This window comes from Lutjanus erythropterus, chromosome 18 (genome assembly GCF_056507025.1).
Source record: "Lutjanus erythropterus isolate fLutEry1 chromosome 18, fLutEry1.hap2, whole genome shotgun sequence".
NCBI lineage: Eukaryota > Metazoa > Chordata > Actinopteri > Lutjaniformes > Lutjanidae > Lutjanus > Lutjanus erythropterus.
In genome coordinates this window covers 2,176,715-2,247,876 of record NC_139334.1, presented here as the reverse complement: position 1 = coordinate 2,247,876, position 71,162 = coordinate 2,176,715, and the positions used below count along the sequence as shown (strand labels likewise).

Below are 71,162 nucleotides of genomic sequence, written 5' to 3'. Positions count from 1 at the left end.
ATAAACTCATTAGGAAACTGTTTACTGAGGTCAAAAATCAAGTGAGAAGCAGGGTCACTTTTCCATAAGCGTACATACAATCTGACTTGTTTTTGTAACCAGCTGAGTCGCCCCTTGCTGGCCGTTAGAAAGAATGCAGGTTTAAGGTACTTAAGGAAGGTTTAAGGAAGTCTGTGCTTGTACCCCTGGATGCACTTCTTCAGTAACCATGGGGTAAAAGAAAAGATTGGAAAATGGCTTTGTTCATTAAAAATACAGAGAAATTATGATTTTATAAAACAGATATTCAAACATTTGTAGTAACTAGGAAATAAACGTACAAATAGGATCACAAATTAGTGTGTTCCTGCTCTTTAGTGTTTATTACTGTCACCAATAAACATATGGCTACAAAAGGCTGAGTGCATAAGGCTCAACTCCCACCGAGCACTTGTCACTAGTAGCACCTGAACACCAAGTGAGAAGAGAAGTTGAAATAACTAAAAATAATGGATAAGTGGATGTCCAGTAGAGCTGCAACAATTAGTCAGTGAATAGATTAACTGATTATTAATGGATTATTATGTTAATTGACAATTCTTTTGTTAATTACTTGATTTGAGAAAAGGTTAAGCACACACACCATATGTTTGTGGGGGATTTTCACCTTTACAGTGTACAATCACCAACTGTATTTGACCCAAACACTAAATATTTGCACATTTAAATTAACCTGGAAATTGAATTGTTGTCAACTATTAAACTAATTGTTAGCTGTCGATTAATTGGTTTGGGCTTTGGTTGTTTTTCTTTTTAAGAAAAAAAGAAAAAAATCTCTGATTTCAGCTTCTTAAATGTGAATATTTTCTGGTTTCTTTACTCCTCTATGACAGGAAACTGAATATCTTCATTAAAATAAAAAAGAGACAGCTAACAAGCTAACACTGCAGTTCCATGGCATAAAACATTTCAAAAGCATCAACACGTATAAAAGCTTTAAATAAGATCCATTTTAAAGTCAAAAGAACACGTTTGGAAAACAATAGGTGTTGTCTATGAATGAGGTGTTTACAGCGTATGAAATGATACATCCGACGAAGTAGGTGAAACCACTGAACTAACCAACTGATTAAAATTGGAGAGCTTTTGATGAATGAAGCCATATGTGACATTTTTGTTTTGGTGTTTCTTTGACATCCTCACTGGCAGACTTAAAAACTAGTTCACTGCCCACTGAGGTTTAACCGAACCAATTTCTGACACCCGACAGCTCTCCCTCTGAGAAATGTTTGTATAAGTAAAAATCCAATTTTCTGTTTTCCTGGATGACAACATCTGCCCGTCCTGTCTGTCTGGGAGAGAATCAAGATGACAGCTCTAAATGGTACTTTCACAACTCAAGTTCGGCAGACAAAACTCACTGCTACACCACCTATCTGAGTAATCTACACACATGCTGTATATTCAGGGAGTCTCTGATTTACTTACTCCACCTCTTCCATGTCTCCTCCCTTGTCTGTCTTTAGTCCTGTGGGAGGGTGAAGGGAGCACTGAGCAGAGTTCTTCAGCCAACCCCTTCTACTCCAAAAGTCTTTAGTAAATGATCAGACTAATTACATTTTAAGGCCTGGTTTGTACTCATGTATCTGACACAAAGCCAGTTGTTTACCAGCATGGTTCAGTCACTCAGAGTTCCTTTTTTCTGTCCGTGTCACATTTTCGGATTTCATTAGGATACAGAACATCAGCTGCTCCTCCCGGATTCCTCACAAAACATAAAAGCATGACAACAGGTAAGACACTTAGACAACTGCAGACAAAGAATCCACAGCAACATATGAAAGATTCCTCCTTGCTGTGTTGCAGCTGACCATTCGCTGAGCCCTGTCCCACGTAGTTACTGTTGCTACGCCTGTTGAGCAATTCCATTCTCGCACCGCACACGTGCAATTTACAATAATAATGGTGACTTTGAGATTTACCACTTGAAAGTCATTTTTTGTTATGTTCTTCTGACAATGGGACCTTGATTTCAGACGTCAGAGGCAGAGAAAAAAAGGCACATCCAGCCAATGACTGTCAGTTTTCTGCAGCTGGACTGAAACTGTCATCAGCAACAGCTTATTAGCTAAATAAGCTGACATCAGCTCAGTAAGTTGATTAAAATGCTGACTTTAATGTTTCAAGCTGATTCACTTTAAAACAAGAACCTTGTGAAAGGTGGTTTTAAATATGCACTCTTGAGTGAAGTGAGTCATGTCTCAGGCAAAAGGTCACACATCCTCACCAGTTGATGATCCACGTAGAAAACATATTGAAACAGCCAGTGCCTCTGATCGGCTTCCCTGGTATTCTTACCCTAACTATAATGAATCACTCCTCATGCCTAAAAACCCTAACCAACAAAGGCAGCGAGCGCTAACCAATCAGATGCAGAGTAGGGCAGGTCATGATGTTACCCTCCTGGGGCACCATCATCTAGCATCACATTACTTTATTCATATATATTAATACCTGATCCCATCATTTTAAAGAAAAAAAAACTTGGTCCCAATGAAAATAAACTTGACTTTGTTGACCCTTTAACTTGTCCTTTAGTGTCCCTTCCTGTATAAATACTGTCCTCTGTCCAGCATAATGCTGTCTGAGATAGCAGCAGCTAAATGAGGAGATGATTAGGCCTTGGCTGAGGTCTGTATTCTATTGAGTACTTTCTTGCTTAGCTTGTAAATTTGTATCACGCTTCAGTGGCTTATGCTAAAAATGGAGGCAATTGCGGCTGGGTGAAAGTGGTTTCAATCAGCATTACTGCGAGGCACTGATGATCAGAATCAAATTCAGCATGCAGTGTTAACCATAGTCCTTGTCTCTGGGCCATGAGCAGGACCAATAGAAAGACACAGCAAGAGCTCTGCAAGGTTATTGAACCCCCTCCAACACACACTCACACACTGACAGACACACTCACACACTGACATCATGCACATCAAAAGAGCGACATGTTGCCGGAGCTGTCCTGAGGCAGCTCGAGGAGACAGTTTTTTTTCATTCTGGTCACTGTGTAACTTGACCTTCTGCATTATGGCAGCTGGTCTTATTTGGAGGGAATGGCCCTGGGTATTGTGGTGTGACCGTCACATAATGTTGCACTGCTCAAATTAATTGTAAAACTTTTTTTTTTTTTTTTTTTTTCAAACTCTGCTGGGTTCCAATCCCAGCAAAATTTTGCACATTTAAAACCTGAGCAATATTGACATCTAGTGGTTTAAAATTAATTAATCTACTGTTGCAGATGTAATTCAGACAACTTCTCAGTTCCATGCAAACATATTACAAAACAAGATAAAAGTCAATGATTATCATTGTAATACCAGAGCGAGATGCAGCGAGATTTTGACACAGTTCCTCTTTGACTGACTGATTATATTGGCTGAGGAGATGAAAAAAAAAATAATAATATTAAGAACAATTATGATGATAATAACAATAATAATAATACAATTACTTCTAACAAAACAGTACAGAAAAAAAAAACTGTTCAGCTACAGCATATATCCTATTTGGAGTAAAAACAATATGAGAGAGAGACATTTTATTAAATAATTTTTAAATATTGTTACATTATTTGCATTTCAGGTCTATAACGTTACATGAGAATAATAATAATTGCAAAACTTACATTGAAATAAGATTTTTATTTTTTATTTATTTATTTATTTATTTATTTATTTATTTATTTATTTATTTTAACATCAGTCAGGACAATTGGCTGAGGCAAGTAAAATGCCATGTCGGGCAAGTAAATCTGGCAACTCACCAGGCAAGTGTTAAAAAAGAACTATTTACCTTTTTTTAATTATTATTATTATTTGGGGGCTTTTTGTCTTTATTTTGACAGTGACAGCCAAGGATATGACAAGAAAGTGGGTAGAAAGAGAGGGGATGGCAGGAGTTGAACCGCCGGCCGCTGCAGAGATGCACACCCTACCAACTGAGCTATAGGGGCGCCTTTATTTCACTGTTTTGATAAGAGAGAACAGAAAATGCTTTGTTTTCAGCCGGGCATCACTCAGACTCAGACACATTCCTCTCGAATTGTATTGTGTTTTTTTTTTTTTTTGTTCATTTGTTTTTTGTTAACTTTTATAAATAAATTTTTGGTACTTTAAAGTACAGTAGAATTTGTCCAAGCTGTTCATAAATACACCAGAAAGTGAGTTGATTGTTGAGTCTCATTCCCAAGATGTCAAATGCCACCACCACACACTTCTAGTGGGCTAAAAGTGATGCTTTAGAGCCCACATGTCAAACTCACATCTGGCCCCGACACAATTATATACGGCTCGTGAGATAATTTCATGTGTCTATTATGAATGGCCCGCTGGTAAATAGCACTCCCACCACTTATACTACAAATCCCAAGATGCACTGCAACAGCTGCCGGGCAAGTCAAGATCTGTGCACCAACCCCTCCTCCCGCTGCTTTAATGACACACTGATCAGCAGATGAATGCATCACTCAGCACTTTTACAGTGACACTTAAGTTAGTCCCCAAAATAAATGGCCAAACGAAAAGTAGATGTCAAAAACAGGGACTTTCAAAGCAGGTGGGAGGCAGAGTACCTGTGTGCCTTGTTTGTGGAGCCAATGTGGCCGTAATGAAAGAATATAACATAAGACGGCACTATGAGACATAACATCAGGACAAGTATAAAAACCCAGACGTACTGCAGAAGCTACAGAAGACAGAAGAGTTTAAAGAGAGTCTGGTGTCACAGAAGGCTATGTTCACAAAAGTAAAATGACAAAGTGAAACTGCCATGAAAGTTAATTTATATTGGCAGAAGAGATCACATCAGCCAAATCAGCCCAGCCATTTATGGAGGGAGAGTTTCTGAAGCACTGCAGGATTTGTAATTGTTCTACGTCTTGTGTCCAGACAAAAAGCAAGCATCTTCAAAAGTAAGCCTCACAGAAATACTGTTGCTGATCGGATATGTGAGCTTAAATATTCTGAGCTGAAATATTCTCATTTTGCTTTATGTTATTGTTGAAGAAAAATTAGTTTAAATTTTATTTATTTTATTGAGCAAAACGTTGTTGCATTCTGGCTGTTCAAATTCATATTTCTAACCTGTTCAAGAAATGTTAATCCTGTTTGGCCTGCAACTTAGACGGTTTTAAATTTTGGCCCCTTCTGTGATTAAGTTTGACACCCCAATGTTGCAAATCATGTCTTAAAGATAAATATTTATTTTCAACCTTTTACATAATTTGTACTATTTTAAAATCTGCCAAGTCTCTGAACATTAGAGCCTTTAGCCGAGTTTAATAAACATTGGATTCGTTGGTTTATGATAATTACTATTATCATTAACAATTCTTACAGCTGAACAGTGTATAATGTGACTAATGAAGCCTGTAATGTAATGAATCATTTTGATAAGCAGATGAAACTAATTGGAGTGGATGCTGCCAAGTGGACTTTGATTTGAATTAGCTCCGTTTGTCCAGTGACGCAGAGACCATATCGTCATCAGTATCATTACACTTATGAAACACTGTTATAACGGTGCCACATTTAAACATATAACAACCTACAGTGGCCTGATGTCCCAGTTTGTATGACATTGTCCTGGTTTAAAGCTGGGTGTCCATATCTGAAAAAACTTAAAATGCCCCAGTTTTTAGCATTCACTATTAAGAAGACCTTCTTCACAGCAGCCACATTGATATGAAACTGTAGGCCAAACACAGGTGTTAGTTTCCAGTGACTAAAATGCACATAAAAGCACCCTGATTCACACAAGTGAATGGCATGTCAGGGCTTTAGAAGACTTGGATTACAACAGACAAGCACTTTCACTTCCAGTGGAATTCTGTAACACTGTTTTCCTGTGAAACTAAACCGGGCCTTCAATCAGCATGAGGGTGAGTAGATTATGACTGAGTTTTCTTATTTGAGTGAACTATCCCTTTAAAGGTCTATCTGGCTGTCCTGGTTTTCACCACAGTATCCTTGTTTTCAGTGCTCACATACATATTCATCATGTTCTATCCCGCTCATTATTATCTATTCCGATATAAAAGTCAAACGGTGCACCACACGTCTGAATTCATCACTGTTTTGTCTGTGTGAGTCACTTGATCAATGTGATGTCATCAAGGGGCCATGGGGCTCCTTCTGACAGAGCAGTATGCTGAAGATCCCCACACATGATCAGCCATAAAACCACTTTGTGCTGTCTGTCTCATTGCTTATATGGAGAGAGCGGTGGCGCCCATCTAGGCAGCACCTTTGGAGTTGAAAATATTTCAACTTTGACCTTGCTTGCTGCGGACCTTTCAAAGCACAACCAATGAGATAATAGCTGTATGTGAAGACAGAGCCAGACATGACCAACTGACAAACCCCCAGACCTGTGACAGATCTTGTTAAAGTAATTTTAACATTTGCACAATGAAGAAACAATGCTAACACATCTCACAAATCAAGGGTTTCTCTCCAGGCATGATGGACCGATGGATGAAAAGTGTTTCAGAGCTCTCCAAACTATTACACAACATTAAAAACACAATCTTGCTAATAAATATAATGCATAGCGAAATGTGAGCAGTGACATCAGTCTGCGAGATTTGTGAATCATGAATTCATCATCAGTTTCTGAAGTTAGCTTAGCTGTACATAAAATGGCCAGCAGAGGTGCAAGAGAATTTACAATCAGGCATCTGAAATAAAAAAATATTGAAGTTGTAGTTGCAGCTGAAACAAATACAGAACCACCTGCAATGAGGGTGGAGGGTATAAATCAAGAGCAAAGTGAGACATCACTAATGTTAGCTTAAGCATCTGGCAAACACAGCCACTACTAGCTACCATCTCGCTAGCTTGTACTTTAAAAATCCACTTATCAGCTTGAATAACCATAATTTTAATAGTGAGCCTTGGCCTTCTGACCCCACCGTATTCACAACATTTACAGGAACTCATAAAGGATACACATAGAGGGATATAAACTCAGTTTGGGAGTGAGCTATTTTTTCATACCCTCATACCTTTATATGGTGGTATTAATCTGAAATAAAAAATCATTAAAGGGTGGTGACAGAACTCATTGTAGCATAGATTCGTAGAGCCAATGACACTTGTTGCCATGGATACCAGCTCATCATTTGGTTGAATGGAGATGACTTACAGATGCATCATGTGGCTAATAGACTGCTTCTGTAAGTTTTTTATGTTTTATTTTTAACCCTCACTTCTATATACCATAATACCCTGATACCTCCCAAGCCTAAAATAAACGCTATCAAATGAAGAAAAACGTAAGAAATTTGGGAGATTTAAATAATATAATAAAATACAATACTACAAATAAACTTAAAAGAACGTGAAATAAAAATAAATAAAATAAGAGCAAGAGCTTTAAACATGAGGGACATAAATAAAGGTGGATTATAATGAGGCAGACCCAGCGCACAGAGGAGACCCCTGCTTCGCTCCTCGGGGTAAAAAAAAAAAAAAAGCAAAACTACCAGACCAACCTCCTGTCCTTTCCTGCAGAAAAACCTGTGAGAATTCAAGCTCTGAAACTAAAATAAGAAAACAATTTAGTCCAGCCAATGAAAACAGCAGGAGGCAGCGAGAGTTACTAGACATAAAATCACTGCAACAGCAGAAACAGCAGAATAAATCCACCTGTATCTCAACAATACGGGCCTCACAGCGCAGGTGCGCTCAATTAAAGTTAGCAGCTAATTAACGCAACACGCCGCTCTCAACCACAAATAAGAGCAACGTTTAAGCCACAAACAAAGCGTAAAGAGCAGTTGACAGCAAGCTCTCGTGTCACATAAAAACACGGACTTTATGAACATAAATTATTCATAAAACAGTTGTACCTGGTGCAGTGTGTCTTTCCTGGCTCTGGTCCGTGCGGAATCACCGTCGATATCACTGAAGTTCAGCCTCGAGTTTAGTTTGTCTTTGACAAACTTTAACGTCCATCTGGCCTTTTCCGCTCCACATCTGTACACTCTTTGTCCTTTATTCATTCCGTTTGTTTTTTTGGATTCAAACTCCACGTGTTGGCTTCATTATTGAGTATTTCCCTCTTGACCTCTAACATTGGGATGGACGGATCCACTTGAAGGGGCGGTGGAGGTGATGACAGGCGGTACCACTTCATGCACCTGCCTGATAGTGTAGATAGGCTGATAAAAATTCTTTGTAAAACACGTATTTAAAAAAAAATTAAATTAAATTAATGCAAAATACAACCATTTAAAGTTCCCCATTGCCAAAATAAAACCAAAAAGTCCCAGTGCTTAAAAGATAAAAATGAAGAAACATTAAAAGGCCCATCACTCCTCTTCCTTTGGAATCCTTTATTTTCAAATCAACTAACTTATAAGATAAATCAGGTATTTTACAGGATTTAATTGCTGCAGCTGCATTTTGGTTGTAAATGTTTTGATAACATTTAGAATTTATATACATTTATACAACATTAAATAGTTTATTTGTCCATAAGCCTATAAGCTGGTATCTCTTCCATCATGCAGTCATTCAAATACAGGAATTATTCATAGACACAATCCATAAATGCATAAATTGCTCCTACCAGGCAGGAATGAAACTGAGAGGGACAGTTCACCCTAAAGTCAAAAATACACGTTTTCCATGGCCTTTAGTATTATTTATCATCTTTATTTTATTTTATTTTTTTTAATTTTTGTAAAGAGACAACAGTTTTTGGAGCTGATATCTCCAAAATTCTGAAACAGTCAAGATGGATAAAATTTTGGGGTGAACCAGAAGAAAATTTGAGAAGATCAAACAAAACTTTGTGTCCACTGTTATTGACAGAATATAGTGACATTATCCAACTTGAAAAGAAACATTAATTGGATTATGTTATCTCATGCAAAATAAAGCTTAGAAATTATCCCCTACTTCATACAAGATGCTTTTCTTTTCTTTTCTTTTTTTTTTTTTTTTTTAGGCCAGTGAGTCTGTCCTAGGGGGACATGGAGAGGAAGTTGAATGAATAAGATTTATGTAGGAAAAATAAACAAAAAACAACTTCATTAGGTCATTTACTCCCTCTATCCTCGTTAATGTTTGATAAAAAAAAAAAAAATGGTGGGGTCGGGGGCGTAAACGCTGGTTTAGGCTTATATGCAACTTTCCAGGTAACAGCCAGGGGATATTATAGAACAATTACTGACAAGCAAATAAAATTTGAGTATGAAACAGCTATTAATTAGTACATTCAATGAAGACATTGAAGTTTTGATGTCAGTAATTAAGTTGCGGATTCTGCTCTTAAAGGATGAATCACTTTTGAAATTAGGCCATCGCTAATCAGATGTCCCATATTCGTGTCACTCTGCGTGACCACTCCATCTAATAAGCAGCAAAAGCACCAAGAGCCACTGTTAGCAGTCTGATATTAACGGGGTAGTGCAGATTTTTGAAATGAGGTTGCATGAGGTACTTATCCATAGCCAAAAAATTACCTTCCCCCATTTTTGTGGACAGGGTCAACAGCAAAATGTATTTTGGAAGCCTAAAAAACACTATCAGTTGTGTACAGTATATTTAGAATGTTTTTACCACTTTACCTTTCTGTTAGACAGCCTTTTCTGATGGGAAACTGAAGTTAGATAAGCCAAATATCTCTGCCTCTAAACCAACCAAACTCTTTGGCAAAAACAGTGATTTTACCTCACGTGTTGGTTTAGTGCTGCCTCGACCTTAGTTAGTTAGTTGGTTATTATGATTTTTTGGCTTTGGTGATTAAAATGGTTAGTTTGGATTCACGAAAATCACACAATACCACAAACAAACAAACAGAACAAGGAAGTGGTCGCCTACAATCTCCCATGTTCTGCCAGGTAAAATGACTGTTTTTGCCATTGGAATGGACTTATATAATGACAGTTTCCTGCTTGAAACGGCTGTCTGATCACAAGGTAAAGTAATGAAAATATTCTAAATGTAGCGTACATTTAAACCGTTATTGATTTTATAGGTGGTGAAAATACATTTCGCAGCTGACCCCGTCCACAGCAGCACATTTGTTAGCTTCCAACAACGAGACTCCTTCTGGAGTCGTGCCGACCGCCATCCACTGCAAGTAGTACACTGACTGTGGAGAAGTGCCTCATACAACCCCACCTCAGAAACTCTAAACTATCCCTTTAAACTCAGTCTTTGAATGAAATAAACTGGACTAAACGATTCATCAGAGCCCAGGACTCAGTGTGAGAAAGACAAATGTGTTTTATATTAATAAGAGGAAATTTTATTCCAAAATGAGGTGTCAGCACTTCAGAGAAATATAGTCGAACACCTCACACAAGATAAATGGTCCCACAGCACAATTTATATTCTACAATAAGCTTAATTGAACAGAATTGAGTGATGGATATCGGCCGACATTTGTGTTTTAAGCAGAACTTTTCAGATCTTCTCTCAGTCCTTGTGGGCAGACACGGCGGTGACAGGCGATGGTAAGGACAGTGTGGTCAGAGTGAGTGTAGAATCAATGTAATTTTTCTGTCCAACTCAAAATGACACATTCAACATAGACAAACTTGCATGCATCTGTGCCAGTTGACACTTTTGAAAGCTTTAGAAACAGTGCTTGCAGTCGCTTGAGGTGACTTCTGGCAACATTTTTGAAGTCGCGAGGAAATAAATTGGACATGTTGGACAGTTTTGAGTGAAAACCAACACTGGGAAAGTGTACGTGTAGGGGGTTTCAGATGAAAAATGTTGAATTAAATTAGAAAAATTATTCCCCACTCTGCTGATGCACTGTGACATAAATAATAAGGCGATGTTCAGCTTTCTGAGCGAGAGTAAATAATGTCAGACCTTTTCTATTTATGGCTCTTGATGTTGGTACTGACTGCATTCCCTGAGAAATGTGATGAAATATGTAAGATACTCTTGTCAAAATGTCTTCAAGCACAGGATGAGATAAATTTTCCCAGGTAGCAGGAGGCTGTTCTCTCTCATGTCATGCATAATTCTCCGCGGACAGACATGGAAGGAGGGGTAGGTGGGGTGGTGGGGTGGTGCAGTTTGCTGCAGCCACCGTCGCTTGTTCAGACACTCAAGAGGCTATTTGTTATTCCTGGTCTGTGAGAGCAGGACTGACATTTCCCATTGGCAGTGGAAGCACATCTAGCGGTGCCCTCTGCCCCCGTCATCTCCCGCGGTTTGCTCAGCTGAAATGGGACAAAGCTCGCGGGGGCTTATGGAGATTCATGGGGGAGTTCCCGCCGAGGGTTTCGCTGACAGGAGAGCAGCGGTACTGTGGGACTGTGATCGCCTCCAGAGACTGGTGGATCACCTTATTACATACATTTACACAGGAAATAGGAGCATGAAGGTAATAATATTTGAAGCCAGCAGGCGAGTTAAAACTTTTCTATGCTGCCATTCCATGCATTCATACAGGCTGAAGAAATGAAATATTACAGCTGCTTGGAGAGAGATGTATGGATTTATGCTTTTCTACACTGTGTTATTGAATGGGTTAAATGTTTTCCCACCACATGATCTGGTTCCTATTATTAGTCCTGATTTTATTGTGTTATTGATCAATATCCATTTTCACATGCATCCTGCTGTATAGCAGCACCTAGTCAGCAGTGGAGGAACTGTTCAGGCACCAGCTGTGTGTGAGTTCTCTTCTAAGTTAGTTAAAATAGATATTACAGAGGCCGAGTAACCAGATTAAAGCAAAATAGTTCTTTTTCACAGCAGCCATATTGATATGAAATAGTGGGGTGAACACAGGCGTGTTTACACAATTTCATGTAAAAATGGCTGTTGTGAAAAATGGCTATTAGCTGCACCACAACTGACCCTTCGCTAAGCTCCGCCCTGCTTAGTTACTGTTGCTATGCCTGTCAAGTTTTCCATCGTTGCACTTGTACAGATGCAGTGTACAGTGATAGAGGCGTCCCACGCTGATGAAGGCCAGATGGCTGAAGACGTTTTATGTGATTTTCCACCAGATGTGGATGATATTGGTCCTGAATGGGACCGTCCGGCATGATACATGTGCGTACCAATTTTCATGCATTTCGGCGAAATGTGTCACAGGGGGCTGCTTTTTTAGAGGGCGTCATGCCAACTGCCAGAAGCTATATCACCATGACTAATGTGTGTGGCAAGTTTCATGTGCCATCCAACATGTTTAGCCCCTCAAAAATGTGATTAAAGAGGGAGAAAAAGAAAGACCCTAATTAAATATTGTGCTGCTGCAGAGTTTTCATGGCGCACATCATTCTCTAGACTTCATAAAATATCTTTGTTTAGTACAGATCCCTGAAAAAAAAACACAATGTGTTTTTCAATGAAAACGAGAACAATGGTGTAAAAATGATCCTTTCCTCTAATATCACAAATCATAGATTGTATCGTAATTACAGTATCTATCAAAATAATTGCAATTAGATATTTCTTTAAAAATGTTCAGTCCTAACATTGTGCCATAATTTATAACAAAGCATCATATTTTATAAGCTCTTAAATGGTTTGTATGCAATAAATGTTATTTGTTAAGTAACTAAAGCTATCAAATCAATGAAGTGAAGTAAAAAGTATAATATTTTCCTCTGAAATATAGTGGAGTAGAAGTAGAAAGTAGAATAAATAGAAAATACTTAGTTTTAGTGCCTTCATCAACTGCCTGCCTTAGACTCAATGTCAATAACTTCAGGGATAAGATGACTGATTCCAACCAGAAAATGTATAGTTTTACAAAAGCACAACCAGTGTACCATTGTTTTTCTTTATTTCTTTACCTTTGACAAATCCAAATTAGATCTCATCAGAATGAGTGTAATGCGTACTAATCCAGAAAATGTATACACAGGCAGTGCAGCATGGATGCTGATGCTGTTCAGGAAATAATCTCTGAGAAAATGAAAAGGCAAACTGAGAATACAAAGTGAAAAAGTCGGGGAATGAAAGAAACTAAAAGAACTCAGACGACTTCAGTAAAAACATCACAGGAGTATTGACTGAGGAGAAGAAAGGCGCTCTGACTGGTTACACGCCCAACTCTGTCTTTTTGGCTTTGGTTGTTTCTTTTCTTTTCTACCTCCATTTCACATCACCTGCTGAGACCAAAAACAGATGTCATTTAAAAAGCAATGGCGACTTAACAGAGGCCATACGTTCACCTGCAACACACAAGGGGGTCACATAAAATAGGATCCTCCTACCAGGGGTCCCTGTGCACTTGATTTCTTGCGTTGTTTTGTGGGCACCAGAAGAAAAAAAAAAGGCCAATTGTGAGTAAAGTAGAACTAAAAAAAATATAAAATGCTCTTTCAATAAGACAAGACTGGATGACCTGAAAAATAGAAGTCCATTTTGCTCAGACAGGTTGAGAAACAGGGTTTAATAGGAGCCCAGCAGCTTATTTTTGCCCCGAGGCCGCCGGCAGGTAAATCTGGCCACGGCTGCAGTGCATCTGAATTTTGATTGACTGATTTAAGGGTCCTGCACCAACCGGTGTCCAGCCTGTGTGGACCTACAAGACATTTGAAGGCAACAACAGCCAACATCATCACATGGCAAATCATTAAAAGAGAAAACATTTCCAAAGACCTCATTTACATAAGAGAGGTGTCCTGTTGTGAGGGATACAGAGCGCACTGTCTGCCACGCATTTTCTCACCAAAACACAAATCCCCTCATTAAGTAAGTGAGTCAGTAACAGATCTGTTGGCAACAATCTAATGATGCAATAGTTAGTACACTGGCCTGAATACATGCAGCCCAGAGTTATAAAACAAGCGTCTTTTAAGGAGGAAGGGATCATTTCTCTGCTTTTTTGCATCAGCAAATAAAATCTAGTCATTATATTTCCTTTCAAGTTGGATAATGTCTCTGTATTTTGTCAAAAAACAGCAGACACAAAATGTTTTGTCTATTCAGGATGCTTGGTTTTGCTTGATATTCTCTAATTTTTCCTTTGAGAGTTCAGTCCAAAATCAGAAATACACAGTCTTATTTTCTTCATCTGGATTGTTTTGGTGTAAGTTGCAGAGTTTGGGAGATATCATCCATAGAGATGTCTGACTTTTCTCAAATATAATTGAACTAGTTGGCGCTCGGCTTGTGCTGGTCAAAGCTCATTGGTGGTAACATTACATCTCTGCTTGGAGGGATGTCATTGACGTTTACATCCCGCGTTTCGAGCACAAGCCTCCCGACCGTGAGTAGATGCACGCTTCCTTCTGCTCTTTGATACAGTTGCTGGGTGTTATTTGGTAGAAGTTTCAGAAATAGTGGCTATAGAGATGTCTGCCTTATCTCTAATATAAAGGATATTGATGGCACTCAGCTTGTGGAACTCAAAGCACCAAAAATCAATTTGAACAACTCAAAAGCAAGGTCTCTTTTCAGGAATCATGACCCAGTTACTCAAAATAATCTTGCTGTAAGCAATTTCACGTAGGAACAATTTTCTTTTACTGGACTACACCCACCAACTGTATCACTGCATTAGCTGCCAGAGTGGTGCTAACATTACAGCTCAGCCTAGGAGGACAGCTAGGGCTGTCACAATAACCACAATTTCAAATTATTTAATACTGCCCAATTGACAATCCAACCACAGGGGATGTCAAGCAGCCACAACAACCTAAATAAACCCCTTTTTCTGTAGACAAACATTATTGTTTAGGAATTTTCCAATTTTAGGTTTCATAATAGGGCCTTGGAATCATTGAGAGGCCCACACTGATTCTGTACAGACATAGTGTCTCCCTTCTGGACAGTAGATGCAGCTGTCTTCTCCCTTTACATAAATAAGGGAACAATTTGATCGCGTTGCTATGGTGGCTGATGTTGGACAGGTGTTTGTCTTGTCCCTCTGAATGAAGAAGACGTAACTGATCTGGTTTGGATATCTCTGACCCTGAGCTAATGGGAACAGAGGGTGCTGAGTTGTGCTCTCAGACCTCGTCTAGTCATAATTCCCATTTTTGGATTTTAAGACCAACAGGCTAATAATATGTACGATCACTTGTTTTCCAGGACCACAAGTGTCACTTGAAATGTTCACATCAACCAATGGGAGCAGACTGGCTGACCAGTTCTTACTCACGTAATTACCATCGCTGGTTGTTAATTTTGGGTGATTTTTGTGATTTTGCTCATTCAATGGTCTGCATGAGTGAAAGACACTGTTTCGTGAGGGCCAGAGGACAGTACATCATCGCTCATGTGATAAAACTTCGGTTCACTTCAAAGGAAAAATGAATTTTATATGAACAAAAAAGGCTGTACACATTAGATTTATTATTTCATAAAGGACATTAAAAAGTTGAATTTTTTTCGGTAATGAATTCATGATTTTGGGGTGAACTGTCCCTTTAATCTTCCCACTCTCTTTTCTTTTTCTCAGTTTTGTTCAACACAATATAGTGTCACTCAATTTTCTGTAACTTTCCCTCCATACCTGCGTGAAATGTATCAGTTCAAGTGTCTGACTAACCTCTCAGCTGCTGCCTTGTAGATGGAGCTCATCCAGCTGCACCGCCGTAGGTGGACTGACACATCTCCTCTTTGATTACGCGGATGTTCTGCATAACATCAGCGCCGTGTCAAGAGCCACGACTCCGGGGCGGCTCGAGCGGGGCTGCTAAAAGTTCCCGTTTCCGGAGCCGTTATTAGCGCCCCTTTCCATCTGTCCGTGACAGTGAGAGAAAATGTGATGACAAAACACAGCATGCTTTAAAATGTTGTACAGCTAAAAAGTTTGAACTATTGTCGCCGTGGGTTGAATTATGCATGCAATTCATTATTCATGCACACTCATAAATGCATTATTCAATCTGCAAAAAAGTCTGGTGTTCATTCGCACAATTATGGCTTTGGTTGAACACTGACATTTTATAAAACAGCTCATGAATGGTTAGCCACCAATACCGGTGGCCCGGGGTAACCAGTCATCTGCAATCATCTGGAAATCGACATGGTTCTCTTTTCCCTCGGCTGAACTCGTCTCACCACACTTAAACCATGAGCTCTGGTAATGAGCTCACATCTCTTCTCCACCATTAGTTACAGTCCCACAGGCCAGGAGGTGCTGGTAGCATGACAGGAAGACGTCTCCCTCGGGACCTCTGATCAATACGTCGGACAGCTGTCCCTCATCTTACACACCCTCAGGGCAAATCCAAGGTCAGACAAAATGTGTCTACTACCAAATAAATCTGACAACAAATGAGTCCCATGGTGATTTGTACCAAGATGGATTTACTGCCGTCCAAAACTGTGTTGGTGCAGGCTTGTTCATAGTCACTGATGGGTTTACAGAAGTGGAATCTAGTTGAAGCTGACCAGAAGTTTCTTTTTCAAGCACAAATCACATTGTTTTACATTTAAAAAAATGGATAGAACTGTGATGTTTAAGGTAGAATATGCAGGATTTTTTGCAGGTCAAGATAGCTGATTGTTGAGTCTGATTTCCAGGTCTTCAGACACAGGTGCTTTGGCTTGGTGAGTGTCCCAATACAACACAGTAATGAGAAATAGGGCAGCACACTAATTTGAAATTTTATGGAAACTGCAATATGACTTTATGCAATTTTCAAAGTACAGGAGGTGCAATAATTTTTAAAAGCAAAATGTGTACAAAAAAATCACATCTTCATTTGGTACAAAAAAATACCATACCATAGTCACCATAGTTATATATATATATATATATATATATATATATATATATATATATATATATATATATATATATATACACACACATATATACGTGACAAGTGCTTCCCTAGATGGCTGTTTTACAGGAAACATGTCCGTAATAAGCACTTCGTCAGCTGTTTCATGGAAACTTTCAGTCAGATAGAGAAGCCACCACAGAAGGAACGGTGTATGGATGATGAGAAAAAAGAGGTTTCAGGAGAAATTAATCAACTATTTCTTTGTGGACCTCGGGGGAAAGAAAGTGATGTCTTATCTGATTGCAAGGTAATTCGTTAAATGCCATTATGAGACGGATCACAAATCCAAAGACAGGTTCACCGCCCTCAGTCATATACTGCCTCCCTAAATTGGCACTCAGTCACCACAACTTTGAGAAGCCCTGCTTTAGTTTGGGAATTGAGTTCAGATTCGACACACAATAAGAGCAGTAAACTGACTTCACAGTTCAGCAGTAAGGAGGAACTGTCAGGGGGGAGCTTGGGGGAGGGGGAGGGGGGGTGTTTCAGTCTGTCACGCTGTAACGCTGACCAGGACCAGGTTAGTCTGGTGGGATAAGTTTCCATGGTAACTTGAGCCAAACTGAGGAGCTCATCATTAACTGGAAAAACTTCTCATCGCCGTGGATGCCCCCCCACGCCCCCACCCACCAGGGGAGCAAGAACTCATGCTCCATCACCTCCATCATGGCCGACTCTCACTCAGCTGTTACTGCGAGCACTGAGACTGGATGTGAGCCACAGTCTAAGTGCAATATTTATATACTTGCTATTAAAAACAGCTCTTTTTAGATGCTGCATTCTCTGTTTTACTAGTGCACTCATGACATAACATGATTGGTATGCAGCCGAGGCTACTTCAGAGAGAAACAAAAATCGCCAGGTGAATGCATGATGGAGAGTCGACTCGTCCTACAAAATGACCAAGACAACAGAGGCACTTTGGGGGACACTGGGAGCGTCTCACCTGACTTGTCAGCCTAAATCACAAAGCAGTGCTGCAGCCCCGCAGAGCGTCCTCCTCCCCTCTAATTCAGACGTCATAAATTCACTCCATTTTCCAAATTAAACTCAGATATGCTATATGATCACTGGCAGGCAGGTGCACTCAATATTCAGGAGAAAAAAACATGAATATAAAAAGCAAAAACAAAGCCAGCCACAACGTCTTTGTACATCTATTAATCTTATTTAAAGGAGCAATATGTAAGACCCTAGTGTTCAAAAAGGAGTACTGCAGTCCAAATAGCAAGTCAGAGCCACAAAAGACATATTAAATGTGCTGAATCCTAATTTAATATATGATCTACAGTTGAAGTGTGTTGTCCCACCCCCTGTATCTTCCTCCCCAGTCTCTGCTGACATCATGGTAATTTTATGATTTAGCACAATAAAAATATTAAATATTTCTCTTTTAATATTGTATATGAAAAGTCATCTTAGAAGACGTCCTTTCACTTCACTTCTTGTTTGTTTTATGTCACAATATACACTCATTTAACAGATTTTTTCTTTAAGTAAACAAACTGCATACTTTCACTTTATGTATAACCACTGTATGTAACAGTGGTTATTACCATCAAACCCCAGCAAAGCTTTTTCACAGCGGACATTTTGACTTGTGGAAGCAGGGAACTCACAGGTGGAACTAATAAGACCAATGATGGCGCAGCACAAAGCACATGATACAGTGGACAGCAGCAGTTAAAGTTATTGACCCACCTGAGCTGCTGTAACATCACGTCTCCTGTGGAAAAGGCTGAATAGTATCTGGTTTCAGCCTTGTGTTGTGTAGGGATCTATGAAGCTAAGCTTAAGATTTACTCAGAGGAGTAACACAAGGGACAGTACAATGGGTGATTTTTTTTTTTCCAGGATAGCAAAAGCATGACCAGCCCTACCAAACCCAATCTCACTCCTCTTACCAAAACCTAACCAACCCAAGCCAACAAAGACAACGAGTACAGGCCGGTCAGAGCAGCGCAGGTCGTGAGCTCGCCATCCCAGAGGGAAGATATAAATGTGTACGTTGCCATCTGACCTGGCCTGGAACCCGGCAGCTGGCTGGGGCCTTTTCTGTGCAGGTTCTCTCTGGGCGCTCCAACTTGCTTCCACGGTCCAAAGACAAAGCAGGTTAATAGACCTTTTTCACAGCAGCCATTTTGACACAAAATAGCAGAGTAAACACAGGTGTTACCAATGATACTAATTCAGGTCAAACAGAGTCAGAGTGCTGCTGCTGCGCATGTTGGCTCACTGGAAAGACTCTGCTAATTAGTATCATTGGTAACACCTGTGTTTACTGTACTACTTCATATTAATATGGCTGCTGTGAAAAACTTGTTAGTAGCTCTAAATTGCCCATACCTGAGCACTGGTTGTTTGTGTCTGTAAGCCCTGTGATGAACCAACGACCGGTCTAAACCCTGCATCCCAACCGATGTTGGTTGGGATCAGCTCCAGCTTCCTGCGACCTGCCAAAGGATAAGTGGTTGGACCAGGGGTCAGCAACCTGTGGCTCCGACAACTAAATGTTAACACTTTAGTTTTCATTTATCTTTGCTGTAGACCTAAAGTTAGTCTTGTGTAAATATGTGTAGCCTATACACCAACAAATAAAAGAAAATATTGTAATATTTTATTAACTAAAATGTGCCCATGTATTCAGCTCAACACCGTTTCATCTAAATGTTGCCAGTGGCTACTCTTGAGTCTCCCAAGCCTAGCTACAGATACCAAATGGTGGCAGAAATTGTTCTTTTTAAAAGGGCTACAGAATTGTTCAAGACATTTGATAGTAATATTTAATAAATTTGTTAAACAAAGTTTAGCAGCATTCCCACCTTCTTTTAAACCAGGAAGTGACACAGGAGTCCTTGCAATAAACATTTCATACAAAGGAGTTTAAAAACAGATGATTGTAAAAGCACATCATTATACCTATAGGATTAGGAGATATTGTTAGTTTTAGATTTTGAAGGCTTTTAAAACATTTTGTTTGAAGTTGTGAATTCTTGTCTGGGATAAGGATGTTTTCTGACAGAGCAAGTTCAAAAATTAATTAAATTAAAGCAGACCAAAACATTTCATATAGATATAAAGCCTTAAAGAATACACCAAAAACCAAAAAATTGGAATTAGTTTTGGTATTACTAATTTTCAAGGTTTTTTTTTTGTAGGACATGATGAAATGAGTCAAACACGACAATATGAAATGACAAACTATCCTAGAGATTTTTATCCAGATCTTCCTGGGTAGACTTACGACACACACGTCTCCAACAAGTTTCACTGTGGTTATTGCTGTGACTAAATCAGGTATATTAAAAAAAGGCTCCATCCTGTGTGGCTTCAGTATATTGGCCCAGGAGGAGAGTCCCATCATTCAGTGTGCTTCTCAGCCCCTCCCACCAGACACAGCGAGTCATTCTGAAAACCCATTTATTCACCTCTTTGAGCAAAGTTCACATTTTCTTTTTCTCAGTTGCCCCTGTGACTATGGGTTTCAAGGCGGCGGACATCAGGGCGTGCCCAGAAACTCGGTGCAACAAAAGACAGCAAAATGAGAGTTTAAAACAAGAGGGCTGCAACAGATCTGGAAACAATACAAAAAATAAAGGAAAAAAAACAGCATTCAGGAGACTTTATAGGAGTTCATTTAATCCCAAGGATTTCTGGGAGGAAGGAGGGGGCATAGCTGTAGAGGGAAGAGCTCATACAAACACTTCACTGTACATACAGATTTACATTGTGTGGGGAAATGATGTATGGCCTTGCCTGGCGAGCCCACGTCTGGATCGAGCGATATTCTGTACAACAAACAGCCGAGAGGCAGAGGAGGAGGAGGGCCACTGCATCCCAGCTCCACACCTGCACTGTGTTTGCATCTGTGTGACAAAGTGTGTTCCAGGTGGCCTACAGAGAAAGGTTAGAATAAACTGATCTGTTAAACTGCTCATACAATAAACTCTAATACTATTTATTACAGTGACAAAATTTGGAATGCAGACTGCAGTGTAGGCTAACTGGAACACCACTGAATCATCTTGTCAGTCGTTTACTGTACAAACACTGGAGGCTGTAGAGTTGGGACGCAGACTGAACTGACAGCAGAAAGGAGAACTTGCATCAATTTCATTTTTCTTTCTTTTTTCTTTTTTTACAGAATGTTTTGCCTCCCCCCCAAAAAAATGTTGCATCTGTTCCTCAGATGGGGGGAAAGACAGTGTGACATCACTGACCGTGGCTGAAATGTGTTGTAGCGAGGCAGGAGGGAGGGTTAGCCGAGCTGCCCGCGTTTCAACGACACGTGTCCCTTGATTTCGTAAAACCACTTTGTTCTGATAATAAAATCAAAAGCATGAAAATAAAATGAAAGTATATATAACTCTTTCAGGTCCATATTTTTTTTTTCAAACACTGTGATTGCCGTTCCTCCGTATTCGCTCTCATTCTTCTTCACTCTCGTTCCCGTGATCCATGTCTTCTTCTCCGTTAGCTTTGGAATCTGTTCTGCTGTCAGGGTCGTCGTCTTCCTCGTCCACTTGTTCCTCCTTGTCTTCCTCCATTTTCTCGTCCATCGCTTCCTCCTCTTCCCAGTTCTGACAAGGACCAACACAAAACATCTTAAGCTGGCTTTCACCAATAAGGATTAGTATTACACCCAAATACAACATGATGAACTTTAAGTAACGCTGCACCGAACTTAAAACTGTCACACCAAAACTTTAAAGTTAATACTGGATCACATTTTGAATTAATTTGTTACATTTGAGGAGATGTACCTTTTAAAATGGCTGCCTTTCTGAGATGGACTGAGCAAAATAATCAAGTTCCTTTAAGAAATAAGGCAAACAGTGCCAGCTGCTGCCAGGCAGTCTCTCTCATGAGCCATCATGAGCAGACAAACTAGGATAACTACCTTTTTAGATAACAAGCAAACAATGTAACAATTTTCTTTAGCTAGCTTGTAACCAGTGTAACATTTTGTTAAGTTTAGCTAATAAGCAATGTTTAATTAACTTTTTAGCTGGCTACTACAAAACGTCACTGGCTAGCAAACAAAGATAGCATTTCATTAACTGTCCAGATAACAAGCAAACAATAGAACATTTAACTTTTTAGCTGGCTAGTTAACATTGTAACATTATGTTGATGAATATAAAGACACTCAAAGTTAAAACTGATGTTTGTAAACATGCACCACTTTACAGTGGGAACATTCCCGCTCAGACGGGTCTTCCAACAATTACTTTTGACAACTTTGCAAAGAAACTTGAAGGGTTTGTCTGACTGTGCGGTTTTACTTATGACTTACATCTGAGTTATCATCAGGGAGACCTTCATCACCAGACGCCTCATCTTCATCTGATGATTCTGTAAAGGGCACACAGAGGAGAACAAAATCCATCAGCTGATGCTGCAAAACTGTTTCCACTACATCAATGCTGGCACCACCCCCTCTACATGAGGAAAAGTGTGGGGGGGGGGGACCAAACAAAAACAATGAGCCCTCCATACTTTCACCTGTTTGTACATTTCATGTGAGAGACTGCAGAATATTTGCATTTCAATACCATCGCGGGGCCATTTGGTTATGACAACAATCCTGACTGCGTGGTGCAGGAGGGAGTAATGTCAATATGATTTGCCCCATCAGGTCAGCCAGGCACCATCTGCTGCAAACACAGTCACCAGCCAACCTCTGATACAGACGCTGCTCAATATTCTACATCAGAAATGTATATCTGCTGCAGAACAGAACACTAGCTACGTTATGATGCAGGCTTACTGACATTAAAAGGCCATGGTACCGACGATGCATGTTTGTTCTCTTGAGGTTTGCACACATTTCCACTGAAAGGTGGCAGGAATATAAAGTAGGTCATTAAACAGGTCAACTTGAGAGCCTGTTACCATTATTGTAATATGTACCCATAAATTCAATGAGTGAAATCATTTGGAGTCAGGGGGTAATTGTTTTATGAGCATCGCTGTATGTTGTGAAAAAGTAGCTTTCACATAACACCATGGCAACGTGTACATTTTTCTAACTGGCAGGGCTTTTATCTGCACCACCTGTAAGTGACTGCTACATATTTATCCAGGTCTAACAGTGCATTCATGTGGTGTTGGAATAATCACACAAGTCTGTCTGTGACTGGGAAAATGAACGTGAACGCCCCCCCTCAGGCCAGAACAACGTCTTGGAAAGTCACTGACAGTTTTTTCAACCAGCATCTGATGACGTCAGGTTGAACACAGTTATTGTTTTGCAAGTGAGAAGTAAATCTCAAATCTTTGCAATCAAGTCCTAAATTTGATGACTTGTTCAGGACTCGAAACTCAAATGTTGACTTCCAGTTCCTCATGCAACTCCGTCTAATTTTTGACATGCATTTTTGGCAAAATGCAATTTGTGTTTCTGATCACTGTGTAGTTTTGTATGGGAATTAAATTCTTTGGTATCTTTTTACCCACTTGGGGGTGAAGTAACATGTTATTTCTTCATTGTTTCTCTCCTGCAACCTGATTGGATGCTGCTGATTAGTTTATTTGGGGAATTAAGTGTTTATTTGCTGGGAATAAATATTGTTTAAGTTATCCAATTCAGGAAATAAAGGGATATGAATTGATTTGAGGCTTCACACCTTTTAAATAACAGAATTTTTTACCTTTGGGCTCGAGGGAAGGTCTCAAGTACTTTCAAGTCAAGAGACTCAAAGTCAAGTCCCAAATCATTGATGTAAAGTCCAAGTCAAGAGTCTCAAGTTCCTGGTTGATGGTAGGATTGTACATTTTGTGCATTTTCTTTCACAGATAGTTGGCTGGCTCTGCCAGAAATAATGCAATCGGCACAAAGGCTGCCATTTCTTGCTCATTTAACACTTAATATATTTTTAATTGACTGAATTCTTAACTAGGATTTACTGATTAATGATTGATCATTAACATCTTCAATTGATGGGAAGATAGTCAGCATGTAAACATTGTAACTATTAGTTGCTGTCCATGTAGAGTGATCTAAATTAGTTAGAAAAGTTGTTTATTAGCAGATTTTAAATTTGGCTGTGGTATTCTTAAGTTTGAAAATGGCTGTTTTAGCGACTGCACTGCTGCTGCAGCAACAAGTCTGGAACAAAATCACTTGTTTCAGCATAGTTGGACAGCAACAAGAATCTTCAGTAGGACGCTTGTCTCAGCCAAGCCATCAACCAGACCCTACAACGAGCACAACATGGACGCCCAGCTCTTTGTGGTGCCCATGCTTCCTCATTAGGGATGAAAGAATTACCAGCTCCACGATAAAACTGCTTAGGATGAGTATTACTGTTTCAAACTTCAGTTATCATTAAAAGTGTTTGATTAACACACTTTGAAAAACTCACTGCAAAGACTGTTCAGCATCGACCGAAATTAGCAACAGACAGCATGAAACAGGGATTTGTTTAACATCAGTGAAAACTCCGCAACACTGCAACAGACATGATACCATTTTGAAATTGTCTCAGTACTTTTTGAACATTTTCAGCACATTAAAAAAAAGTGATAATGCTGGTAACAGAATTTCTGAGACTGAAATCATGATCAGAAATCTCCATTCTTCATTACAACATAAAAGCGCACGACCACAATAGTCAGAACAATAACTTTGCAAAAGGAAATGAGTTTGAGGAGCAAGTGAATAAAACAATTCTAATCCTGTATTTTCTGCAGCTACTCTAATTACACAGCTCAAGCTACAGAATGGTAAATTCAAGTATAAGTCATGTTGCTGATACAGTCAACAACCACAACAATTAGAAAGTGCAACAATTGTTTGCAGCTGAGAGATCAATTAATCACCTCCATTCTTTACAAAACCTGACCGAACCATCATCCACTTACAGGCCTGACAACTCTGACGCTTCCTGTCAGACTGATGTCGGACCCATAATAAGCCTGGTGCAGAGCGGCGTCAGCACCGGACTGTTCATCAGCTCCCTTCATGAACTTTTCTTTTTTAAATGAACCTTCACATCCCGGACCACTGACGGGTATTGGAAGTCAAGGCGCGGCTTAATTATTTTGTGAAAGCCAATTTTCTGCGTGGTTCAATAAAGCGTTTTATACAGTACGGTAATGAGAAATGAGAGTGAACAGAGCGGGGCCTTGTTGTTCTGCTCAAAAGGGAGGATCTGAACGCTGCCGGTCAGGTTGCCAGGCAACAGGAGTCATGTTTGCGTGCGGTGCATCACCAAGAGTGGCTGCGTGATGGGCAACACAGCCTTCATAAATCTTCGGCGATTCAGTGTGGTCTTCATGAGGAGTGCTGGATAACTTCAGGTGAAGTGGCGAGATAATGAATGCCGGTCAAGACAATGAGACAGCACGAGGCTGACGCGGCGAGCACAGGCCTGCCAGCGTGACCTGTTGCTCTGCACGAGTCACTCCACTCGATCGGGCATCTGAAATGTACAACTGATGAGCTGGAGACTGATGTAAGATCAGTTTACTTCTGTCAGCCGACACTCACACAGCTTTCACACAGGAGTGAAATCCTCACTGGCCCTCAGACTGGCCGAGGCTTTGATTCCACATGTGAGATTTGAGAGGCCGAAGAGATTGTGATTTTATAAAAGAAAAATAACTGAAGACAGCTGGGAAACAGAAGATTAGTAAGACTGAGCATAAACACGGACACTACATGTAGAATAAACACTCACCCTCTTCATACACCAGCTTGGCTGTGTGGTCAACATCTGTAACTGTGTTCCTGCTGTCACTTGTCGCCACCTAGTGGTAAAAGAGAAGACGGGCGTTAGAGATCCAATTTATGCAGAACATGATCCATCTCCTTCAGTCAGTCGTTAAATAAATGCATCTTCACATAAAAACAAGGGTGTGTGATTAAATGTGGAGCAGGGCTGAACAATTAATCAATTTGATCAAAATCACAATATGGCCTACTCCAATGTTCTTAACAGCAGATTGTGCAATATTTAAGGAAAAACACTATATTAAATAAATATTGTTGTGCTGCAGAGATGTCCTGGCCTAAACATTAAAGTCTACAGACATAAAACATCTTTGCTTGGTACAAAAAACACACCATCATTTTAATCTGTTTTTCAATGTAATATCACAACTCTTATCACAATATGAGTCAATTAGATGTTTTTTCAACATTATTCGACCCTAATATGAAGCCATGTTTGGTTTTAGAAGAGCACAACACTTTAGAATCTTACAAGAGTCATTGATTGTTACACCATTTCAAAGGGAAAGTTCGCCCCAAAACAGTTATTTTTACTCTGGCGAGTAGCGCCGTTTGTCCATCTATACTGTTTTGTTGTCAGTTGCTGAGTTTTGTAGATATTGGCTGTAAAGATTTCTGCTTTCTCTTCAACATAATGGTCTTAGAGGGTACTAGTACTGTGGTGTTCTCCAAGTGCCAAAAACTACATTTCAAAAATTTAACAGCGATGTCACTTTCTAGAAATCATGACCCGGTTACTTAAAATAATCCACGGACCTTGTTGTGAGCAGTTTCATGTACGAACTACTTGCTTTTCGCATTAGAATCAAATGGAACCATTTTCATTCTAGCAGAAAGAAAGTAGTTCCTACATGAAACCGCACTAACAACGTCTGTGGATTATCTTGAGTAACTGAACATGATTTTTGGAAAGTGAAAATGGTTTTGAATTTTTCAAACATGTTTTTGGTGCTTTGAGTGCCATTTAGTCCCGTGATACTGGAGAGAAGGCAGACATGTCCATGGCCGATCTCTCACACCATCAGTGTCTGATAAACACCACAACAGGCCAGGGGTAAAATATCTCTTCAGTCCTGATCCAATTTGAGGCTGTACCCCTTCATGACACCTTAAATTGGATTAGGTGTGTGAGAGCAGAAGTGGAGCTAAAACACTGAAGCATTTTTTGACAAAGAAGCCACGACCCTGTGAGGTCACAGCCCTGCCAGAGATGATGACTTCATTTGTGCAAATAGATGGCAGTTTTCCAGATTTGCTGTGAGAATGAGAACAAATGTTTGAAACTGCACTGGGACGTGTACACTGCATGGATGAAGTCAATCTTGCAGCCAATCTGGACACAAAAGGAAGCACCTCTGTTCACAAGCACATCGTCTGCGATCCACCTTCTCCACAAGATCAGAAGGATTCAACTAAGGCTCCACCCACTCCTTTTTTTTTTAACATTTGAAGCTTCTACTGAGGTTTTTGAATGAAACTGAACATGCCATATTTTATGACATCACCTTAAAAAATCATTAACTTAAATAAAGAGGTTAACAATTACTGAGTTATTAAAGCAACTTTCTTTAATGACCAGAACTCGTTCATACGGTTGAACTAAATGTAACTGGTGGTACTGATAGATGGCTGTTGGACTGCCCTGTTAATACAAGTGCATGCCTTCTTTTGTGCACCAAAGGGGAGAACAAACTGTTTAGACCACAGTGAAAATGATTTTGAAAGGTTAACCCCAACAAACACAGATAAAAGCTGAATATTTTACTTTTACATTTTGACTGTTGGACATGACAACTTTCTGAAGTTATTGGAATGTTTCAATCACGCAAGTCAGAAATAATCAAATGCAATCTATCTGCAACTGTGCAGAAATACTGGGGTTAAACAATGAACAGATATGCAAAAAAACAAACATCTAAATTCACAGAATTTTAACGTTTGTTTAGAATTCAAATGTCAATGTTACGAACGATGCGTTGAAGCTTCAAAATATTCGGTGCAGCCCTACTGTCAAACTTATATTTTAAGAAGAAATCACTGTTCACTTTCATAAATAAACCAGTACATTCTAGATTCAATGTGGAAAGAACTTTCCACAGAATTAAAGTGCTCCGCTTTCCTCTTAATAAAATGAAAGTGGCCAGCCATGACCTGAGTGTGCAAAAAATGAACCGTCTTTGGCAATAAATGTTTGAATTACGTAAGCACAAACTGTAAAGCAAAAATACAGCAGTTGCTAGCTGTCCTATTATAGAACAAAATAAAATTATCAACCATGTAATAGCACGGTATGTATTCTCGTACAGTATTGAGACTTTTTTCCTGAGAGATTAGATATGCTGTTAGATCCTTAGTAAAACTATTTAACAGTTTGATGGTTCACTCTGCAGTCGTGGACTAACTATGGTTCGTTCGCCCGACTTCTGCACTGTCTGGATTAAACAAATCACTAACAGCCTTGACGAAAAATTCTTTTTGCCTCAAGGCTTTTAGTATCAGGCTGCTTGAGAAATCGTTTCAGCTCTAACTACTTGTGTACTGTACTGCTGAACATACACTAAATGTAAGTGTACAAGGGAAATGCATTAACCTTGATCACTCTCTTGCAAAGCTCTTATACCATTTTCCTGTCTGCTGAATGCAACAGGTGATGTTTTATAACCGACTTCAGACAAGTTTCAAACAGTGAGCTGAAGGGACATTTTGCATTTTGTGGTGCTTAAGGGCACAACATCATCAATACCCAACACATCCCAGAGTCCGAGCATTTAAAAACTCTTACTGTGCTTATTTGTGCACACGAGGACACCTACCTGTGTCGTTAGGAGATACAGTTTCCCGTGCAGCTTTGTCAGCTTGTGGAACATCTTCACTCTGCTCTCAATCATGTGATAAAGAACACCCAGCTGGGTTACCAGGTCTGGCAGCTGTTGGATACACAGATGGATTAGTCTGAAGGTAAAAACATTTCAGCAGCACAAACCACACAAATGAGACGGCGCCTGATCAAGAGCAACCTCTGCCAAGGTCTCATCTCCACATTAACTGAAGCTCTCATATAATGTAGACAGAAGGGAAGCCAGCAGACTAACTTGAAATTTCAAATTGTTGGCAGCTTATCTAAGGTTGGGAGGAACGGGAAATATTCTGTCTGTATACAGGTCAGAGCATATGTTGTTTAAAAAGATAAATGCTAGCTGTCTGACGGTGCTGTGGTAAAGGTCAAAGGGGGCAGGAAAATCAATAGGTTTAAACGCCTTCAAAAACATCAATGTGCAAAGTAAATGGATACATAACTGTTGGTTAGGATATGTTGATTGCAGTCGGAGGCAATCACATGATCTCTGTAATGACTGTCGATTAAATATGACTGTTAACAAAAGGAACTGTTAGGCACAGAAGGATGCAGCATGTGTGTTTACATGCTTGTGTTGGTTAGAGTGATCACAAACACACTGGACCGTGGAGATCCGAAAGTGTGTGTCAGCAGACAGAAAACATGGCTCTGCGCTGGGATGGAGCACTTGTGCGGGGAGAGAAATTGACAATCTCTTGTTGTCATAGAAACAACCTCGCATGGAGCATTTTACTCTAAAAACTCGTTATTAGATTAACAAGTGCGCTGTAGTTTTGTAAAACCACGCTGACAGCAGACGAAGCAGGTGGAAGTATCGATTTGCTCCTTTTATTTAGGCTTGTGTAGGTTCCCTGTGACCATAAATGACAGAAAAATGTGTTAGAAAACTCTCAGCGTATTCCTTCTCATTTGTTTTTCTGATATACGAACATTCCTGGTGACTAATTTTCTTGACTGTTACAGACACTTTAAGTGTATTTTTAATGCTTTTAGACCAGTTGACTACTTCTGAAGTAAAAACTTACCTCAATTTATTAATTGATAATGTTAAACACTTATTACATTTATTATTAGGTGTCATTTGAAGCCATAAGCCTCACTCCTCAAATAACCAAATGGTAAAATGCTTCTGAAATGTGTGGCACACTATGAACACTGTACATTATCCTACAGCATAACAAACTACATGCAGAAACTTTTCAGACTTGAGCAGATTCTCTTTTCTATGATTGTAAAGCACTTTGCTACAATTCCTTTCGTATGAAAAGTGCTATACAAAAAAAAAGTTATTAATAATAATAATAAATAATAATAATAATAATAATAATGATAATAATAATAATTATTATTATTATTATTATTATTGTTATTATTGTTATTATTATCATTATTATTATTATTGTTATTATTATCATTATTATTATTATTATTATTATTATTATTATTGTATTTATTATTTAAAGTATATAAGTATTTTCATTTTAAACTTAGTAGTATTTTGACTGTTTTAAATTACTTTCATTTTTAACATTTTTGCAGGTTCCTCACTGAACCACTAGAGGGAGCTCAAGCAACAGTGGTATTTGTACCACAGTTTAAGGATTCAGGGTGTAAACGGCCAATCGTGCACATCCCTGGTCTCACATATCATCAAGCTCTGGATTGGAGGACACAGCAAAAACAAACTTATCTTCCATTTTCTTTGTTACCATGGTAACAAGTCCCACCCCACTTATATATATTTGATTGGTGGTCTGAAAAGGAGCTCCAATTACGGCATCAGCCAACACCAAAACGTTGGTGCACTGGTCCTCAGAGAAAATAAAGCACTATATGGACACCAGCCTTTACAGCAGAGGTCAAACAAGAATCAAACTGCGGTGTGGTGGCTTCTTATCAGTGGTGCAAATGGAACGTGATGCTGGTGTGAAGTGGACTCACCGATGCCAGGTATGATGTGTGGTGCATGAGTACAGCCTTGAGCCACCGTACCATTAAAACTGCCCTGTGGGGAGGAAAAAAAAGATGAGCACACTGTCAAGCAGGAAACCAAAGAGCTGGCTGAGAGCAAGTACCCACCTGATGGGGGTGGGGGGGGTTTATAACAACAAAGAAAAAGCAGCAGTGCAAACATCAGATTCTACATTAGTGACTACTGTCTAATGTGTACAAGCACTGTGAACTTAAGTCAATTAAATGCGCAGAGTTGATCTGCCAAGCTTCGACTTACGAAAAAGGATGGCCTTGGAGCCTCTTTGTGATCTACAGAAAGAGAGATAAAGGCTGATGAGGAAGTGCAGGAAATCATTGAACAGTTAACACAACTTCACTTAGAGATCCTGAGTGTGAGACAAGAGAACGCCAGGTTATGTTAAGTTTACTGTAACTGATGAGTTAAAAAAAAAACAGAAAATATTATCATCTTTAAGTTCAGGACAAAACAAGACATTTGAGGACATCCTCTTGGTCTTTGGGAAACATTTTATGAACCAGAAAATGTATTGTTTCATTGAGAAAACAAAATAAAGAATCATTAGTTGCAGTCCTAATGTCACAGGGATATGGAGTGGTTTGTACACTACACAGAAATATTGCTGCTCACCTCTTCCACCAAAGGTAAAACTGCAGGGAGCGGTAATCTAGCAACCGTCTTCCTTATGACCATCTCTTTGCGAGTCTGAAAAACTTTCTGTTGGAGGGAAAGTGACAAATTGAATTAAACATCCAGACTTTGAAAGATATTTTGAAGGTTCAGTTTAAATTTTCACACCCAAATCAACTGATGTTTGCCTTCTTAACCTTCTGAATGGAAAATGAGCCACATCTTTGGGCAAAACAAAGTCAAATTTACTTTCGTTTTTCCAATCTAAGTGAACTGAATGTCCCGGACCGTGAGAACACTACTTACGTTTAGGATGTTGGCGTCGCTGCTCTCCAGGCCCTGCACCAGCAGCACTGCAAAATTGTCTGTTTGTAAAGAGGCCGTCCCTTTAGGAGCTCCCTTCCCGGTGGAGACTGAAGACAGATCGATTTCACCTAGTCGCTCCGCTATTGACATCTATAAGAAAACAGACGGATTTCAGGTCAACGGCAAATGGGCTGACATTTGCTCAAATGCTAGATTTACCCTTCAAACTGACTAAAGTTTAATAACATCACATTAAACTAGTGTGGAGCTTGAAAAGCCAAGTGGCAACATATCACAGTTTAAAACTCTTCCACTCGCTGCTTAATTGGAGCAATATTTAGCCCAGTTCCTGAAAAAAAAAATAGTTGATACCAGTGGATTCGTTAAGTTTTCCAGTTTCATATGATACCAGTATCTTCACTCTGCTTTAAAACTGAGCCCACTACAGCCTCTGAAAGACCACAATGACGGTTGCGAACAAGAAGAGGCATGCTTTTCCACAGTACATTAAACTGGATATGTGCAAGTTGTCTGGAAAAAACTGGCAGTAAGGTAAATGAAGTCTCCAACCACTGCAAAATCAGAGTGAACTGATGTGGATCTCTCACATATCTCTGAAAACATTTACTGGCTTGTTATGAGTGTTGTGGGACTCCTACAGGCACCAACACTGTGGTGCAAACAGTTTTGACTCATGAGGTTGTTTGTAATCTCAGTAAAATGCAGTGACTCATTGTTAACTGTAAACTCTGGACCCACCTCTTTGGTGTCTGTGTCTTTTTTCCTCTTCTCTGACCCCTGTGAGGGTCCCCTGACCGGGGCTTGGTGACCAGGAAGGCCTGGTACCAACACTTTGCTCTTGGTGTTGACGATTGGGGTTTTCACCTGTAACAGGAAACAGAAGACAGGTTTTCATCTTCAGTCAGTCTGAAATTGGTCCACAGTGCGCAAAGAAGTCGGCACAATGTTTTATGCCAAAAGTATATTGATCCTCTTGACTCATATTAAACAAAGCAGGACTTGATTGTTACCTTGGAAACTGTGGTTTCCATGGAAAGGGACAAGCTGGTCTGAACATCGCGGGTCAAACAGACATGTCTCTCTGCTGTGTTGATATCCTGTACAGATGGGAGGAAGGACGAGGCTGGTTAAACAGGAGTTTTCATGTAACACTTTATCTTTGAAGAACTAGGCCAACTTTGGGCCAATAATACTGGTCAGCCAACATCTGGTAAAAAGGTCATACTGTGATTTTGTCAGACTGTGCAGCCCTGATACCAAAGCTTGTGAACATCTTCAACTTTAAGTACAAAGTCTCTGATTTCAGCTTCTAACATGAATATTTTGTGGTTTCTTTACTCCTCTGACAAACTGAATATTCTTTGGGCTGTGGAGAAAGCAAGATATTTGAGGAGGTCATTTTGACCTTTGGGGGACACGATACATTTTACCATTTTCTGACATTTAAACCAAATAACTAATTGAGAATCTAATCAACAGATTAACAAGGAAAATAATAGAGATGTCATATCACATGTCTTATCTAGAGCTGCAACTGAGAAAAAGAAGGCATTTGAAGATGTAATCTTGGACTTTGGGAAACATGAATCAACACTTTTACCATTTTAGGACATTTAATAGACCAAACAACTAATCGATTAATCGAGAAAATAATCAACAGATTAAGTGAATGCAGCACTCGTTATATAATCATGATATCATACTGTGTGGTGAAAAACATTCAGTTTTACTGGATTGAATCATAACACCTTTTCCCTAGTGACTCACTTCATAGCCGTTTGCTCAGCTGTCAATCATAAACAGTGTCTCTAAATCTTACATTTCTTCTCACTTATGTGCTCGCCACTTTGTCCAAAAACATGTTCATTAAAAAACCCCAGTGAGAACAGGTTGTTTGTTACAGTATGAAAGCTAATGATGCAACATGTGGAATACAAGCCATATGTTTCTAATTTCTTTGACAATTTCAGATGATTGTTTTTGTGTTTATAGACCAACATACATCAGAATAATCAACACTTCTATGAGGACCATATGGAGAAGCTTCATCATATCAGCTGTAAGAAACATGGCCGTACAAACAAATCTTCACAGTGGTTAACTCTTGCACAGCCTCCTGGGTACTCACCACTCTCTCCATGACAGGCTGGAGGTGGTTGCCGTACGCCAGCATCACAGTCCGTGTGTCAGCTCCGAGGGCTGCGGCCAAAAGCGGGATCGGCACCGGGGAGTCCTTCGTGTCAGACATCTGAACTGTACACGAGGGTGACATGGGCTTCTTACAGGGCCTGTGAGGACAGACGTGTAAACAGGCCATGAGCAGGGAGTGTTTACAACATTAAATAGAAAGTGCTTAGATATGATTTGCTGCTCTGCAACAACAGGATCAGACACGACACTCCACAGATTCAGAATTCCTGCGGAGAGGTAAATATTCCTTAAATAGTGTCATCTGCTGGCAGTGCAGTGTCCCATAATGGCCATTAGGGGGGGCAAACACAGAACATGAGCAAGTGCACAAATATGAAAATTACTTTCAGCCTCCATGGAGGTGCTCTGCATCTAAACGGCTGTTTAAACAGCTGTTACAGAAGAGCAGCCAAACATTTCAGCTGTGATGCTGCTCAAAATGTATGGACACTGAAAAACAAATCAAACCTTACAAAAGGGACAATTCACCCTGCAATCAAAAATGCACAATTTTCCCATGGCCTCTGGTGCTATTTACCCATCTAGATTGTTCTGATGCCAGATGATTTTGGGGTAAACTGTTGTTTAAGACAAGTAATTGTTTTTCCCCTCAATTATAAAGTCTATTACAGTACACAGTGTTTTAAGTTCTTACCCATTTAAAAAGTGCTCAAAGAGGTGCAGCTGCCCATCCTTACACACCACTGCCAGCCTCACCGCCTGTGTAAAATATAAAAAAAAAACAAAACAAACATTTGCATATGGTAAATAGGTCATGTCTCTGGAGCTCCAACATGCTAACACCACATGAGGAAACATTACGGTGTAGCTTAAATCCCAAATAAACATGGATGCATATCCATTTAGCCGTGGCATTAGCTTCAACTAGCTTTAACAATGTGTTCAATGAGAACACACACACACACACACACACACACACACACACTCACAGTTCAGAACTACAGTTATTAACCATAATTTTGCATATATTGTAACAGACTGCAGTTGTTTGATTTATATACCACAACTACTGGTTCTAAGGCTGCTCTGATCAGGACGTCTGGCTGTATTGGCTAATACGAAACACCATCCACAAGGTCTATTTAATGCTGTCCTCTAATTGTCTAGCATTATATATGTAACAGCATAATATGATACAATTCCCGAAGAAACAGACATAATCCCATTCAATCATCACTTATGACCCACTAGAAGTGTGTTTTAGTGGCTCCATCTGTTGTGCTTGTGATGTTTTACCAACCCAAAGTGTCGGTATTTGACGTCCTGGGACTGAGACAATAAACCATCTTTCTGGTGCTTTTATGAACAGCCTGGACAAATCCTACTGATTCTATAAATAAATTCTTCTAAATAGAAACGTTCCTGTTTTAAACAACCTTTATGGCCATTTGAGTATCAATTTAAATTTGCAAGGTGCACCTGAAGGCACCATATAGTCCCTGTCCTGTGTGTGTCTATGAAACTTAGAGATAAGAGAATAAACGCAGCATGCTTGTAAATGGCAGAGACCACCTATCAAATAATTTAGAACTAGTATCAACTAATAATCATTTCGCAATTGATCAGAGCGGCCTTAAACAGTTCATTGCAAATAAAAGCATCATTACAGTCCTGGCATACACACAAACATTTATCCACTCTCACCTCTTCTTTGCTGTTTGACGTGACAAGGTCGACGTGTTGTGGCTCGTCCGTCAGCGTGAAGGACACCACTGAATTCTTGTCCTTTCCGTCCTCTCTTACTTGCCTGCAGTAAGACAACTTTGTGTTAGTTCCATGAAAGCGAACGTGGCAATTAAAGCAAGAAAACAGTGATACATTTTTAATGACGTGTCTGGGCTTTATGTTTGCACTCACCAAACACTGAGCAGTCGATCATGGGCAGCACCAGACAGGAAATAGAGCGCATTGCTGTCGGGAGGTCGCGAGGTGGCAAAGCACAGGGTCGTCACAGCCGTGGAGTGGCCTGTGAACTTCTGCAGAGAGAATAAGGACGGAGAGCGGGACAGGCGAGTCAATTCTGCTCGAGAGGACAGACACATGTTTTATAACCATTTCTCTTCAATTCTTCCTCAATAACAGACTCTTAAAGAGTGCGGCTTCTAGCATATTTTTGTGAAAAAGTTTATATTCCTTGATTGTGAAACAAAAATGGGAAGGAAACCTAGAAATAACAGATGAGGAATGGAAGAATTTATGTGAGCTGCAGTGGAAAACTTTTGGTTCTGAGATCATTAGCATATATTCTGGAGAATTGAATGAGATTTTTAACAAACAGGACACTCACCCTGTAAACCTCCTTGGTATCCAAGTCCCACATCTTGATGGTCTGACCAGCTGAGAGCAGCAGTTTGCCATCAGGACTCACACACAGGCTGGTCACTGCTGCACGGTCCGCCTTCCACTTACTGTGTGGAAAAGTCAGACGATGACAACTGTTGGTGCGCATGTTTGCGTGTTTTGAGTTCATCTTTTAACTGCATTTTCATGTGATTGTATTTCATCTGTTGTTGATGCTGTTCAACAGGATCAGGAGCATCAGAAGCACTTGTTTTGTTCTCTTGTTATCAGACCCAGGTAGCAATTCTTCCATTAAGTGTTCTGTCACAGCATTTGGCTTTTTCATATTAAAGATAAGAGCCTGAAAGTTTACAGCTACACTCGACAGCACAGTGGTTAATACTGCACTCGACCTGACAGCAGTGGGAAAAGCACTAAACACTTTTACCACCCTCCAAACAATTTTGTGGACCACAAATGGGCTTTACTGAGCACTGAGTGAGGATTCATGAAGACATTACTGCTAAATCAGTCACAGGAGAAAAGAATGTTTATGATGAAATGCAGTGATATTAAACACATGATGGCAGAGCCTTCAGTGATCCGGTTTGTTGGTGTTTTTCAGAGCTTGCCAGTGAAGTGTTGGTAGACGTATGTGTTAGAGCTGCTTATTTACAAGCATTAGGCTGCAATCACATTTTGCTATTTCAAACCATCTGTCTTCACGAGAGGCTGAGACAATAAGAGACTCCTTTGGCAAAGCAATGACACGTGCCATTTGAAGGTTACAACAGTTCTTAGAACATACAATCTTCTTCTGAGCCAACTATAATCACTTTTTTGTTTAGAGGATGGAGCAGTATGATAGCAGTGACGATTGAACAGCTATTAATGTAATTGACAACTACTTTGATGGATGAACGGATGAATCCTTTTGAGTAATGTTTTGATTAAAAATATCCAAAACTCGTTTATGCTTGTTATTGATCCCTACATTATATGATCTTAAAGGACAATTGCCAGTCAATCTGAAACTGGTATTTTCTGCAGCTTTATTTTATAAAAAGTGTGGTGTAACAGTGTTAATGAATCAACTGCAAAGCAGCAGGGATAAATAAAAATTGGATGAATATACTGGCTTTCAGTGATTGGCTGAGCACATCAGCAATTGTCTTTTTTGGTGGCTACTTTTGTTCTTTTTCTTGCAGAACTACAGCTGCATGAAAATATCAGCAATCAACAGTGGCTGACTGACTTGACAAATAGCTGAACCCTTGTCAGTGGTTTAAATCAATACTCATGCAAACAGAGAAGTTAGCAGAGATAGTTTGGCTTAAAAAAGGAGTCTTCGCCTCTGTGCTACACCTATGAAGTCCTGCTATTGACTGAAAACTGCACTTGACTTTTTCTGTTGGACCATATTTGTGATGAGCACAGGTCTCCAAAATCCTCTTTTAAAACTTCCTCTGACAACAGCTACGGACAAACGGTCCTCTTTCCACAGATATCAGCAATTGAAGGAGAAGGTCAGGGTTTGCTGCAGTGGATTATGGAAGGGGGACCTGGCTTGTCTAAAACAAGGAGAGCCTCACTACAGTCAGAAGTTATTTCATTTGCATGTTACACAAGTAGAGCGACAAAGACCATCGCCACCATCTAATAACACGGATCATGAGATGCATTAGCATCCATCTGATTCAGCTCAGCAGGGGACTAATAGATCAATCACATCTAATGTTTGCTATACTGTGATGATTTAGAGCAGCATGTTGCCATGTGTGTGATGTTTTAGTTTAAGGTTAGCAAAGAGCAATGCAGAAAATAGAGATGATACAGACTCTCCTAGGGTTTTTTGTGAAGTGCAGCTTTTAATATATTGTATTGGAGCTTGTGCCAGATGGAATACCACATGATGACGTCCCAAGCTTCAAACATCACTGCTGCTGTTTCATAAAGTTTCATTCAGTTGGAGAGTTGTGAAAGTCTGACCACTAAACTATGATCTGTCAGGCTGAACAGTTAATCGAAATGTTAAATATTGTGGTGCTGCAGAGGTGTCCTGGTCAACACATCGTTCTCTAGACTTCAGAAAACATCTTTATTAACTACAAAAAAATAACACCAGAGTTGTTTTAGTGTGTTTTTCAATGAAAATGATAAAAGTGATGTATATGCAAAATTATTGCAATTAGATATTTCTTCACAATCGTTCAGCTCTAGCGATCTGCACATTATGGGATGTGGGATAAGCAGAGATAACCACTGAGAAGTTCTGATATCAAAGGAGAAACACATAATGATGCGTATTAAAAAAAAATCCACCTGATGCCAAGTAATGATTAGGGCTGTACCCATCAGTCGATTTGGATTTGGCTGTTCAATACCAAGATTTGATTATTTGTTCCTTTTGTGTGCAGTTCAGAGCCACTAAACTCGTCTATCAGCCTACAAGTCTCATGTTTGAGTCTACCACATTTTAATGCCTTTCTTCATTATATGGGATGTAAAAACATCAATTTCCACTCAGAGAAAATAGAAACTGCAAGTCCTGCTCATAGTTCACATCTAAAATCCCAGCACACAGCAGAGTGTCTCCTGCTGTGCTGTTTACAGCACTGTCAATCACAGTGGATGACAGTAGAGGAGGTTGGATCACCGTCTAGTTAAAAAGCAGTTTGTAAACTTTACAGCCTACTGTTGCTCCTACAAGTGCAGAGATTCGATTGACAAAATTCAAGTTGACTAATATCATCATTTTTTGCAAGCAGCTCCAGCTCTAAACAAAAGAAATACAAATTTAATAACACACAATTCTTGGTCTTTTACTGGACACATATCAAGGCTTGGAACTTTTGTCAGCACAAATAGAAAGAAAGCCCCAAAGCTTCATCCACCCATCTCTGGTAACAGCCAAAACTAAACTAACGCTGTTGTCTGGTATCTCACGTTGAGCCTGTGTCTGTACTTGTATTATTTGTGAAAAGGCAATCTGTATGACCATGATCGGACTATGTGTTTTTGTGGATTAACAACACCAACATAGGGGTGAGAAAATTAAAACAACATTTAAAAGTGGCCTAAGATGATTTGTGTTTCTGGGAACAATGCTGTGTTATGAAGTCAAAACAGATCATTCATTTTCTTTCACCATGTCATATGTTTCAGCACTACAGCCTGCGACTCTCACTTGATGTGATGTGTTATTTCTCTTAATAAATCTAACAACTTCTCATTTAGACTTAAAATTTAACAATGTAAGTCAACACAGAAAATGTGTTTAGTCACTTCTGGACATGCACCTCATTCAAAAACATTTTTTCCCATATTAATTTTTCCTTGTTATCTCTACGAAGAAACTAGATACTGACCTCCGCGTCTTGCCTGTCTGCAGGTCCCACTCTACAATGTTTGTATCATCTGAGCCGCTGTACAATAAACTGTCCTCAGGGTGCCACTGGACACAATTCACTCCTCCACTATGGCCTCCATCCTGGCAGAGACACACAGAGTGAGAATTAGCAGCGATAAACAAATTATTCCATTGTTCAAAACACACATTAGCATTCAAATTCTTTTCCAGGTCACATGTTCTCCAGATGCCAAAGCATTATTTTAGGAGCTGTATGAAATAAACTTTCAGTTAGACAAACTGCACTCTTGACACAGAGGGATGCACATGGCCAGTGCTGATTAGACAACCAATAATTTCACATTTTTTATTTCAAAGTTTATATAACCCATTGTTTATACACAACTGAGGATATGAAAAACTAAGCTGTAGTGATAAGAACAGTTCTGACTTTTCAAATGTTCATTTTTTTTTTCCTGGTAGTAGACATTAAAAAAAAAAATCACTAATATACTTTAGCTTTTTCCAGCTATAATTTCATCATCAGAGTAAATAAACCAAAATAAATGTTCCATCATCAGCTGAAAACTCATCAGCTCCAGTATTTGTGCATCTTGACTTTTTCACCTTCTATAAGATATAGTAAACAAGCCAGGATGTCCAGAGTAAGTTAAAGCTCAGACTCACCAGGGTACAGTGCAGCGCTCCCTTTGCCGTGCTGTAGATGAGCACACTGCCCGCTGCTGTGCCCATCGCCAACAGGTCTGCCTTCTCCTCCACCTGCCCCGCCTCCGATTTCCTCTTCTTCCTCTGAGGCCCCTCCTGAAACACAACATATTTGTAATACTAAGTTAAGCATCACATACCTGGCACGCTATCACCAGAGAACTAAGGAACATCATATCTCAATTCTGTGTGTTGGACAGTCCATCTACTGTCATAATCTGCAGTAGTGGTTATGTCATGTCATGATGAACATGATGGACGTGCAGTGTGTGTGAGCAGTGAGCTCACTGCCCTGCATGTTTTAGATGTTTCCCTGCTCCAACACACCTGATTCAGATGATCAGCTCCTCATGAAGCCTCTGCCTGATAACGAGCTGATCATTTGAATCAGGTGTGTTGGAGCAGGGGAACGTCTAAAACATGCAGGGCAGTGAGCTCTGAAGACCAGGATAGGGGAAACACTGAAGATTATGTACGCAATGTCCAGGTTCCATACTAGGGCTGCACGATATGATCAAAAAAGTCATATTGCAGTTACTTTGAGTGAAACTGCAATAGGTTTAGCTGGAATGACTGAACAAAAAAAATTATATCATGATTTGTGGGGGTCTGTACCAAACAAATACGTTTTCTTTCATCAGGATAACAGATTTCTCATTAAGGACACAGCTGTAGTACTACAGTACTTCATAACAGCGCTGTTCTCACACATTTTTCCTTTTTCAAAAACACGATGTGATTTGGTTCGGATTCTGTGATTGGAACATTGCACTTGGCCATATAACGATATCAATAAAATTGTAATTAACTGTGCAGCCTTCTTCCAACCAATACCAAAAAGAATAATTACGGTGACATTTATGTCGTAAACTTAACATTTTGACTGGTCGTCAGATTGGTAAAACTTTCTGATCCCCTCCTTCAGAAGTGTCATGGTGGCACACGCTTCTGGGGCTTCAGTGGGCTAGTGCTAACTTAAATAACCACTTTATTTGCGATGCTAAGTGTTTACAATGCGGGAGAAACAGTTGGTCGGATTAACGAAGCTGCGATAACTATTCTTCAGAGTTGGTTCACACTGAATTATCAATTTAAAACACGATAAGTATTTTCTTCACTACCATGTGGGACTAACATGTGCGTCCTGCGCAGCTGTTGAAAGCTAGCTAACGGCTAACGTGACTAACCTGTTAGCCAAGTCTGGGTCAAGACACGCGAAAGCGTCTGCATTAACACTTTGCGAACTTTCTGATTTATGAAGCATTTCCTTTCCGAATAGCGACACGTTTCTCCTTTTACCGTGTCCCTTTATATATAAAAGTATCACAGACTGCTTGCAAAGGCCTCGCTAGCATAGTGCAGCTAATTCCAAAGCAGGCTCACGTACCTTGACTGTCCGGCATGGTCCCCAGGCTATGCAGAGACAAGTGGCACTCAAATGGGCTGAAGGCACATATTCTTGGTGAAGTGTTTTACTATCTGTGTTCCAAATGCGAAGTCTGCCATCTTGGGCACACAAAGCTAAGTATTGTCGTGATTTAGGTGAAAAAACGCAGGGTAGCTGCAGCGATGAGCTCCCACCGTCGGCCGCCATTTCTGAAGCACTGCTTGAGTCTGCGTGCGTGGTTTACACCAACCACGTGTGGCCCTCGAAGGACATGCGCGTTAGGACGTAAGCAGCACCGCCCTCCCATTGGCTGCCGCTCCCAGACAACAAGCGGCTCGAGCCGTGTTGCCTTCAAGCCTCCTCGTAACAACCGAGGCGGCATTTTTTGTGAGGTGGCAGCTGGCACCCTTAGCGTTGCATTTACTGCCTCGGCATATCGTCTTCTTTAATATCAGTTTTTAAAAACTCGTGTAAATAGTCCAGTAACTCTGATAAAACTAAATTTCTGGCTATAACAATATAATATGTAAGGGATAATGTGAATCTCAACAGGCAGGTGCAGAACCCTGATTCAAAATGGAGGAAAATATTTGAAAATATATCTGAAAATAAAAATCAAATCAAATATCTTAATTGGCATGAACAAATATATGTTGTTGCCAACACAACTGACACAAAATTCCATATTTTATACATGTATACAGAAATACATATTAATTAAATAGGTGTCATGATGTGTGTGAGTTTTATATAAATACATTACAGCTCAATTTTGATCACTTTTGGAGTGTTTTCTTGTTAGACTAATCAAATAGTCTTAATTAAAATTTTGCGTTTAATCGAGCTGCCAGGAACATCCCTATACACTCATAAAAATATAATGTAAACACATTTTTGGCAGTGGTCTCTCAAATGTGTCACAGACAAAGATGTGTATTGGAGGCAGGATATTTTACAGTTTAACAATAAACTTTATTTTCCAAAATGACATCAGGGCACTGAAACAGTTAACAGTGCACAAAACATTATAGGCTACATATCAAACTTGATGTAAAAAAAAAAGGATCAAATGTATATAAAATGCTACCCATGAAGCTAAAAAATAAAAACCTCAGAAAAATCTGCATCATAAAAAGCATATCAGACAACATGTATGTCGATACTGATATAAACATGATAGATCAATATCAGGATAATATCATTCAGACAATTTACACTGTAGCACTTTGCTTGTTGTTGCCTGTAGTTCATATAACATCACTCTGAAGAAACCTTTTTAAAATAAAATACATATTTGAATTGTTTGATTGGGGCATTGAGATTCTTTTTTTGAATTCATGTCTGGTACAAAGGTGTTTTCTGGCACAGAACAAGAAATTTATGAAAAAAATTAAAACAAACCAAAACATTTCATGAATTACACTGATAATAAATCTTAAAAAACAAATATTCACCAAAAAATTGAAATTAGAGTCAGTCCCTCCAGGATTTTGTGGGCTTTTTTTTGGATTGTTGTGGCTTAAAATGCCTGATTTCACAGCGGGTTTTATAAAAAATTGTGACACATGTTGCAATGTTTTTAGGCATTTTTTGTGAATGAAATTTCATGACCAAGTGAAAATTGCAAAAAGGATTGCGCTTTTTTTTGTATAATTCCTCAAAAATCAAAGGCAACTTGTTCCAGGGAGAACAAAAACACACTCTATTCTGAGAGGTCTCAGTAACCTTGCCAATAAGCCCCAGAATTACAAAAATTATAACCAAATATGCTTTATTTGTAGATGAAGATGTGCACTTGGGGGGTATTTTACAAGGAAGCAAACTCAGTCAAAAGAGCGAGCACAAAATTATAAAATACAAAGGTACACAGAACTGCGATAAATGTCACTAACAATGACAAACCTTGTATTCTTTTCAGTAGCCATGAGAAACATATAAATACAAAAAACATGAAATAATTAATCACTGAGTTGCTTCATTGAGATGTTTGCATGGGGGATTGCTATGATTGGTAGCACTTGTGTGAAGTGATAAAGATTGGTCAAACTTGTGGGAAATTTGGGGAGTTTGGACAAAATTGCAATGCTGTTCAGAATGCATGTAGATTGGCTGAATTCAGTCACAATGATGCAACTTCCTGGAGGGACTGTAGTGTGCTGGCATTAATACTTTTTAAAGTTTTTCCAGTAGGACATGATTTGTCCCCATTTCTCAAGAATGGGTATGACAGAATATACCCAATGTTGGTTGGACAGAAGATACAATTTGAAAACATCACTTTGTCCTCTGGGAAACTGTGATGATCATTTTTCACCTTTTTTGGGCATTTTAGAGACAAAATAATTCATCAATTAACTGTGAAAATAATCTTCAGATTCATTGATAATTAGTATAATCCCTAGTTGCAGGCCTAACATCCAGTTATAGAGAAGCAGCTTTTTCATTCAGTAGTGAACATGCCTCTGAAGCAGTTTCAGCTCGGTGGTTTCTCCTGCATATACTGACCTTCAGCAGGTTTTTTCAAGTATGTGATTTCAGTAAGTTTTCTTGCAAGTCATTTATGTGACTCCTGATCTCAGTGAGTTCTTGTGGATTTTGACCATGAACCTCTATAAGTGAATCACCTCCCAAATGTATCTTTTCCACAGTCTTGGAAAAGTAGGCTTCTCACCACTGTGCGTTGTCATGTGGGCTTTCAGTTTTGACAGTTGAAGGGATCTTTTCCTGCAGCTCTTGCAAAGGTTCAGATAGATTCGCACACGAGTGTCCATTAATGCTCTCAGATGGAATCTTTTCCCACAGGTCTTGCAAAGGCACAGTTTCTTGCCCGTGTGGATTTTTATGTGAGTATTCCATAATGCTCTCAGACGTAATCTTTTCCCACAGGCCTTGGAAAGGTGTGGCTTTCTCTGTGTGGGTTATGCTATGCTTTTTCAATGCTCCACGAGTGACAAAGTTTTTCCCACATGTTGTGCAAGTACACGACTTCTCACTTTTGTGCCTTGTCATGTGGCCTTTTAATTTTGACAGTTCAATGAATGCTTTCCCACAGGTTTCGCAAACGTGCGGTCTGTCACCGGTGTGGGTTCTGATATGCCTTGTCAGTGTTGTCTTTTCGCTGAATCTTTTCCCGCAGGTATTGCAAAGGTATGGCTTCTCACCTGTGTGCGTTCGCATGTGGATTTTCAGCCTCGTCATTGCACCAAATCCTTTCCCGCAGATGGTGCAAAGGTGTGGCTTCTCACCTGTGTGCGTTTTCTTGTGTTCCGACAATCCACTGCTAGATCTGAACTCTTTTCCACATGTACTGCAAGAATATGGCTTCTCATCTGTGTGGACTCTCAAATGCCTTTTCAATGATTGCATTTCACTGAATCTTTGCCCACAGGTCTTGCAAAGATGCGGCTTCTCACCTGTGTGCCTTCTCATGTGGGCCGACAAGACACTCCAAAATCTGAAATGCTCCCCACATGTACTGCAAGTATACGGCTTCTCGCCCGTGTGGATTCTCATGTGGCTTTTCAGTGGTTGCCATTCCCTGAATGTCTTCCCGCACATCTTGCAAAGGTACGGCTTCTCACCTGTGTGGATTCTCACATGAGAATTCAATGCCGAACTATGACTAAATCTTTTCCCACAGGTCTTGCAAAGGTGCGGCTTCTCACCTGTATGACTTCCCAGGTGTACATCAATTTGGTACTGTGTGCCACAATTGACAGACTTTTCATTATCAGGGTAAATCTCTGATAGGTTAGAGTTGTAGACATTATCACTATGACTTTCGCTCGTGTGATGTGTTTCCTTCGGGGTTGGCTCTGCATTTTGAGTTGACCTCCAGTCTACATGCTTGCCCTCTCTCTGATCTTGGCTCACAGCTGCAGGAGAGTCGTAAGAGAGGAGCTGGTGGTCACTTTTTGGTTCTAGTCCACCGTGGTCACTCTCCTCCGGTTCCTCTTTAATCTCTGGGTCCTCTTGGTCCAGACTGGAGTTCTTCTCCTGGTTACAGAGCTGCTGGTCAGTGAGACTCTCCTCTTTCTCCTCTTCCTTACAGACATGTTGCTGTGGGAACTCTGGAGGGACAGAGGACAAAAGGACAAGGATAGTACTGTAATCGAAATGTTCAACTGAAACAAATTGAAAAAAAAATCTAAAACTAAACTGTGCAATGCCACAGGGGCTGTATTCTTAGCTTAGATTATTAGTTTATTTGAAAGGGACAAACACAGAAAACACTGACAGGTGTACTGTTACAGTGTCTGTAGCTGAAGTGGATTTCTAACACCAGTTCCCTGAATGGGACAAGACTGGAAAAAAGCATTTGATTCAGTAAGTCACAATGTTATTCTCTTAAACTTTTAATTTATTTTTTTTCTGTGGATGTAAACAAATAGATCGAGTCCTATCGAAGTATGAAAAGACAACGCACCAGTGTTGGGAACAAGAACTGGTACTGGTGTCCCACAACATTATATTATAGGACCTTGTTCATTCTGTTTACGTGTTAACGATCTGCACTAGCATGCTCTGAAGTCGAAACCAAAACGTACATTTTTATAAATCTTACAGAAAAAAAGGCAACATGGCATCCAGAAGACAATCCTACAGCTTTACAGATTTGACACTGAATACAAAATGGATACAAAAGCAATAAGGAAAAGAAAAAGGGAAAATAAAGGGAAAAAGACTAAAGACTAAAGATTTTCTACTTATTATTCCATATTTTTTGTATTATTCCATATTTTATGTTTAATAAATATAAAATTGTAAATATATATATATATATATATATATATATATATATATATATATATATTTACATATATATAAAGAGAAATCTATATTTAAAAAGAACACATATTTTCAAACTCATATAACTATACAGAAATAAATGGACAACTAAATAAATGACTGTGCTTGTTGTAAGTAAATTTTGCTTACCTAAATATGACTTACTTATTCTGTTGCTGATTCCGCTGATATAGCCACATTTATTGATTTATTCTTTTACATATTTATTCATTTTTGTGAAAAGGAAATTTCTCTGTTTTGTCTTATTAAAATGCTGACGTTTTACTCACCTATCCTTTGTAATCTTATTTCAGGTTTCCAGACGACATCCAGCAGTCTGCGCTGACGGTCGATCTCTTTCTCGTACTCGACGATGGTTCGTTTAAAAACTCCAAATATTTCTTCAGCAGCTGCAGTTAGTCGCTCGGTGACAAACTCTCTCAAATTCTCAGCTGAGGACATTGTCGTTTAATCACGAGTGCAATAAAACTACGATATCATCGCCCGCGCGAGCACGTAGCTCCTGCTGCTGAGGTTTGTGTTGTTTACTTCCGCTTGGTGTCACACTGCGAGGTTCCGACGGTGAAAGTGCGTGTGCTTTTCTTTCTCCAACTGGTTCCAGCTGCACAAATGTATATATTTATTTATCATTTCAATTTATTTCTTAACAATTTTAAGATTTGGACATGGTGCAAATATTTTAAAATATGTCTTATATCTTTCTTATTTTGATGCCAAATTAACTTCATAGTTGCATGTTACATACAAGATATAAGTTTCTCTCATGTTTAAATCAAGTTTTTATTTTGTCGTATGAGCAAATATAGTCCAAATAAACAAGTAAAGAAATGGATCATTATTGAACACGAATACTACTACTACTACTAATAATAATAATAATAATAATAATAACAATAACAATAATAATAATAATAATAACAATAATAATAATAATAATGATGATGATGATAATAATAATAAAGTGTATAGAATAAAATATAATGTAAAATCAGTTTCATCCTCTACCTGGGGTCCAATGAAATGAAACAGCTGATAAATATTGACATAATTTTTGGGCTTTCCTTGATCTCATCAGTGTCAATGAATCAAAATAAGGAAACAACTCCTTTAAATGTATGGTGAAACATGGGGTGATTTTTAATAACCTGCATTTGTGCAGAAAACATGGAATGAAGCATATTTATGAGAAAACGCATGATCATGATATCGCCCTCTGCTGGTCGACTTTAAACACTACACCTGTCGCTCAGTTATGACGTTGCTCACGTGGTCTCTTCCAGCATGGTGACCTCCTCGGACTGTAAATACAGCAGGCTGGAGTGGAAATGAGGACGAACTGTTAGTTGTTACACTGTAAGTGGACTAAGTAGAATTTAAACCAGATATACTGTTGTGTTCACTTTCAGTTGTTTATTTTGCTGATATTTATGTTGAATTTAACAATTATAGCTGCTATTTTCTGAGGTTCTATCTGCTGTTAACTCACTGCATGTTATCTATGGATTTTACCATTACTTTAACTTAATATTGTATGCCATAAAGTGACGTCATGGCTGTGCAGATGCCCTTTTCTGGACTTCTAGTTATGCACAGACTGCTGAGAATTAGCACATCTAGTCAGAGACATTTCAACAACAGGAACAGGAACATACTTGTAAATCTTCACAAATGTAGGAGGGAGGTGAGAACTTTTTCAACTGGTTTGGTGAAATGTAATGAGAAGGAGGGAGACAGCTCGGATTCCTCACCCCTGAGCACCAAGCTGTCCTCCAGACAAGCGCTGCTGTCCAGGAGGAGGCGACCCCTGTCCCCCCTAGAGAGGATCAGTGGCATGCTGCCCCAGGACACCCTGAGCCCAGAGGTGATGCAGCTGAGGGAGCAGAGCCCTGCGGAGGACACCAGCATCCAGGCGTCGGTCACACAAGAGGAAAGCGGACGCGACTCAGAGTCCCATCACGCATCAGACGCAGCTGCAGAGACTCAGCTGAACGGAGCATTTCACAAGGACAGCAGTTTGACTCTTCCTGCGGAGACCCTGCTCACATTCGGGGAGCTGCTGATCGCAGAGTACCGCAAGAAGAACCGGGTGGAGTTCAGGAAGATGTTCCAGCTGCAGGCGGGGGTTCGTCTGCAGAGCAGCTGGGGGGTCATCCTGCATGAGGACATCGCCGGGCAACCCGCTGGATGCTTCCTGAAGACAAGCAGGGGGGTCTCCATCCTCATCCGCCGGGCCAGTCTGGAGGATTACGTGCTGTTCATGAAGAGGGGTCCGGCCATCGCATACCCTAAGGTACAGCACTGGATAAGTTTGTGTGTCACAGTTCTTTATTGCTCTTCTTACACATGTTGAGTGTGTGTTCTGTCTCTGTTCGCAGGATGCTGGCTCCATGCTCATGATGATGGATGTCACAGAGGGAGACTGTGTGTTGGAGTCAGGCTCGGGGTCCGGGGCCATGTCTCTGTTCGTGTCCAGAGCAGGTCTGCACCCGTCTCACTGTCATCGTCTCACTATGGCTTCCAAAGTGGCAGCAAAGCGTCTCAGAATATTGTAGCACACAGAGCTTTAACAAACCCAGTTGCTGCTAGTGATTAAAAACAGTGTGCTGGTTTCTTTTTATCAGTAATTTGTGTTACAACTAGAGCTGCTAATCAATGATTAATCAATTATTTAAGTATTTTGATGATTGATTAATCATTTTGAGTAATTTTTTAAAAGAATTTGCGAGAGTAAAGTGAATATCTTTATTTGAGGACGTCATTTTGACTTTGGAAAACACTGATCCATTTTCCACCATTTTCTGACATTTTAAAAGAAACAACTATTTATCAGTTAATTGAGAAAACAATCGATCAGTTAATCCACCACAAAGTTAATCATTAGTTGCAGCCCTAGTTAAGACATATTGCAATTATTCATAACACACAGGGCTGAGCAGTAAATCAGTATTTACATCTATTGATTATCAATATAATCTTTATTAGAATTTAAAAGTAATTACTTTATTTGTACCTCACCTTTAGAAAACAAGGTTACAAAGAGCTTTACAGTTAAAACAAATGTCAACAAGATCCTATACATGCGATATTAACAAGATAAAATAGTAGAAACAAATATCATCAGTTAAGAAAAGCCATACTATAAAAGTGAGTCTTCAGAAGAGAATTAAAAGAAAACACTGAGTCTGCCTTCATGACATCTTCAGGCAGCGATCAGACTCATGGGGAGTTAGAAGATCATAGATACAGGCAGGAGCCGGAACATTCAAAACAGACTAGATGTCACAGAAGCTGTGATCTAGAAAAGGTTAACTTGCTTTTGCAAATCATGGATGCATAATGAACCGCATGTCTGAGGGTGACAGACTTTTTGTCTTTCCCAGTCGGCTCTAAAGGCAGCGTGCTGAGCGTGGAGGTCAGGGAGGACCACCACAGGAGAGCTGTGAAGAACTACAGCCGCTGGAGGACGGCGTGGAGCCTCCGGCGAGGGGAGGAGTGGCCCGACAACGTCCAGTTTCACAACGCCGACCTCTGCACGGCGTCCTCGCTCCTCGCTGGTCGGGGATTCCACGCGGTCAGTGTCTGGCTCAGACTACATAACAACAACAACACAGCAACACCCGGTCACATGGATTCAGACCCGCCTGCTCATTGATCGGATCGACTGTGTGTGTGTGTTGCAGGTCGCTCTGGACCTGATCAACCCTCAGCTGGCGTTACCCACTGTGATTCCACACCTGCACCCTGGAGCTGTGTGTGCTGTCTACCTCGCCAAGTGTGTATCTCCCTCCACTGTGTCACCGTCACCTTTGAAACCAAATGAGGCTAAACCCTGAGCTCTGAAACAAGAGCAGCAGATCCATACTGGATGTAATTTATTCAAAGTTCCCTGGCGAGGGGAGGATGACATTTTAGACAAATCCAGAAGGGTTCACAAACTTTCTAGCAGCACTCTTAAGTTTTTTTTTTACCCTTCAGACAGAGCCAGGCTAGCTGTTGCTAGTCCTTGTGCTAAGCTAAGCTAGCAGTGTGCTGTCTCCAGTTTCATAGTTAACAGACAGGCATGATAGTGGTATCGATCTTCTCATCTGTCTCAGCAAGAAAGGAAATATGCATTTTTCCCAAATGTAAAGAAATAGAAATACTCAAGTAAAATGCAAGTGCGTCAAATTTGTACCAATGACTAACAATTATTTTTGTTCAAGTTTAATCTGCTGATTTCTCAGTTAATTGATTAATAATTTGGTCTAATAAAACATTAGAAAACAGTGAAGAACACAAGATGACCTCATCAAATGCTTTGGTTTTCTCTCAATCAGCTAATTGTTTTTTTTTTTTGGTTAATCATATCTCCCTGTAACTCAGTATAACACAGGTTGTTGACCTGCTGGAAGGGCTCAGATGTCTGTCGCTGCCTTTGCTGTGCGAACGCATCATCGAGGTTCCAATGCGGGATTGGCTGGTGGCCCCGGCCCTCCAGAAGGATGGGACGCACTGCGCCAGGAAAGCTCCTGTCCTGGATGAGGACGGGAGGGAGGAGGAGAAGGAGGAGACATCAGATGAGACTGACAAAGGTGATTTAAACTAGCATGATAGATCACAGCACCTGTGTTTATTTATGATACATGCTAACTGAAGTTTCTGTTATACTTCAGAAGAGACGACTACAGAGACACACCCAGCCTTCGGGAGTATTCCCTACATCGCCAGACCTCATCCTGAACAAATGAGCCACACAGGTCAGATATTAGCACAGCTCTAGTCCAAATCAAACAGTTTACATGTAAACAATGTACATAAATAAACTGTCTACTTTTTCATTTCAGCATTCCTGGTGAAACTGAGGAAGTATGTGCAGTAGCTGCTCTACCTGTAAGGAATCTTGGACAGAAAAAGATTGTTACATATCAAACAAATGATCATCTCTCTGTATATAATTTGAAAAATTAAAAAAAGTCAAAATGTTCATTTTGGTGCATTCTTTTAATGTCAAGCTAGAAATCCCACACAATAAATTATTTAGCATTTATTGAAACTGGCTCTATAAATGGGGATCAATGTGATGCTCTGTGCATTAATGTGAATATATATGATAATTTCCTGCATGTAAACGGTAATGTAGACACAGATGTGCATCTTCTCCATTCCTATGATCAAACTGAGTTAAAGGGATACTTCAGATTATTTGAAGACAGGTTGTAAGAGGTACTTATTCATAGTCAGTGTATTACCTATAATAGATGCCAATCAGAACGCCCCCAGTTTGGAGAAGCAGCATGTGGTACCGATATAGGAAGTTAAGCAATGTACAGCTGTGGACAGGGTCAACAGCAAAACACATTTAGCCACTTAATATCAGTTTAAGTGGATGCTAAATAGAATATTTTAACCACTTTAGCTTTCCATCAGACAGGCTCTTCTGCCAAAATATCACTCTCTCCAAAGGCACCAGACTTCATAGGCAAAAACAGTAATTTTTATCTCACAGAGCAGGAGTCTGCTGCTACCTCGAACAGTCAAGTTTCGGTGAATCCAAACTGACCCTTTAAAGGAATGAAGTCACACAATAACAGACAAACTAACCAATCAAGGCAGTGACAGATCAGCAACTCCTTGTGTTTTGTGAGGTAAAATGACTGTTTTATCAATGGAGTTTGACTGATTTGGAGAAAGAGATATTTGGCTTGTATAACAGTGGTTTCCCACCAGAAAAGGCTGTCTGATGGTAAGATAAAGTAAAAATATTAAAATATAGCACACACTTAAACTAATTAGATGTTTTTAAGTGCTTAATAAGTTGCAGCACTCCATACCGGGGGTGTGTCAACTACCATCAACTGTTGGTCAGACACTGACTATCTGAAGTATGTCTTTAATTGCATCAAACCAGGTTGTAATAAAAATCTCAGAAAGACTAATAAAGTTCAAGCCTTTATTCAAAACTCATGAGGCAGTGTTGGCTCATTACACAGGCACATTGGCAACAATACTTAAAACACACCCAGCAGGATCCCAGTATGTTAAACATCAGTGGCTGAACTTGAAGAATTTCATTTTTTTAAACCATTTCTTTTACCATCAGTGAATAAGTGGTCATCATACAAACCCTGAAGTGCTCCAGTACATAAATAATATAAATATATAAATAAATATCAAGAACTCAGTGCAAGGCAAACGAAACTTTTGCAACATCAATCCACTGCATATTATGCATGAGTGGGATATATGGAACAACATTAACTCATTTTTACAGCTACTTCCAGTCATTTAAATGGTGACTGCTGAAGAGGAGAGACAGCCACAGAAAAGCTCTGTCAGTACTAAGAGGGTTGTTGCAAAACTGCTGAGACGGTGTGACGCTCTACTCCTTGCTGATCCAGTCCATGGAGGCGTCGTACGTGGACCCACATGACGACTCATCCCCTGACAGACAGAGAGGATGGAAAAATGGAGTTTAGTACAAGTGAGCTGTCCTGTGAGCTGTCCTGTATCCTGTCAGAACTGTTTTGAATTTAAGAGCAGGCTTACTACACCTTTTCCATTCCAAAATTCCACACTTTCTCTGTAAAAAGTTCAGACTACATTTGACAAGTACAAGCAGCTACGTGTTTATTATGTAAATGACTGGTTTTAAATCCAACTGACATGCATGCTACATTCTATGTGTGCTATTATGTTGTCAAATAATTACCAGAAGATTGTAGCTAAGCTCATACAAATCAATAAATCAATGTTATCAGTGGTACTAATTAGTTCCATTTAGTGTAGCAGAGCCTTTACAGTTAGCCTGCATGCACATGAAATAGCAGCATTCTGACTGTTTGACCTGAATGGAACACAACCTTAATTGGTATAAAAAATTATTTAAAACAACTGTATACCTTCAAACTCTACAGTAACAGAAGAAATGTTCATGTATGATTCACAAACAAATGACTTCAGACGAAAAGCAAAAATAATTAGCAGTTCCAATCCAGACTTCTTGGTTGAATTTTCAGGCCATTCTGACCATGCATGCTATTATGTTGCCAAATAATAGTCAGACAATTATAGCTGAGCACTGTAGCTCAAACAAATCGATTACTTCTACGCAGAAAGTTGGACTACTGTCCCATTAAACATCTCTGCTACTTATTATTTCTACATATTTCATTTCATATTCCTTACCCAGAAAAGAAAGTCTGTTTTCTTTTCAGATAATAACTACATCACTGCATAACTGATAAATGTCCAGACAAGCTTTATATTTGGTTATTTGTGATGCTATGTGCTATATATGCAATTCAAAGATATTGCTGCATTGACTTTCAAACTATTTTGGTGTTGGTTGTCTGGATTTGGTTGGTTGTTTGAGTTAGAGGACATTTTAAGTCAGACAGGTATATGCTGAGCAACATAGCACCTCTTGTTCTTTTTCATTCGAGTTTAATGTTTTATTACAAACAGCGTATATTACAGAAGTCTATAAAACACTGCAAAAAACTTGTACTCTAGTGGATTGTTTCTCCAGGCAGACATTAGCAACACAACGTTGAAAAGACATGTAATATCTTATAAAACTGTACTACCAATGTGCTAAAATACTTGACCTTCTTTTCAAACTGAAGGTGGTGTCACAGGGAAAAAGTACTTTGATTTCCAGTTTCACTTTCTAATCCTGCTTTGTGGCATACCTCCCAGGTGTAATCCAGCTAAATCACCTCTACACACAATCCAGACACGAAAGTGAGCTTTGATTCACGCAGCTGCTGCTCGAGGCTGCAGAAGGTATTGTTAAAACTAAAATCCAAGCAGTGATGAGCTCATGAATATGCACAACGCATCAATTATGAATGTCATTCTGTCATTTTGTAGCAAACAAAACATGCACCATAAAAAAAGAAAAATCAATCATCAAGGTTCCAGTCCGGAGCCTCTTAAAGGGATAGTTCACACTATTTGAAGTGGGGTTGTATGAGGTACTTATTCATAGGGAGTGTATCACCTACAGTAGATTGTGGTTGACACCCCGCTGTTAGGAGGAGCAGCAAGAGCACCAGCATGTACGATACACAATGTACTACTGTGGACAGCAGTACAATTTATTTTAGCCACTTAAAAATGGCCCGCAAGGAGCTTTACTTTGCCATCAGACAGATTTTTCTGATGGGAAACCACAGTTATACAAGCCTATTACTGTCCTCCCCAAACCAACCAGACTCCTTTAGCAAAATCAGTAATTTTACCCACAGAACACTGGAGTTGCTGGTCTACCACTGACTCAATCTGTTAGTTTGTTTGCATTATTATGTGTCTTCTGTGTCTTACAATGTTAGTTCAGATTCCCCCTACGAAGGGAAATCAGGAAGGGAACTAATTGAATCTATGATCAACAAATGGTGCACAGATCAGATTAAGACTGCAGAAAAAACTCTGTTTCACCTTTCCCGTAAGTTTTGCAGAGGTGATGCTATGTGACCAAATCACATCATAATCTGAGGTCATAAATTGGTGCTACATCAGTGAATGAGCATGTCCATATTTTACATTGATTTAAAAATGAGATTTTACCCGGCTATGGTTGGAGGAGACTGATACCTACTGGGAACCTCCTCAGCGCAGCAGCAGAAGGGGGAATGCTGCGCCTGGATTTCAGTTTCCTCCACCTTCCTGTAAGAGGCTGCAGCCCTTGGCAGGGTGATCTCCAGTCTCAGCGTGGAGTTGCACGGGTGTGGAAAGGTGGGGTCTGGGAACCTGGAGCTGCGGTGACAGAGGGCACAGGGAACCAGAAAGGCTGAGGGCCCGCGTGGAATATGAACCTGGTCTTGGTTGCCGTACTGCCGCTGGGCACCGCTGTGGTGCGCTGACCGCTCTCGCTTCCACACGAAGTGAGAGGGCACAATGGCCATCACCTGCAGGACAGAGATAGGGAGACACAGACCTGGAAATAAGTAAATACAGCTCCAACTTCTGGCATGAAACCAAAGCAATAGAAACTGCACTGTGCAGCAAAAACATGAGAAACACATTTATCAGTCTCCTCAGGCAGTCATACTCGTGTGTGTGTGTGTGTGTGTGTGTGTGTGTGCGCACCTTTTCGCAACAGCGCCTGCTGACAGCAGCTCTGTACTCGATGCGAGCCCACAGCTTGTCTCGCTGCTTCAGGAAACGGGGAAACTGCTTCCTCCACTTCTTGCCCAGTGCCCACGGAAAAATCTCATACTTACGGTCCTCCTCATCCTCCTCCATGGTGTTGGCAAGGTACCTAATGATGGAGCACATGAGCGAGGGTTTAGGGTTTCACTTTCACCTCGGTGGCACACGAGGTTCATTCAGTCAGAATCAGCAGAATTTTGATTTCTTTTCTTCAAACTCACAGTGCGATGAATAAATTCTTCCTGGTGTATTCAGCGGAAGTGAAGCGGGCCCTTTTGAAGTACACAAAGGTCATGGCTAGGAGGTACTGATGAATAAGGGAGAAAAGTTGGAGTTATTAATAATAAGCAACATAAAGCTTTAGAGATTCTGTCACTTCCACCAAAATATATAACTAAGAGTTACTTGACTGGCAGCCCACTCAACAATTAATCAAAATTTAACTAAAATATCACTGCTTTTATTTAAAAATGTGGAAAATGTGTGTCAAAATACCATTTTAAATTAAAGAGATATTCTGGTCGACACATCATTTTCTACAGACTTAGGAAAACATCTTTGTGTGGTGCAGATCCCTGCAAAAACGACACTACAATCATTTTAATGTGATTATTAATCAAAATGACAATAATTAGGTAAAGATGATCCTTGCCTCTAATATCAATAATCATACTGCAATTGCAATATCAGTCAAAATAAGCACAGTTTTATTTTCTTTACCAACATTGTTCAGCCCTCAGGAGCAACGTCTGAGTGACCCAGTGTACATTAATCTGATAAATGACAAAATAAGTGAACTGCATGCTGTAAAGAAGCAGTTAACGAGTGAATCATCTCGCCTTCGTCTCATCTCTGTTGAGTTGTACATGCATGGTACCGCTGGGGCAAGATGTTTACAGATGTAGCAACACAGCAAATCATATCTTTCACAAATCAACATTTTCTCATGTGAGTTGTGACCATGCTTAGTAGCTTTTCAAAACAACTGGCTGTTGACAGTCACAAGTAGAAAAGCGCTCTATTGACAATATGTCTCTCAACTCTGAAATGTAAAATTGACAATGAAAACTGTCTGTTTGACCCTGCCTGGACTAGCAAGCACAGGTCTCATTAATTTAATATTTTCCATCATAAACGAAAAATCAAAAAGGCCATATGTCATTTTGGCAAATTAAAACACTGATGGTGATCTACTGTAATGAGTGTAATCCCAAACTCACTGCAGGGGGATCAGAGTCAGAAACAGTTTTGTTGCCAAGTAGGTTTTCACTTACAAGGAACACGAAATAAATAAAAATATAAAGACAGTAGAAACAATATTTACAGGTGAGACTGTTATTTAAATAGTTGAAGAATAGATATGATAAAAGTTGGAGAGAAAGAGTGATAGAGAAGCCACCTACCACACACCTGGGTGTCTGAGCACAGCACAACAGGAGGTGAAGGGAGACAGAAGCCCTTTTTGCACAAAGATTGCACAGTGTCACTGGAACAGATGTTTGTATTTTCACACTGAATCCAGCAACACTATTAGAAATCTGCAACATTTCATACAGTGTCCCTTGTTGCAATACAATATATTTGAATTTCCTTTTCCCTGACAGTCTCAATCGGTCACTAAATTTGTCGTTAGTTTCTTTTTAGAAATATAAGATTCTATGATAGTCTGAAAAGATGATGTGGTTGATAAACGAGGTGGAAAAAAAAGACCATCTGTGTCTCTTTTCATCTTTTCTCTCCATGCCCTTATAAATACAAAATCTGTCAGTTTGTTCTGTATATTAAATGTTACTGTGGTCAGGTTGGTTTTGAAAAAAGTTATTAAATAAGCTATGCATCATTATCATTAAAATATGTAACACAGGACGATGGGCAAAAATGGACAGGAATTTTTACGACCCTGTCCGTCAGAATGCCAGGTAACGAAAAAGTCTAACACAACCGCTGCCGATAAGTACTTGTAGTAAAATTATTATCACCATCTAAAACACCCAGTTATTGCGTTTCATTTACAACAAGTGTGCTGTGATAGTTAAAGAATATTAACCACATGAAGAAACACCAAACTTGCTGTATAAAGTTTCCCAGGAGAAGGACATTAAAGTGAAGAGTATGTTTGCATCTTAGGATCACAGCCATGATTTGATAACTGATTAATCATTTTGAATCATTTTTTAATAAAAAAAAAAAAAAAAGTCAAAATTCTCTCATTTCAGATTCTGGTTTCCTTATTCCTTTCTTTACAGATTTCACCATTTTCAGACATGTCATTGACCAAACAACTAATCGATAAAGAAAATAGAAAATAATCGACCGATTAATTGATGATTAAAATAATCATTAGTTGCAGCCCTAAAAATATTATATCAGGCTTAACTTGGATTATGTTACTGACCACATTTTTTTTAAACAGGTAATTAGTAACTGCATTGGAATATATCTTTAAAGTAACCTTCCCAACCCAAGTGATCAAATCATAACAAAATTCAAACTAGTGTGACATCTACTATTAAAATGTGCTCCTGTCTGACACATCAACTCTTCACAGGGTCAGGCTGAAAATGTCTGTTGCATCGACTCAACTGGCCCAAATGAATTTTGAATAGTCCTGATTTACCTTGTCAGTAATTTTATAGCAACAGTCCATCCACAAAAAGTCCTGGATCAGGTCATCATCTGTAACCAAACACAATCATTTCATATCAGATGCCAAATTTTTTAAAATACGAGTCATCACTTTGATACTACTTAGATAAAACATGATTTTTGTTGAGACTATATATTTACCAAAAAGTCTTAGGAATGATGTCATTTCCTGCCACTTGATAACAATAGTCGGTGGCACCGTCATTTTGGCAAAACAGGTCTCATCCTGATGCTGGCTCTGCTGGCTCTGCCCTGCTGGAGCCTGGGCTTCTTGGCGGTTGGCTCTTCTGAGACGGACACCTCTTCTAATCTGGAGGGAGTGTGCGCTGTTTGGTTTGACGCGGACAGTTACTGAGGGGGGAGTCTGACACCACCTGTTTGTATGCTTCATCATGCTTCAGTTTAGATCATCTGTGGCGAAGAGGTCTACGGTGTGTCCTGAGAAGAAAAGGAGGAGAGTGTGAGGTTAAAACATGTACAAATAACATGAATATTTAGTTAGCTGCAAGCCCAAAGTTAGTTTCCTTCACATTGTTTGTGAAGACACCACTAAAGGGACAGTTCAGATCGTAGTTCAGCAGAATGTGATTATCATCAGTGCAGTTTTGCTAAAACTTGCTGAAAATGTTCAAAAAGTATTGATACACAAACTGGAAGAATTTCGGTGAGTTTTACTTTGAAAACCTCTCAACAATTTGAAATGGCATCATGTCCTTTGCAACATCTATGTTTTTATAGACTCTTTTACAGCCGATGTCATCAAAAAGCTGCACACACTTTTTGACAACAGATGTAGCAGTTTCCACCTGTCATCCAGACAGCTGCAAATGTCAAAATGTCTGGTTGTTGCGTATACGATACATCAGTTAAGTTTAACAGAATTCCAAAAGGATCACAACGGTTTCAGAGCAATCAGTGGCGGCTGTGGCTGCAAGCTATTAAACTTGTTGACTTGACTGAGGACGCGATCAAAACTGCTCGTGTTTGCAGCAGCCCATTGACAAGCCGTTGAGGTCCGCTATACTTCTGTTGCCAAAGTGCCCCGCAGCTTGCTCATTGTCTACAAACTGTAAAAGGGTCTCTTTATCCAAAACAAACCCACATTAAGTGTCTTTCAAAATGCAGTAATTAAACAGGGTTTTAATGACGATTAAAATTGTCACACAGCTGAAAACAGGGCTGTCTCTCTGACAACATGAAAAGTTGAATTTTTAGAGACATGGTTCTCACAGGGCAGCAACACGACAAATATATGATGATCTTATAGAATATGATGTACTCCTGTAGGTTAAATTACCCAACAGTATATAAAGTAGTTCAAATTAGCTCAACCTTAAATGTCTACGGCAGTAAACAATACCATTAATGTAGCAGGAATATTCATTAAAACACATCAGCTACAATAATAAAATACTGACAGGGATCATTTTACTGCACAATGGATACTATTACTTTTCATACTTAAAGTACATTTCACTGACAACACAAACTTTTACTTAAGTAGGGTTTTGGATGCAGGGTTTTTATATGTAGTGGAGTGCCTTCAAAGTGTCGTACTTTTACTGAGCTAAAGTATCTTCTTCTACCACTCAAATAGTAAACTAACATTAGCTTCCAGCTTGGAAGAAGGTAACTTCTGTCAAGTTATTTCATTGAGTGTACTTTCCAACAAGCTCTGGCGCCATACATTTGGCAAACAGGTCTTAAAGTTACACAGGTTAACTTTAATACAAACGACAGTAACTGCTGTTGTAGTGAAAGTTAAAAACGTCGTCATTAAACGCGTCCTCACCTCCGCAGATCTCCCTTTGACTGCAATGAATGCAGTAGAGTTGAGCAAATACCTGGAAAAATCGATCAAAAGTTGACAAATTTCAGGGTTAACACCTGTATCAGTGATACAGCCGGACAGAACTTCATACCGCTAAAAGCTTAAATTAATAATGTAAGTCAGAACGGGAGGGAATATTGACAGTTACCACGTTTAAAGAGCTAAAACTGAGAATATTGCAGTTATCAGTCGCTACACGGCACTGACAAGAGAAAACGCGGGAAGCTTGGGGTCATGTCTAGAAGGGTAACCTAGATTTTTGAAACTCTCGCGAGATTTGCACATGTTGCTCGTTCATTGCGCACGCTGTACAAACGGATTTGTCCTTAACCCAGCCCCAATTATTGATAATGGGGGTTGTTAAGGGAACGATCATGACTTGAGTTTAGGTGGTAATGGCGTATGATGATGTATCTCGCGAGACCTTTCGCGGCTTTGGGGTTCTCTTAAAGACGCGACCAGGATCCGCGCCAATCACTCAGCAGTACACCTGCACGCGGAGACGCAGACCAATCAGGTCAGTCTTTTCTTCTTCGTCGAGCAATGGGGAACCGCCCCTCTATCTGCAGACTGTATTTAAAATCGAAATATTCACATGTATAACTACATCCACCGTTATGGGCGTTTCCGTAATAAAGTAAGTTCAAAGAAAGCAGTTATTTCACAGCTGTTTTGTTTGACAATAGAAAAAAACTGACAGCACTCTGTGGGTAGTTTCGTCTCTTATTCCAATCCAAGCAATGACAAAACAGTGAAAGCTGCAGAGATCCTTTTTCATTCTTTTTAACAATACAACCAATCACAACAAAGTTGCACCTGGCTTTCGTTCTCCTTTCCTCCAGAGGCAGAGTTTCTGATTTATCTGTGCGAGAGCAAAAAGATAAAGACTTCTCACAGGAAGGAGAATACTTTGATTTAATGGGCTCTGCACACCGAAGGTCAAGCTGGCCTCTGAGCTGATCCGCACACAGAAGAGGAGATAACGCTTCAGCATAATAGGGGAGACTGGGGACGTTTGAAACACTTATGAAAAGGTCTTAACAAGACCAACCAAATCTTTATATATTAAAGTTATATCTGTTTGATAATTGCCCACATTATATAGAGATGATTACAACATAGCGTTCACAATATATATTTGAAAGGAAGACCCCAGTCCTGGAGGACAGTTGCAAGTCATTAAAAATACATTATATTTTGGTAATTATTTTTTCCTTTTGATCTAAATAAGCTATCATTCTGAAAATAAGTATCGTTTAACAATAATATTACAGCATTATGTATTTAGTTAGTATTTATTAAGTAGCAGTTCTTAACTTTTGTTTAAATGTGTATAACATAGGCATATCTCGAGGTCAGTTGTTTCAGATGCTATTCAATTGCTCTGTATTTCAATGTGAAACAGAAAGAATTAAACACTTTGCAATGCCATTAACTTTTATTAAACATATATTTATTGTACGTTCCTGTAACAATGACTAGTTTACATTGAAAAATACTGCTGTGTGGTCTGTTTCAATATGGCTGTTAGCTTGGAAGTTGTAACAACTTGCTGCAACCGTCCCTAGCCACCAGCCATCACAGAACATCATGTGCTAGCAAGACACACCGACATTGTCACCAGAAGTCAACAAAACAATAATTCAAACTCAGTAAGTTTCAAACTCATGAAAAAATCACTTTCATACCTTGAAAAGAAGCTTTTGTCAATATATGCAGCAGTAGATGTTGAATATGTCTTTTGTCTTCCTGCTGGGGGAGACGATCTGACTGAGCATGTGCAGTGTGAGTGTCATCACTCCCGCATGTTGCTGTTACCTGTTGTAACTGTCTCTTGTTGCAGCTGTTCCCAGTCTAACCTATATAGGTAATAAATAAATATGTGAAGCAAACTTAAAAATAATACAGAAGTTAATACTGAATTTCCACCACAACAAATTTAAATAACACTCAGATTAAGATAAAACTAATGAAGAAGAAATGGATGAAATTGCTCAAGATCAGTATTTTCACTACTAAAACTGATATGTTTGACTGAATACATTGTTGTGTCATTCACAATAAACAATAAACCAACAGATGTTCATAACAATCAATTTGTGTTATTTTCAATCACCTATAAGGCTTAAGTATTATATGGAAGAACAGGCCAGACAGGCCACAGGGAACTGTGAATATTTGATCTGTGTACCAACTGAGCAGAATTTCAAATAGAAGGAGAGCAGCGGGAGCCTAATATGTGAAAATGGGGGTTAATACCAGCTTGTTCTTTTAATTATTAGGTCTTTTGCAGAACAACAATGCATTAAATGGTGACATGACTGAGATTACAGAGAAAATTAAAACAAACAGACCAAAGGAAAATTAATTTATATAAGAATATAAGAACAAAACAAGGTAAAAATACAAATGCAAAACACTTATAGTAGTTTAAGTAAGTGTAGCTTGATAACATGCTGAGGCATGGTTAAGTTCTAGTGAACCTGTATTCAAGCTGTGATACGAGTCAGGTGTGAGACCAGAAGTCAAGGGCACGTTGTGATTGGATTGCTAAGCCTCTGTCATACTGAACACATTCAGTTTTATGTTCTATGTACCCTAAGATAGAGATGCACAAGCAGAAATAGGTCTTCAAGAGCAAACCAAATGAGGGGATTCTGAATATTGTATATGCAAAAATAAATGAATATATGCCTGTGACAAAAGCCTTCATCACATTTTAGTTAAGTGTGAAATGTTAAGCTCAGCCTACATTCTAAATATATTTATCTATTTTAAATAAGATTTTTCCTGATTGTGTGTTGTCATTTCATCTTGTTTTGTTCTTGACAGAACTTAAAAGTCAAACCTATAAAAGGAAAGATTAGGCCACTATAGTTTTATTTCAGTGCCGGCTACAGAGAGGCAGAGGCACTTCAAGTTATTTTAAAGCTTGTCTCACTGTTCCCGTGAACCGACGCTAGATATAGAAGTTCAAAGGAGATCAGCAAATCACCAGAATAACTTGCAACTGTATAACAAGGACATTTAAGCCTAATTTTAGATATGATGTCAAATGAAAACATCATTATTATTATTAAAAGTACAAATTTCTATATAATGTATATTATCCATGTATCTGTATATCACCGTTGCTAGAGTAATAGTTGATATAAAACTATTTGTGCATGTTATTTGCATATAATTGAATATGTAATTGAGAGGAAACACTGTCACCTTTTTTTAAAAACAAGATTGATGTTTTTCTTTTTTCAGTGGAAGTGGCCGTATGACTAAAAGGGGAGATATTGTTTTGCAGGCTATAAATAGCCACCTGAGTCCTGCCCGCATTACCCAAATGAGCTTATGGTCTTACAAGTAGGTGAGTTTTATATGCTTTAACGTGACATATGTGCACGCTGAGGAGTTCACTGAAAGCCTTACTAATCCTCTCAGCTGCTTGTCCTTTTGTAAGGTACAGGAGGATGTGTTTCAGAGCTCGATCCAAGCAAATTCTTCTTAAAATGATCATCAATCTGTGGATTTATTTTGTCAATCTATGACAGGTGGGAGAGACTTTTAAAATGGATTTATCAATATTTTGTTTTGGTAACATCCTCATGGAAAGGGATCTGATCAGACTCAACAACCTCAGCCAGCTGAAAATGACAGATACAGCAGGTGGCTAAGGACTTTGGCTGTTCTTTGCACAACTCTCTGCTCTGCTGTGTTGCTTCCACTTAGAAGACACAAAAATCTGCTTGGATTTGAAAACATTGGAAATGGGCTGCTCACCATCCAAAGGAAACAATTTTGGGATTCTGGGTCCCACGAGGACGGGGAGAATGCTTCCCCCTGCGCCTCAAGAAAGCCCAAGAGATCCCCACTTTGAAAATGGAGTGAATTCAGCTGGATCGACAGATGGGGATACAAAGGAGAGGAAGGCAGTCGGACCAACACAGGTATTTCAGAAAGAAGCTCATATGACACCGCAAAAAAAGAGACCTGTGACTGAGCTCGCCCCTGAAGCAGTAAACATGGATAAATTGGGTTGTCAAGGATTGGACAACAACACGACTTCGCAGAGGAAAGAGAAAAATGTTGACAAGCAGGATGTGACAGAAAAGAAGCCTGGCAGAAAACCAAAGAAAAATACAAGAGGTATTAAGACAATAAAAAAGAAAGACAAGGACAAAGACAAACCACCCACAGAGCAGAAAGTGGATTTCCCAGAACCTCTGGTAAAAGCTCACCAAGCTGCTTATGCCTTTTTGAACCCTAGTATAAACAAATATGATGTTCTACTCGGACTTTTGGAGCAAGCAACCCAAACACAGGTTTCTGTGCAGCCTATGGTTGCTTTTATGGCTCTACGCTATGAGGAAATAATTCAGGGACTGGAAGAGATGGCAGATGAGGGAGAAAAAGTTTTAAAAGAAAATGGAGAACATCTTGCTTGGCCAAGTCAAATGAAAAACCTCTCATCTTCTCCACCTCTGAAGTCTGGCTCTGCTAATTTTGAGGCCCCACCGGATTTGTTGCAGCAGCTGCTTCAATATACCACACAGAGAATGCGAAACGTGAGCCAGACTGTCGGTGGAATTGGGGACTCTGCTTTGGAAGAGGCAGTGGAATACTTTGCCTCTGTCTCAGAACTTTTAGAGGAGAAACTAAAAGTCAAACGTGCAGTAGAGACTAGGTTAATGCAGCTCTTATCTCGTATTGAAATGGCCTCTCTGCGCAAGCCTGGGCCAGAGGATTCTGCTCTCTTTAGTGAGGACAGCGGTATTGGGGCTGAAAGTGAATCCCTTGCCGGATCTGAAAGACGCCACAGACGAGAGAGTTGCGAGTCTACTGGAACGAATAGAACTACTCCTGTCAGTCCTATGGGATATATGTCCAAGACCATTAGGCGAGGAGTGTCAAGGGAAAAGCTTGCAAGCAAAATGAGTCCAAGTGTTTCTCTCACCTCACTCAACTCACTAGGTTCTACTTGTACCATAATGGCTAATGACCATAGAGACTCATTGTTAGGATCAGTCTCCTTAGATGATGGGGAGGAAGATGATGATGATGATGAGATGGACAGAGGCATGAGTGTTGCCCATGTGGGGTTTATACAGCGATCAAACTCTTCACCTGTAAACAGTGAACAACTCCCACATCGCCTACCCAATAAACGCATAGAGAATCCTCAAAATGTAGAAATGACTCTCAAAATGAAAAGTGCTATAAGTGGTAAAATACAGTTTGTCCCATCACAGAACTCTAGTGCCAAAACAAAGGCAGCTGGCAGCCCAAAAACCAGTAGACGCCAGTGGACGGACGAAGAGGTACGATCTCCAAAGAGGCCTCAAATGGCAGCACCTGTTCGGAAGGCAGTGGTAAAAAAGACCCCAGTGGCTATGGAGCGACGTTCCCGGTCAGCAGAATCCATCCGGAGCAAAAGTGAAGATTCAACTTTGCTTGAACTAGACAGAACCCAGAAGGATTTAAACCAGAGGTTGCAGAGGATGAGTAAAAGCAAGGCAGGTGGAAATGTGAAGGCTGCTTCACCCAAACAAAATCAAGGTACCTCACCAGCACAATCTCCAGCAATAAATCGCAAACACGCTTCAGCAGAGAAGAAGAGTAGTCCTCAACCACTTCGCAAAGATAAAGCAGTCCTCTCAAAGAACAACAATAAAAATCAAGAGTTAACCAGCGATGTGGAAGAAGATAAATTGAAGGACAAGAAAACATCAACAGGACCTATTAAAGCCACCCCTCCCCCAAGCCCTCCTTTATCACCACGACCATCTTCCCGCCTTTACAGAGGCCGGAACTCGGTCAAAAAACTGATTGATACTTTCAGTCAAGGAATAGAGGAACTAGATGGTCCTCAAGTTCTGGGGCCTCTCAAAGGAGTACGCAAGTGTGGTGTTCCTGTGTTACCTGGTTTAGGAAATGTAGAAGCTGTGCTTAGCACTGGAATAACCAGTTGCAGACCAGAATCTTGTATATCTGAGAAAGCTGATGATTTTGATCTCGATAATCTTCCTCCTCCTCCACTTGAAGTATTACTGGACAATTCTTTTGAAGGTGCCCGGAGTATTTCAACTGGTGTAACAGATGAGGGGGCTGCAAAAGCCAGAAAATCACCTGGGTTAAAAAGGGCTGCAGTATCGCAACGCCTGAGGGCCTCAGTTCAGTCAGTGTCAGTGCTGCCAAGTAAAGGAGGACTGCCACAAGCTTCCAAGGTTATTTCTCTTACTAGAGTGGATCAAAAAGATACATCTGCTTCGTCAAAAGTCAGCCCATCAGATGTTAAACTGGAGGAAGACCCAGGACAGGAAAATGATTCCTTGTACCAGCAAGCCAGAAAGATCATACATCTAAGACACTCTTCAGAGTCAGAGAGATCCTCAATAAGCAATTTAGCAACAAATCCATCTTCCAGTCAAGAAGAATCAGCAGACATGCAAGATGGTTGCAACCTTTCAGTGCCTGGACCTAACACCACAGTGTCTATAGTGCCTCCTCCTTCAGTAGTCAGTAGCCAACCACCAGCCACCCCACCCACGTCTAGGGGCCGAATGCTACCATCCACACCTTCTACACCAAGCAGTCTACATCGAAGGCTCCCCAGTCCCCACAACTTCAAAAGGCAACCTAGTCCGACCACTTCAGCAAGCCCCCCTGTTAACAGGCAACTCCCCACACCACCAGCTGTCCAGAGGAGGCTCCCTAGCCCACCTGTTGCAAAGCAGAACATTCTAAACTCAAATTCACCCTCCTCCTACCCTTTCAAAGCACCATCTCCACCAGCCTCGCCAAAAGTGCAAAGATGGTCCAGGGAGAGCAGCAGTGAAGACTCATCCAGCGCTCGGATGTTCACGAATGCACGCTCAGTCTTCTGCCCTGTGTCTCCATCCCTGTTTGAGGCTCAGCCTTGTCCAGTTCCCCAGCCCCCTCAAGCATGGACCGCTACTGGGGTCTCTTTTCTCTCACGTCCTTGGGCGAGTCGTGGGAGGTTTCCTGTATCTGTTCAAGGACCTCGACCTTTCATCCGACGTAGCCATTCAGACCGAAGGCCAAGTCTAAACCTGCCACCAAGATCACCAGGCATCTCAGTGGCTGAGACTTGTGGAAGTGAGCCAGCAATACATTCACAGGGGTGAGTGTTAACCATGTTTCTTTGATTGGCTTTGCATGCACACTAGCATCCAGGGATTTCTGGAGTACCCGGGTTATGTTTTGCCCACCTAAACAGCTTATCCCAGTTTCAGAAACTTGGATATTCTACCAAGAGTACCCCAATAGAAACCAGGATACAGTGGTACCTTACCCAGGTTTCTGAACCATCTCAGGGGTATAAATAACAACGTTTCTCACGTTCCATGTAAATACCATATCCTGAATAACATCAAAACTAGGATATGGCTCAAGACCAGTATACTCGTGTGCATGTAAACACAATCTTTTTTTACACAGTAAATCAGTAACTGTGGCTTTTCATTCAATCTTTGGTAAAGGTCTATCTTACAGGTACAGGTAACAGTGAGTAGAGTAGTGTCAAAAAGTCCCCCCAAAAAAACCTTTTAATATAGAAGACAGAAAATAGAGGACAGTAGGTTGGTTGAGTTTACAAGAGGCAGTTAATATGCAAAAAAATAGATTTTTATTTTATTCTGGGATTGGGACGAGGCAGTAGTATTTGTAGGTTTGTTGACTATATATATCCTCCATGAGCAATTACCAAGTGTGACACTTTTATTACCAAATTAAATAAATCTTTAGTCATATGTAATTATATAAGACTTACATAAATATCATCAGTATCAACCCTTTCTGCAATTAACTTTGAGAGTCTGAGAAAATTCAGCAAAGCCATAATATCATGCCAAGAACATGATTACCTAGTGTACTGTGTATGTACACAATATAATACATCAATACCATGACTACTGATACATGACTGTCTGAAATAAGCAAATGTAGTCGCCTCAAATACAGTATCTTGGCTGAATATCACACGTATTTGAATATTCTGTTTTACCAAATTATTTGATTATCATTCAGTGATCTGATAGCCCAACTTGTCTTTAAAGATGACAGGCTCACAGGATGTAGAGACAGTACTTTAAGGATAAAAGAGAATACATAAACTACAGAGTGTATTACACACTATATAAGCCAATCTTTTCAGTCTCTCTGCATTTAATTCTCTCTAATATGTATTAATCCTGCCGCTTCTGTGTTAAATGCTGCATTAAATTTAAATGTTGAGTTTACCAAGGGCTGTTTGTCACAATAGGTAATAGTGATGCTCCAAAAATGTTATATTAGAAGTGAATGTCTAATTTTAGGAGGCTTTGCACCTGTGCATAATTTCTCCCAGAGAATAACTGAATGAACTTTTACGTCAGTCACTTTACAAGCTTACTGCACCTTAGCGCACCTTACTGCTCTTGTTTATATCTGACACAACCTGCCTGGCCCACTTCCCTAATTGCTAATGACAGTGTTCTCCATTCATTTCTATAGGCTGGATGATGAACCAACCAGGGATGACAAATTATGGGGGAGCCAATCAGACCTCAGAGCTACGCTCCGCTCTGCGTCACACCCGGACCTGTGTGTTGTTGGACAGGCCTTGCACAGAGACTGAGGGGGCCAATGAAGGACCAGCGGGATTATGGATTAGAAGGCTTTACCAAGGACTTAACGTGAGGTTGTTTATTCCACTGGGGAGAGAAGTAGAGCTAATTGTATCCACCATGCTGCTGTAACACACCTCCACAGTGTTTAGAATAAAGTGTGGGAAAACATTTTTTGAATTATTGGACTGCATGCATACTTGTACACATATACTGTCTGTGCATGAACATGCTTTTGAATTTGTATGTGTATACATGTATCTCAGAGAAATACACATTACGACACAGTTTCATGTTTACAATATGGAAATCATCCAACACGTCTTCATAATTGCACTACAGATTGTAGAATGCAGAACTTTCATTTTTTTTCAGTTCAGAGATTACAATATCAAAATTCATATAGTATCTTGGTGGCTCAGTGGTCGAAGGTGTCTTTCTCAATTGTTATGGATTTAAAAAGAGGGAAAATAGTCTGCAAATATTGAAATATGTTAACAAATAATGGAGAAGTGTTGCTCCATCTGTTGTCATGTAATACAAGCTAAAAAATAAGGCCAATTTTAGCTAGTGTTTTGAAAAATATTTTTTTTTTATCAATTGTTTTTTTTTGGTTTCATGTGTCATTTTTACAATTTGTTTTTTAATTAAAAAAACATACAACCATTCATGTCTTTGTATTTCCTATTCATGAAGTTATTTTATTTTCCATTTTATTCATATTAATTGTGTCATTTATTAATAAATGGACTAAATAGTTAATAATTTAGCTAATTAGGATGCTAAATAGCATGTTGGTGAGGAATTTGGGATGCAGCCACTGAACTACAATTTCCATGGAGCAACTTAACAGCTTAACTTTCATTAGACCATTTCAATTAGATGCTTTTATTTTAAACTCCATTTTTCAAACTTTCTGACTTTCTGCGTTGAGTGTTGAGCTGAACTCAACATTACCTTGGTCATGGAGCCTCAAACGACAAAAAAGTTTTCACAAGCTAGTTTCACTCTTCTACTCAGAGATTGTTTTAGCTACGTGTGTAATACTCTCAGGCAAACTACCTACATGTATCTGTTCTCATAAACCACTTTAAGTTTTTCAATAAAGAAAAAAGTCATCAGGGGTTTTAGTAACTAATACTAAAGTACTGTAATTAAGTAGTTTTGTGGGGTACCTGTAACTTAATGAGCAGATTTTCAAGACAGTACTTTTACTTTTACTTTAGTTACTTTTAAAATAATCGAGTACCTTTCATCTGCATTTTAGTAGCCAATAAGCCAATAATAAATCAGATAATAAGCCTATCTGATCACAAACTGGACACTGAAAACCAATTAATTTGACATTTTTTTTGGTTGGTGGAGCTGTTTGTTGAAAAGTGAAACTTAAACTTAGGCTTAAAATGAGGAAAAACGACCAAATATTTTTTAGAAAAATTGAAAATGAGGGGGAAAAAAACGTGTTTAGTATCCTATAAATTATTAATGATTGGTTGTTTGCATTTCCAACAGCTGGTTAAGGAATATACACAAAATTTACAACCAAGTTTAAACTCCTCTTCTTCTGTTTTGTCAGTCGTACATTTGCAAATTACCAGATGTGGTCAGCAACAGTTCAGTAGCTGAGGCCTTGAAGCAGAACAAATCCATGTAGAGGCAGAGCACAGTGCCCTTTAACAACATCCAGTTAAATCACTGTCTCTGTTCCAGAGGAAAGGTGAACACGAGGTCACATAATTGTTCAAGGAGAAGCAATAATTGTGATCTAAGAGTCCACTGGGCAGTGGTAATTGTGGTACAGACCTTTAAGCACACTGACAAAATCCTCATTTCAAATACCAGACGTGATTCAGCCATGTGAGAGTCTGTGAAGCTGGAAATGGTTGTTTTAAAATGTCACAGGGAGTTGAGGTTAGAGTTCTCGAGTTCCTGTGGTGGATAGTATCTAACATTACTGTAATGTATCCATCAAATTCACAATCTGTAGTAACCCTGACAGCATGATTATGTCTCATACCACAACAACAACTTCCTTAGCTCCTTGAACGATAGAACAGCCCGGCAGTCATTTTGACCATTTTCAAATTTATATGTACAATACATTTGTTGCATTAAAAAAATACAATGCTGCTGGTACTTGACTTTTTCCTAAAAGTGTCTGTATTTTCATTTAAAATCTTTTTTTTATATACATGAAGAAAATATGATCATTTTTTACCTATTTCAGCTATAGGTGGTCACACTGACCTCACGGAAATTGCCACTGTTAAATTGTTACTTGTTGCACAGTTGGTGATGCATCTTAGTTGCTGAGCAACTATCACCGTCTCTGTGGTCTAAATTTCCAATTTCACAACATTAAAATACAATTAATTAATTAATTAATTAGACTCAATTCAAAATAAAGTAGGGGAGACCAGGGACGGTGGCAACATGTTTTGTAACATGATTTGTCATCATGTTTTTGTGATAGTTCAGTTGGAAACTTATTATTAATGTTATAAAATAAATGTAACTGTTTCTCGCTCTGACTAATTCCAGATTAATCTAAAATTTGAATCAGATCACTGATGGTTATTATCCTACATGAAAATACTGCTATGAATATATACAATCATTACCATTTACTACATGTGATGGCATGCATATTAATAGATATGGAAATAATTTTTACAAAATCTATATTTTGGTAAAATTACAGAATAACTGCATTAGTATTAGTTTGGTATTTATCATGAGAGATCATAGAGGTTGGAAGTCGGTGGAATTCTGGCACTTCTAGTGTTAAACCAGATGATCCCATACTGAGATTCATTTTACACATGTGAAGTAGTGCTCACTGTATTATTAAAAGTGGAATAATGTCAGCACCTTGTTTCAGCCTGATGAAG

General features: G+C 39.5%; 5 protein-coding genes and 1 long non-coding RNA gene across 10 annotated transcripts; 2 read left to right on the top strand and 4 right to left on the bottom strand.

Annotated features, from left to right (window-relative positions):
* Window positions 1–12,858: 12,858 nt before the first annotated feature.
* LOC146310435 (uncharacterized) lies at window positions 12,859–18,985 on the bottom strand. Its single transcript, XR_014772332.1, has 3 exons — window positions 18,780–18,985; window positions 15,514–15,705; window positions 12,859–13,126 (listed from the first exon to the last, which is right to left on the bottom strand). It is a non-coding gene; the product is annotated as an uncharacterized LOC146310435 (long non-coding RNA).
* A 1,177-nt stretch (window positions 18,986–20,162) lies between these two features.
* wdr43 (WD repeat domain 43) lies at window positions 20,163–41,487 on the bottom strand. Its single transcript, XM_084741832.1, has 18 exons — window positions 41,236–41,487; window positions 39,810–39,944; window positions 39,142–39,263; window positions 35,781–35,901; window positions 35,351–35,469; window positions 35,138–35,240; window positions 34,128–34,192; window positions 33,411–33,570; window positions 32,293–32,379; window positions 32,021–32,146; window positions 31,262–31,411; window positions 30,956–31,042; window positions 30,584–30,615; window positions 30,295–30,358; window positions 28,310–28,423; window positions 25,444–25,513; window positions 22,056–22,114; window positions 20,163–21,339 (listed from the first exon to the last, which is right to left on the bottom strand). The coding sequence occupies exons 1-18, from the start codon at window positions 41,440–41,442 to the stop codon at window positions 21,187–21,189; spliced, it is 1,974 nt and encodes a 657-aa protein (XP_084597958.1). The 5' UTR covers window positions 41,443–41,487; the 3' UTR covers window positions 20,163–21,186.
* Window positions 41,488–42,576: 1,089 nt separating this feature from the next.
* On the bottom strand, window positions 42,577–46,510 carry LOC146310433 (uncharacterized). The gene is made up of 2 exons (XM_084741833.1): window positions 46,314–46,510; window positions 42,577–45,305 (listed from the first exon to the last, which is right to left on the bottom strand). The coding sequence occupies exons 1-2, from the start codon at window positions 46,483–46,485 to the stop codon at window positions 43,903–43,905; spliced, it is 1,575 nt and encodes a 524-aa protein (XP_084597959.1). The 5' UTR covers window positions 46,486–46,510; the 3' UTR covers window positions 42,577–43,902.
* An 800-nt stretch (window positions 46,511–47,310) lies between these two features.
* Window positions 47,311–50,925, top strand: trmt61b (tRNA methyltransferase 61B). 2 transcript variants are annotated; one of them, XM_084742483.1, is made up of 7 exons: window positions 47,311–48,334; window positions 48,420–48,522; window positions 49,425–49,615; window positions 49,725–49,816; window positions 50,407–50,615; window positions 50,700–50,780; window positions 50,868–50,925. In XM_084742483.1, exons 1-7 carry the CDS (start codon window positions 47,594–47,596, stop codon window positions 50,900–50,902), a joined length of 1,452 nt encoding a protein of 483 aa, XP_084598609.1. In that variant the 5' UTR covers window positions 47,311–47,593; the 3' UTR covers window positions 50,903–50,925. The 2 variants fall into 2 exon arrangements, with proteins under 2 accessions (XP_084598609.1, XP_084598607.1); XM_084742481.1 differs by having other exon boundaries at window positions 47,312–48,334; window positions 50,697–50,780.
* Window positions 50,926–51,959: 1,034 nt separating this feature from the next.
* On the bottom strand, window positions 51,960–59,895 carry spdya (speedy/RINGO cell cycle regulator family member A). Of its 4 annotated transcripts, XM_084742571.1 has the most exons (8): window positions 59,802–59,895; window positions 59,615–59,666; window positions 57,964–58,260; window positions 57,794–57,852; window positions 55,398–55,483; window positions 55,114–55,285; window positions 54,623–54,932; window positions 51,960–52,464 (listed from the first exon to the last, which is right to left on the bottom strand). In XM_084742571.1, the coding sequence occupies exons 3-8, from the start codon at window positions 58,214–58,216 to the stop codon at window positions 52,403–52,405; spliced, it is 942 nt and encodes a 313-aa protein (XP_084598697.1). In that variant the 5' UTR covers window positions 58,217–58,260; window positions 59,615–59,666; window positions 59,802–59,895; the 3' UTR covers window positions 51,960–52,402. The 4 variants fall into 4 exon arrangements, with proteins under 4 accessions (XP_084598697.1, XP_084598698.1, XP_084598699.1 ...); XM_084742572.1 differs by lacking the exon at window positions 59,802–59,895 and having other exon boundaries at window positions 54,592–54,932; window positions 59,615–59,789; XM_084742573.1 differs by lacking the exon at window positions 59,802–59,895 and having other exon boundaries at window positions 54,619–54,932; window positions 59,615–59,789.
* Window positions 59,896–63,089: 3,194 nt separating this feature from the next.
* On the top strand, window positions 63,090–69,003 carry pcare1 (photoreceptor cilium actin regulator 1). The gene is made up of 2 exons (XM_084743211.1): window positions 63,090–66,788; window positions 68,159–69,003. The coding sequence occupies exons 1-2, from the start codon at window positions 63,415–63,417 to the stop codon at window positions 68,280–68,282; spliced, it is 3,498 nt and encodes a 1,165-aa protein (XP_084599337.1). The 5' UTR covers window positions 63,090–63,414; the 3' UTR covers window positions 68,283–69,003.
* Window positions 69,004–71,162: the final 2,159 nt, after the last annotated feature.

Bases quoted from the DNA above. Each gene is read 5' to 3' on its own strand.
- spdya (XM_084742571.1), bottom strand. From the start codon at position 58,216: ATGATGAAGCATACAAACAGGTGGTGTCAGACTCCCCCCTCAGTAACT. The intron at 55,484-57,793 runs GTAAATCAGGAC...CTTATTCATCAG, and splicing joins GCTATAAAATTACTGACAAG to TACCTCCTAGCCATGACCTT. The intron at 54,933-55,113 runs GTGCGCACACAC...TCTGTCCTGCAG, and splicing joins GCAGGCGCTGTTGCGAAAAG to GTGATGGCCATTGTGCCCTC.
- wdr43 (XM_084741832.1), bottom strand. From the start codon at position 41,442: ATGGCGGCCGACGGTGGGAGCTCATCGCTGCAGCTACCCTGCGTTTTT. The intron at 32,147-32,292 runs GTAACAATCAAG...TTCCTGTTACAG, and splicing joins TGGAAACCACAGTTTCCAAG to GTGAAAACCCCAATCGTCAA. The intron at 25,514-28,309 runs GTAGGTGTCCTC...TTTTACCACTAG, and splicing joins TGTATCTCCTAACGACACAG to GTGGCGACAAGTGACAGCAG.
- pcare1 (XM_084743211.1), top strand. From the start codon at position 63,415: ATGGGCTGCTCACCATCCAAAGGAAACAATTTTGGGATTCTGGGTCCC. The intron at 66,789-68,158 runs GTGAGTGTTAAC...TCATTTCTATAG, and splicing joins CCAGCAATACATTCACAGGG to GCTGGATGATGAACCAACCA.
- LOC146310433 (XM_084741833.1), bottom strand. From the start codon at position 46,485: ATGTCCTCAGCTGAGAATTTGAGAGAGTTTGTCACCGAGCGACTAACT. The intron at 45,306-46,313 runs GTGAGTAAAACG...CTGTCCCTCCAG, and splicing joins AATAAGATTACAAAGGATAG to AGTTCCCACAGCAACATGTC.
- trmt61b (XM_084742481.1), top strand. From the start codon at position 47,594: ATGGCTGTGCAGATGCCCTTTTCTGGACTTCTAGTTATGCACAGACTG. The intron at 48,523-49,424 runs GTCTGCACCCGT...TGTCTTTCCCAG, and splicing joins TCTGTTCGTGTCCAGAGCAG to TCGGCTCTAAAGGCAGCGTG. The intron at 50,616-50,696 runs GTGATTTAAACT...GTTATACTTCAG, and splicing joins ATCAGATGAGACTGACAAAG to AAGAGACGACTACAGAGACA.